General features: G+C 42.0%; 2 protein-coding genes across 2 annotated transcripts; both read right to left on the reverse strand.

The window, feature by feature from the left end:
* Window positions 1–6,670: 6,670 nt before the first annotated feature.
* Window positions 6,671–17,284, reverse strand: LOC132389418 (scavenger receptor cysteine-rich type 1 protein M130-like). The gene is made up of 9 exons (XM_059961946.1): window positions 17,060–17,284; window positions 14,936–15,259; window positions 14,781–14,855; window positions 13,061–13,372; window positions 12,896–12,931; window positions 11,094–11,210; window positions 10,163–10,270; window positions 8,213–8,302; window positions 6,671–6,934 (listed from the first exon to the last, which is right to left on the reverse strand). Exons 2-9 carry the CDS (start codon window positions 15,117–15,119, stop codon window positions 6,921–6,923), a joined length of 936 nt encoding a protein of 311 aa, XP_059817929.1. The 5' UTR covers window positions 15,120–15,259; window positions 17,060–17,284; the 3' UTR covers window positions 6,671–6,920.
* An 8,979-nt stretch (window positions 17,285–26,263) lies between these two features.
* Window positions 26,264–50,989, reverse strand: LOC132389417 (scavenger receptor cysteine-rich type 1 protein M130-like). Its single transcript, XM_059961944.1, has 7 exons — window positions 50,815–50,989; window positions 49,367–49,399; window positions 47,332–47,646; window positions 45,428–45,742; window positions 29,361–29,672; window positions 27,200–27,514; window positions 26,264–26,586 (listed from the first exon to the last, which is right to left on the reverse strand). The coding sequence occupies exons 1-7, from the start codon at window positions 50,873–50,875 to the stop codon at window positions 26,264–26,266; spliced, it is 1,674 nt and encodes a 557-aa protein (XP_059817927.1). The 5' UTR covers window positions 50,876–50,989.
* Between the last annotated feature and the right edge of the window lie 17,441 nt (window positions 50,990–68,430).

Consider the following 68,430-nt stretch of genomic DNA (forward strand, 5'->3'; position numbering starts at 1 on the left):
TCAGCGAGTTCACACTGGGGACAGGCCATTCACCTGCTCAAAATGTGGGAAAGAATTCACTTTGTCAACTCAGTCATTGAGACACCAGTCAGTTCACACTGGAGAGGGGGCATTCACCTGCTCAGACTGTGGGAAGGAATTCACTCAATCATCTGATCTCCAGATACACCAGCGAGTACACACTGGGGAGAGGCCATTCACTTGCTCAGTCTGTGGGAAGGGATTCACTCAGTCATCTCATCTGAGGGTACATCAGCGAGTTCACACTGGAGAGAGGCCATTCACCTGCTCAGTCTGGGGGAAGGGATTCACTTGCTCATCTGAACTGAAGGTACATCAGCGAGTTCACACTGGGGAGAAGCCGTTCAGCTGCTCAGAATGTGGGAAGGGATTCACTCAGTCATCCCAACTAAAGGTACATCAGCGACATCACACCGCGGCGCAGCCATTCACCTGCTCAGACTGTGGGAAGGGATTCACTTGCTCATACACCCTACTGAGACACCAGTCAGTTCATACTGGGGAGAGGCAGTTCACCTGCTCAGACTGTGGGAAGCGATTCACTCAGTCATCTGACCTAACGTTTCACTAGCGAGTTCACACTGCGGAGCGGCCATTCACCTGCTCAGACTGCGGGAAGGGATACACTTGCTCATCTGAACTGAAGGTACATCAGCGAGTTCACACTGGGGAGAGGCCGTACAACTGCTCAGACTGTGGGAAGGGATTCACTCAGTCATCCCAACTGAAGGTACATCAGCGAGTTCACACTCGGGAGAAGCCGTTTACCTGCTTAGACTGTGGGAAGAGATTCACTTATTCATCCACCCTACTGAGACACCAGTCAGTTCACACTGGGTAGAGGCTATTCACCTGCTCAGTTTGTGTGAAGGGATATACTCAATCATCTAAACTAAAGGTACATCAGGAAGGTCACATTAGCGAGGGGTCGTTCACCTGCTCAGACTGTTATGTAACTCTCGCTTCAGCTAGCAGCTTAATAATGGGGGGTGATTGCCCCCACCCACTCCGAGCCTGGCCAAACTTAAGAAATCTCATTTGGGTGGATTCTGCGTGATGTGTCCCCTGCTACAAATCAGTACCCCGAAACAACAAACAGTTCACAATATGTGATCAAATGGTTGGGCTTTTAAATCTTATTTTGACTATAGGGTTAGTAAAGAAAATGAAAATAAAAGAAAAAGGGCCCACTCTCTCCATTCACATCTTCTTATCTCTCCCTGGCAAAAGACCACAAAAATCTCTCTTCCAGACTCACAAAAAAGAACAACATTTCTGTCATTGGATAGCCTCACACTCCAAAACACTGTTATCTCCAGTCGTAACCTAAACATTGCTGCTACTGAGAAACCATTACCTCAGCAGTGAAACATTACCGAGTGCCCAATACATTAGCAGTGAAACCTTACAGTATGTTACACTTGTGACACACTACCATGTTCACACTGGGAAGAAAGTTTCAATAAGCTTCGTGCTGGGTATTTGTCCATCACTGCTGTTGAATGCAATTTTGCGAGTGACTGTCGGTGCTGAACTCTGCAAGTATTGCTGTTGCTCACCACATCCAGTTCTACCCCCTGGTCACTGGGCATGGGTCGAGTTTCTTCTGCTGTATATTCCAATTTAATGTGACTGGAGTTTAATATTCTGGACCTGAAAAAAATCAGTTTATTTTAAACTCTGTCTCAGGTATTTGATTAATTTATAACACACCTAGTGTATAGTAGAGAGTTAACTCAGGCAACAGAAGAAGTGTGAGGCAGGGTTTTAAATACGTGAAGTACACTGCCAGTTTGGTAGAGTAGGCAAATGTGGTACAAGCATCTGAGAGGATCTTAGATAGACGTGAATTTCAGAGAACGGACTGATAAGGACATTATGTAGATATTTAATTACAAGGTGAATTAGTTTGGACGAATATTCGTGGGCTAAAGAGAGTGTATCTGTGCTGTGCTGTGATTCTGTTACCTGACAGTCCGTTTAAATCCTCCCCTGTTGTTCCATTTCGCTCTCCCTGTTGTGATAGGTTCCAAACCGTCACCACTCTGTGGGTGAAGAAGTTTCCCTCGATTTTTCTGTCTTTCTTTTTACTGTATTTTTATTCAGAAGAAGAAAAATCAAGGCATACAGAGTGCAACACATAGATACATCTCAACAGAAACTGTGTACATTCATATATTGTAATAAAACTAATCAAAATACTATAGCACATCACATAAAGGTATACCACTCCGTAATCATAAATTTAAAGATAAATCATACATCATAAAAGAAATTTTTATGTACAAAAAAATCAACCCCCTGCCAACTACCGAAGGAAAAAAACTGATGGATAATAATGAATAATTAGATAAAAAACATACTTGCTTAAGAAGAAAATATACATAAAATTCTGTGCACTGTTAAGCTTTATAAATTGAAAAAAAATAATTTAGGAAAGGTCCCCAGATATCATAAAAAGATTGTTTCGAATTTAAGGCTGAGCAGTGGATCGTCTCTAAATTTAAATAAAACATAATAGCATTCAGCCATTGAAGATGTGTAGGAGGGGTAGACTCCTTCCATTGAAGCACGATTGCTCTCCTTGCTAAAACAGAGTTAAAAACTAAAACCTGTAGATTAAAGTAATTCATTTGCAATAATACCAAGCAAGGCAGTATGGGGATTTGGGTCAAATTGGGCCCTAAGAGGTTGTGAGAAGGTATGAAATGCTTCCTGCTTAGAAAAATAGAGTGCTACGGATAAGCGGCGAATCTAGTATAAAAAGAGAGCTTTGTGTACAATCCGGAGACCCAGTCAGTGTTGGAGCAGAGCTCTTTGAATTAAATAAAAGTATGGAAGGGGCGAGCGGGACGGCATTGTCTTGTGTCGGCTCCCGGTGAGACTAGGGGCTTCATGCTTTGTCTCATGTGGCGTGGACGAAACGAAACAGAATCCAAAGAAACACTTTAGAGAACTTGGTCGAGGTTGCCCATTGTACAAAGCAGGCAGGATGGTGGAGGAATGCTCCTCCTGCAGGATGAGGAAAATCGTGGAACCTCAGGATCCCCCCGATGACTACATACGCGAGAAGTGCAACTAACTCCAGCTCATGAAGTACCACATTAATAAGCTGGAGCTTGTGTTGGGTGAGCTTAGGGGAGACAGAGCATTTAATAGATGGAACTATTGGGCAGGTGGTTAGAACCAGAGCAGAATTCGGGTAATCGATGTATGAACACCGAGAAAGGTAAAGGAAGTAAGTGCAGGGTCTTTCTGTAGACCTTCGGATACTGCTGAGGGCGATGACATATCCGGACACTGTGGTCGGCTCTGATCCTCAGAACTGTCAGGTGAATTCAAGCGGAGCAATAGACATCGGGGATTAGATAATTAGGGGTCTGATAGAGATTCTGCGGCAGCAAAAGGGAAGCCGGAGTAATGTGTTGCCTCCAGGATGTCTCCGGAAGTTTGCAGAATATTCTGGAAAATGAGCGTGAGCAGCCAGAGGTCGCGGGACATGTTGGTACCAATGACAGAGGCAGGAGAGAGGTAGAGGCCCGGACAGTATGTTTAGACAGTTAGGAGGGAGGCTGAAGAACAGGACCTCTCCGGATTACACCCGGTGCCAGGAGCTAGAGAAGGTCACAACAGGAATATAGGCAGATGAATACGTGACTGAGGAGGTGGTGCAGGGTTTCATATTCTCAGATCATTGGAATCATTTCTGGGAAGAGAGTGGCATTTACAAGTGTGACGCGAGGCATGTGAACTGGAAGGGAATCAATATCCTGGAAGGGAAGTTTGCTAACGCTGAAGTGAAGAGGCAGAGGATGGGCGGTTGCCGCACAAGGAATGTCAGACAATGACGCACTGAGCCCGATGGTTGGAAATATGACTATGTTAATGCAGGTCGAAACATAAACAGGGAAGGGCGTATGAATTGGGATCAATACGTTAGACTATGATATTTTTGCCATTACCTAATGTTGGATCTCTCGGGGCAGGAATGACTGCTGATTGTTCCGGGAGTCAGATGTTTCAAAAGGAACAGGGAGGGAGGAGAAGAGGTGAGACAGTGGTACTACTAATCAAGGCTATTATCACGGCTACGGAAAAGGTGGAAGTCATGAAGGCACTGTCCTCGGAGTCATTGTGAATGGAAGTCAGAAACTGGAATGGGATAATAACTCTACTAGTTGTTTTGTAGTTAACACCCTAACCCTGCAATCGTAACAGAAGCATTGAGGAACGGATGGGGAGGCAGATTCTGATACGCTGCAATAATAATAGGGTTGTTGTGATGGGTGATCTTAACTTCCATAATATTGACAGTCATCTCCCCAGAGCAAACAGTTTTGATATAATGGAGTTTGCTAGGAGTATTCCGAAAGGTTTCCTGACAAGATATGTAGGGAAACCAATTACAGGAGGGGCTGTATCTGATCTGGTATTGGAAAATTAACGTCGTCTCGGTGGAAGAGCATTTTGGAGGTATTGATCGCAAATCTATCTCCTTTACCATGGTGCATGAGCGAAATAGAAGCAGACAATTTGCGAAAAGTTGTAGAAAATCTAGTTAAGAAGAGAAGAAATGCATGTGAAAGTTTCAAGAAGCTAGGTACTGTTTGAACTCTAGAAAATTATAAGGGTGCCAGGAAGCAGCACAAAAATGAAATTAGGAAAGCTAGAAGGAGCCACGAGAAGGCCTTGGCGAGCAGGATTAAGGAAATCCCCAAGGCATTCTACAAGCATGTGAGGAGCAAGTCGATGAGCCCTGTGAGTGTAGGACCAAGCAGGTGTGAAAGTGGAAACATGCGCATGGAACTGGAGGAACTAGCAAAGGCCCTTTAAAAATACTTTGCTTCAGTAGTTACCAGTGAAAACGACCTTGGCAATTGTGGGGAGGACTTACAGCGGACTGAAACGCTTGAGTGTATAAACATTAGGAAAGAGGATGCACTAGAGATTTTGAAGCTATTAAGTTAGATAATTCGCCGGGACCGGATGAGTTATACAACAGGCTACTGTGGGAAGCGAGGGAAGGGATTACTGAGACACTGGCGATGATTTATCGTCAGCAGGAACGGGATAGGAGCCATAGGATTGAATGCTTGTAAACGTTGTTCTTGTGTACAAGAAAGAGAGAAGAGATCATAAATTATAGACCAATGAGTCTTGCTTCAGTGGTGGGCAAGTTATTAAAGAGGATACAGAAAGGCAGGATTTATGAGCATTTGGAGAGACATAATCTGCTTTAGCATAGTCAGCATGGCCTTTTCAAGGGCAGGTGCCTAATGAAACTGTCTGAATTATTTTGATGATGTAACAAAGCACATTGATAAAGGTAGAGCAGTGGATACTCTAAGGATTATAACGATTTCAGTAACGCACTTGGTATGGTCACCCATGCAAGGCTCATTCAGAATGTAATGAGGCGTAGTGTCAAGGAGACATTGCTTTGTGGATCCAGAATTAGCTTGCCAAAAAAGGGAAGGGACGGCTGTCCATGGTTCATATTCTGCATGGAGGACGGTGACGAGTAGGGTTCCACAGTGTACTGTTCAGGAACCTCTCCTCTTTATAATTATTATAAATGACCTGGATGAGCAAGTCGAAGTGGGTAGCAAGTTTACTGGTGATATAAAAGTTGGTGTTGTACTGGATAGTCTGGGGGTTTGTCAGAAGTTACAGCGGGGCATTGATAGGATGCAGAATTGGGATGGGAAGTGGAAGGTGGAGTTCAGCTCAGATGTGTGAAGCAGTTCATAATGGTAGGTCAGATTTTAAGAAAACGTTTTTTTAATAATAAGAGGCTTGGCAGCGTTGCGGATCAATGAGAGCTTGGGCTCCTTCCCCACAGGACAGGCAAAGCTGCTGCGCATGTTGACAGTGTTGTAAAGAAGACGCATAGAGTGATGGTCTTCATCAACCGTGGGACTGAGTGAATCCAAGAGCCTTGCTGTAATGTTACAGCAAGGGAAGACCATGGTTAGACCCCGCTTGGAGTACTACGTTCAGTTCTTATTACCTCACTGCAGGAAAGATGTGGGAGAGTGTAGAGGAAGTTAACAAGGAAGTTGCGGGAGTGGAGTGAATTCCTTATGGGAACAGGTTGAGTTAACTTGGACTTCTCTCCTTGAAGCGAGGGACGAGGAGAGGTGACCTGAGGAGGTTTAAAAGAAGGTGAGAGGAATTGATCGTGTGGATAGCCAGAGGCTTTTTCTCTCCCTGAGCTGAAATGGCTACCATGAGTTGGCATAGTTTTCAGGTGCTTAGAAGATGGTAGACAGGAAATTGCAGAGGTATATTTTTCACAGAGAGAGTGGCGGGTGAGTAGAAAGCACTGCCAGCAAAGGTGGGAGATGCTGATTAAGTAGGTTCCTTTAAGAAAGATAAGTAGATGAAGCTCGGGAAATAGAGAGCCATGCGGTAGGGAAATTCTCGACAGTTTCCAGATAAGAATATTGATTTCGTGAAAATATTATAGTGCCTAGCTTTTCAGTGTGCAGTGTAGTCGCACTGACAGTGACATTCACTTTAAAATGGATTACAAGCATCGCTAAAGTATGCTACCTCAATAGAAATGTGCAACTTAATTCAAAACCATCATATAGAATTCTTCCCTCATTTATTATGTTAGTTCCATAGCCTGTCACTAACATTTCATTACGGCAACTTTTATTGTGCCTATATTGAACAATTCTACAACAGCGTACTTCACAGACAATAACATATAGAAAGTGCAAGCAAAAGGGGGCACAGTTTGTTTTTCGGTCTTCATCGGACTGATGTGAAGGATGGGAATTAACCGTTGACCATTCGAGCTGCAAGTGGCTTGGAAATCCTGAACTGCTGTCGCTCATTTCATCGTTACTGTCAGTCGAAGAGAAACCACGGAAAGCCAGATGCAAGCGAATCTAGGACTTGGGCTCTGTTCGAGAGAAAATGACTGGCGTCAAACTGAGCACAAAACACAGTATCACCAAACAAACAAAACAGACAAACTGCTGGTGGAACACAGCAGGCCAGGCAGCATCTATAGGGAGAAGCACTGTCGACGTTTCGGGCCAAGACCCTTCGTCAGGACTAACTAAAAGGAATGATAGTAAGTGATTCGAATGTAGGAGGGGAAGGAGGAAATGAGAAATGATAGAAGAAGTCCCGAGCGGGTGGGGTGAAGCTGAGAGCCGGAAAGGTAATTTGCAAAAGGTATACAGAGCTGGAAAAGGGAAAGGATCATGGGACGGGAGGTACACCAGAGGGAGATGGAGAACAGGAAGAGTGATGGGCAGAATGAGAGAAAAAAAGCGGGTGGGGAAATCTAAATATATCAGGAATGGGGTACGAAGGGGAGGAGGGGCATTAACTGAAGTTAGAGAAGTCAATGTTCATGCCATCAGTTTGAAAGCTACCCAGCGGTATATAAGGAGTTGTTTCTCTTACCTGAGTGTGCGTCAGTAGAGGACAGTAGAGGAGGCCATGGATAGATATATCAGATATCAGATAGTCAAATCTCAATTTGTTGTTTCTATCCATGGCCTCCTCTACTGTCGATTCCCATTCTGATATGTCGATCCATGGCCTCGTCTACTGTCAAAATGAAGCCACACTCAGCTTGGAAGAACAACACCTTATATACCGGCCTGGTATACTCCAACCTAATGGCGTGAACATTGCCTTCTCTAGCTTCCGTTAATGCCCCTGCTCCTCTTCTTACCCCATCCCTGACATATTTAGTTTTTCCCCGCCTAGCTGAATATCAGGACAACCACTGTCCGTCATGTTCAAACAGTTTAAGGAATAAATTATGGCACTCACAACATTATTGCTATCGTCAGGAACCAGATCAGGGAGCGATTATATATAAGACATTATTTCTGACGATTGCCGCTGTGCAGCAGATTACTTGTGAAGATGATCTATTTTGTTATACTCCAAACATGCTCGTTTACTTCGTATTTAAAGGACTATAATTCAAACTGATTTAAAAGGGGTAAATCAGTCCGTTATTAAATTGAATGCTGACCACAGGCTTTAACAACACGCTTCTTGTAACGCAAGACCCTCACAAAACCACGAGATTGTTCAATCACATAAATACGCACATGTTACGACAATTTTCCTTTCCGGTTTATGATCACAGACAGATTGAACTAAAGTACAGCAAAATGGAAATAAGTGTACCGATCGTGAATATTGGAAAACAAACCTCCAGGGTCTTGTGGAGCATGACATGTACTATATATATAGTCGTTGGTGTAATATTCGACTTCATTGATGGAATGAGTGGATCCAGTAACTAAAATTCAAAGAAATAGATATTCAAGATATTTATTTTGTATTTTTCTTGTTTTTGTAATGAACACATCATTCAATCATTACTTCAATGACAGGATAATCTTTACCATGCATTGCATAATCCTTGAATACTATTCAATTGAAGATAAAAGGAAGATGTGTGTTCCACCTTGAATTGATAATAAAATAATCTAAATGTGTACATGGAATCGATTTTATTGCTAAATCGTGTGCGTATTGCTTTTGGAAACGCTGTCATTGACGAATGAAGATAACTACGGCAATCCTGCAGGAGGTGAAGGATAACAATATATAGAAAGAAAGATAGATAGACTGATAAAGTAATACGATGAAAGGGTACTTATCAAGGCTTTTCTTTAAGTGGGGACAGTTTCTGTTCGGTAACAGTTCAGTCGATATATTAAGTAGAAGTAAAATAAGCTAATGTGACTGAAGTCGTCATGCTTTTAGCAGAACATGTTCCGAGGGAGAATGAGTTCACGTTTCTAGTTAATGTCTTCGAACTGGAATGTGAGTAGCTATGTCCCTGGAAAGTTTGGAAGAGTGAGCCATAGTTCGTGGTGGGGAAATTATTCGAGTGGATAGTCTGTGAAATAATTTACCAGCTTAAATCACGCTGAGAATATCACGCTCACTTCTGCTCAGCTCATTTTTGAACGGCATGAATACTCCGTGCAGAAGAGATTTAACAGAATGATGCCCGAAGTAGGGGGCGCAATTTTTAATTATAGATCGCTCGATGTAGACTGCTCCTCCTCAGAGCCTTTTCCAAGATCTGAAATGGCTAATATGAGGGAGTTACCTTCGAGCTGATTCGAAGAAATAATGCAGTGTTGTCAGTGGTAATTTTGTTAGGGGTGAAAGCGTGGAACGCCCTTTCGAGGCTGGTATTGGAGATAGATATATTAGGGCCATTTAGTAAACTTTTTACGTGGCCACATGTGGTCAATTGCTTTCTGTGAAAACAACTAAGGAATGTGTAGGATGGGAGAGCAAAATTGTTCTCGTGTAAGTTAACAGGTCGGCACAACATCGTGAGCGTAATGAACCGCACTGTGCCATGTTGCTCCGTGTTCAGTGTTCTCTGTTCTACATTCTATTGTTCAACAGCGAAAAGTTTCGAACGAAGGCTCTTCGAAATTGCTGAAAAAAATCCTAGTTGTTTCAGGAAAGAGGAAAGGAAATGCCTCTAATACTCTGGGGACTATATCAGCAGATGCAGGCAGTGAATGCTTCAGATTTGTATTATTCATTGAGGTTCCGTACAATGATCATGATTGATATCATACCACTCCAGACTCCAGACTGAGATAGTTGAAACCGTGTTCTCAGCATCCCTCACAATTCATATCTATTGTGCTAGGGAACAATAGATATGCATTTTCGTCGTCTATTTACCACATGTATTTATGCCCTCGAAGGTTCTGACTTAATTTCCTACTTTCTAATAGGGTTCCTTACCTCTCATCGGATCTTGCCTATCACCAACCAACCTGCTCTCCTTTCCCATGCTCCAGCCACTTATTTTGGCTTCTGTAACTCCTTTACAGAGCCAATAAAATGATTTGGTTCTAAACGTTGACGGTTCATTCTCTACCATAGGTGCACCTGGATCTGCTGAGTTCCAGTAGAATACAGTGTGCTTTGCTCAAGATTTTCAGCATCCGCAGAATCTCTTTTGTTTATTGTATGATACCCCGTTATTATTTTTGTTACAATTTCATTTCTGAAGTACCTGCAGAGCCGTGAGTTTTTGTTGTTTCTTGATTTTGATAACAATATGGGATGAATTGAGACGGTATCAATTTGTACATCGCGGATTCTGTGTCATAATACAGACCTGAATCTTGCATCTCAGAAAAATTCTTGAGTGGTGGAATATTCTCAATTTCCTCATAAATTGCTTGGTAAAAGTCAACAGGTAATCCTTGGCCACTCATTAGTGTACCTAATGAAGAGGGAGTTGAGATGAACATCGGCATCAACGAACTTGTACACGAATATTATGATTAAACTAAAATAAATTAAAATGATCTTAGTCAAGATGAAGAGTCAGGGAACGTGATCGTTGAATCGGACAGATGTGTGCATCATGTCCCTGACCAATTAACCGAATAAATTTGACATCAGAAAGACAAAGGGAAAGGTACAGAAGAACGAGTATATTTCCGATCATTGTTTCATAATGAATACACATCACATTTGAATCGATGACGAGTTTAATATTATTATTAGATAGATGTAGATGCCATCAGTATGGCAGCGGATGAAGACAGGTTGGAAATTCACACGTCACTCCAGCACCTAACAGAGAAAGTTTGGCTGTGTCAAAGAAATTTAAAAGCATCGTGAATATTCAATGATAAAATGATAAGAAGAAAAAGAATGGGGTAAATGCATTCTCTTACTTCGATTGGGAGAACCGAATCAGAATATTCGAGGATACACAGCAGATTCTTAAAACTTATACTTCCAGATGTTCAGCGCATGGAAGTATTACAGTGAAATAAACAGTGAAGCAGCCGCTTACCAAATCAGATTTAACCTTCAATTTCCATTACTGCATACTGAAAATTTATCATAAATCCATGAACAGTAAGGGACAGTGAAAGCCACTATTATAAATGTCTCACAAAAGTCAAATTAATTTTGAACTAAAGCGGTAAAAAACATATTTAATTTAGTCTTTTCTGCACAAAAAAAAAATTTGTGAATACACCAACAAACTGAAAGCGTCACAATAAAAGATCGATGTAAAAATTGGCCCTCACCACTGATTGCTGATCGTCTCCACGTTATCGTGAACAGTATTAAAAACTCAATGATGAATATAATTCCAAGAGTTATGCAGACAGTAACCATGATAGATGGGGTCCAGTTTCCTAAAGCTTTAAACGAAACGCAAAAACATATATTTCAATAAACAGAAAACAAACACTATAGATCCAATGCCACGAAATTTTGAGCGATGTTTAAGAAATTTAATCATATATTCAGTTATCACGATTTTTGAAAGTTATGTCCCCATACATTTAATGAGAGAAAGAGCGGAGCGGAGACACAAGGACTATTTCACAATAAAGCCTGATATGTCGGAAGTATTTCCCAGAGCAATAAACGTTCTCTCCAGCCACCTGGTATCAAATCAGGATAAACACCCCAAGCAACGTTGTGTAAAAATTCCATTTTCCTGCGCATTGCTGGATTGGAACAGCAAGAAGGGAAGTGAGTTTAATTTTATGAAAACAGTTCCAGGAAGAAATTATTTCAACATACTTATCCATGTGTTTTTTTCTCTTATCCGCCTCTAATCAGCAAACAGAGATTTAGCTAATAATTATAAAGATAGTGTTACTCTTGGACCTCCATACCTCTCCTTTCTTCCACCACCTTCCACATTCCCCTCAGCTGTGGCGAGGAGGTAAGGCCACAAGGGTTAGGAGGGAACTGTGGAAGGGGAGTGAGGTAGGACATTGAGGGAGTGCTGAGGAGAGAATGCTGTGGGAGTGGAGTGAGCTAACTCGATTAAGTCAACCCATACGACATGCAATGGATCCAGAAAATGTTGGGAAGCTGCTGATTATTACTGCTGGCGGTCTTTATGTAACTAGGAGTAGTGCAATTGATTTCATTCCAAATATGCATTTATAGGCCAGGTCCACATAGCGATGTTGGTCTTTATGAAGTCAGAGCAATACAGAGGAAATGGGACCTCATAGCCTTGATACTTATTCCTCAACGCGTGCATTAAGGGTTCAAAAATAAGCCTGAGCACTTGCACTCTTACATAACGTCACCAAATCTCGAATATTATTTCGGGTCCAAAATATTCAATTATACTGCCTTTGAGCACACATTTCATGCTGTGCTGTCGCGGGATGACTAAATACTATTCAGGCCATGCATTCTTAGCGCTAATGTCATCAGGAAGGATATACCGGAGCCTTGGGTTCACACAACTGGGCTCAGGAATAGTCATTATCTATCAACAGCCATGATCCTGCTAGGGTGCGTAACTTCAATTATTCTAGTGGTGAACAGATTCCACAACCTATATTTTCTTTCAAGGGTTACACAACTCTTGTTCTCAGTATTAATTTTTACTGATCCATTTGCTGACATTGTTTCTGGTTTTCCATTTGCGTACTTCGTTGCCCTTTGGTGTTTGTTATTTTTCCGCACTTGTTTTTGAGAATTTCTTTAGATTATCTTTTATGTTTCTTTGTATGTACACTGAATGCCGTAAGAAAATGAATCTCAAGGCAGTGAATGACGATATATGGATATCTGATAACAAATTTCCTTTTAACTTTAATTTTTACTATCTGCAAACATCAAAACTTTCTCAAGACGATCGAATGTGCTACAAGTTGAGTCACAAAAAATGTTTGAACGGGAGTGGAGTTCATGTTATTAAGAATTCTGCATATTCCTGCTTAAAATAATGGGCGAGACAATACAGTCCCATACAGTTTCCAAATCATCCATTGTGAACTTAGCAGTGAGGCAATACGAATAATCAATTCCTGATATCTGCAGCATAAATGCGATATTTAAGCGTCAAAATCCATACCTGAATTGTCGCGTTCAATAGGAGACACTCTGGAACCTGTGTACAGATTGAAAAGAAGTTTCAACAAACGCATCTCTGTTGGCGTTTATATTTGATATTTCTAACTACGAAAATCACAAATCAGTTGGAGAGAAATTGAAATGTCAGACAAAGCCCAAAGCATACCAGAACAAAGAACGATGACATCTTCTTTGTGATCACAGTCGTGTTGACCAAATGGTGAGGAACGACAGCTGGACAGAAACGATTCACTTCCGGTGCATTTTACTTCATCAAGCCAGACAGCAGCGGCTACCTGGGTCATTTTAACATCTTCGGGAGGCCAGAGAGCAAGGCCACATCCTAGTTGTCTGCAGACTACATTGGCATCGGCCAGATCCCAAGAGTCGTCACACACCGTGCCCCAACTTTTATTAACTTGTACCTCAAGCCTTCCGGAGCAGCTGTGACTGCCGCCAACAAGTTGCAATGGAACATCTAGGTATGAAAGAATAAAATGAAAATTTATTTAATAATTAGCCTGGGAATCTGATGTTTGTCAGAGGAAAAATAGAACTAATTATAGAACGCAAGGACAGGCACCTCGGCCCACCAGTTCTTAATCCAAAACTCTGAAAGTTATGCCTCATATAATCGATATCGCTCAAATATTTACCCTTGCCTATTCCAGCGGAAAGTCTATCAAAGATGATAATTGTAAACATTTCTATATCACTCCTCCAAGCCCGTTCCAAGCACAATCATGGTTAATTTACGAATAAAGGTTTTCCTCTAACACTTCATTTAAGCAATCGTCTGTCACCTTAAATGCCTCCGTTAATATTTGGTATTTTTATTACAATGATTCAGACTCTCCAATTGACCTGTCTCACCTAATGTTATGCATCTGTTAGGACTAATTTTAGGTCCGCAGAATGAGTCTGAAGTGTTTCCGTCCTTTCTTATCCAGGCAGACTCTGAGTACGTCTCTTTTATAGTCCCCACACGGTTCTTGAAATGCGACTAATGGCAATATAAATAATGTGAAACCATTGCCTTACATAACCAGAAACACTTTATGCAGTCAATTCATCGTTGAATGACCACGCAACATATCTTATTCCTACCATCAGTGTCCGATTAATGAAGGCAAGTCACAGACCTTCCTCTTCAACTCATACCTCATCACGAAATACTCAAACACATGACGAAGACACTATCAGCCACCGTTTTTCTGTCTTTAGTTCATACCAGCGAAGAAAATAGTCGAATACAGCTCATGCATATCTTTCAATCCAACCATAAATTGCGGGCTTTGAACATACGTCGTCCTATGTTCTGTCTAGTTAACCACTTGTGTTATTTTGGTAATGTAACACAGGATGGCTTGAAGTTTCCTTTTCTCATATTTCCAACCCAATAGGTATCTTTATCTATTGATCGCAGCCTTTATTCAGCTCTCTATATTGCCCAGTAGCCCGACAGCATTTATGTATGCCTCTGTTTACATATATTTGCTTCATTTATTTTGATCAAACCAGCAATGTCTCTCGCCTTTGAATATCCCCATTACTTCCATCGTTCACTTCCCTCCTTCCCAGGTAATACCGATTCCCAAGTCCGTCCAGCTGGTCATAAGACAATTCCTGCATATCATTTATAATCTTGCCAGATAACAAATTCTCCCAATTATTTCCAGTTAACTCCAGTTATCTTCCGTCTGGGCATGGAATTTTTCCCAAGACACTCCCATTTGGCAGTGCTCAACAGGGTCACGGGAAACCAGGATTTTAGTCAATGGGGGTACAATTTCTTTGAGAGGAAAAAGGAACGAAATTATTTTTTTCTAATAGCGACGTTTATACAAGGTTTTCTGATTTCAACAAAGGCGTTTCGAATTCGTTACCTTCTGAAGGGAAAGAGGAGAATGTGTTTTCTTGCAAGCAGGCTTTTTCAGTGAATCCTTCCGTCATGTTGGATTCTGTTGGCAAAATAAATATTTTGACGATTTTATACAAAAATATGTAAAACGTAAATAGATATAAGACTCTCTTTATTTACCCTCACATACAACTCCTCCGTCATGCGAATGGTCACACTGGTGTTTTCCCCACGGTTGTGACTCACACTGCCAAAGGGTCGATTCGTGTGCTGTACATTCAATCTCATCCAACCATATAGGTCCAAGTCCTTTTCCAAATTGATATGAGCCAGGATAAATATATTTTATTGGTCCACATTTCATTTGTTTGCAAATCACTTCTCCAGATTTGGCATCAAGATCCGTGGAGCACACCGTTCCCCACGTCCCGTTGTACCACACTTCAATTCTTCCTCTGCATCGACTTCCTCCGTCCTGGTCCTGTAGGCGCAGCTTTTTGTGCTCTGATAAGGATGCATTTGAAACAAGGGTATTCGCAAAATTAGAATACAATGGTATTCGAGTTTGTAGTTCTTCTGCAAAAGAAATTATCCGTGTGTGTGTGTGTGTGTGTGTGTGTGTGTGTGTGTGTGTGTGTGTGTATACGTGCTGTGTAGAGCTAGGACAATCAAATAAAATGTGCATATTCAGTAGGAAGTGATGGATTAGCAAAATTAAGCGAAGCCAGGAAGCACGGAGTGATATATTGTGCTGAATTACTTAAAAGAGAGAAGGGGTTAGTGACGGAAAATTGAGGAATAGCGGACTGATACTGGAATCTCATCGGATTCACCAACAATTGAGAAAGGTAAATATTTCAAATCCTTTAGGGAAGAAGTTGAAGAGCGAGGAGAAACTGTCCATCCTCTGTCCTTAACGAAAAGTGTGAATTGAGTCGTTGGAAATAAGTGGACCGAGACAAACCGTCACTTGCTCTTCGGGGCAAAAGCGGGACGTGGTTAAATGTGTTGACTGTACCTCAGTACCTTATTCTTAAGACCGCACCAACTAAACCCAGACTAATAGCAGACTGTGATGAAATAAAGGCGAAATTACAATATTATTTTCATTTATTCTATCCTCCGATTCAATAACAGAATTTGAAACAGATTTTAGGATTGATTAAAAAAAAACATTTTATATGTATTCCAGGCATTATCTTTGGAGATTCTAATGTGATCACCTACACTATTTTGAAAAGAAAATAGTGTTTTGAGTTCAGAAAAGCTGACCTCACATGAGCTTCTGGCTTTTTGGCACTTTACTTCATTATGCCACAACTACACAGATCCTGTTATCTTCCGTTTATTCTTCTCTGCTACATTAAAACTCAATAGAAAATTTGTCTTCTCTGGACACATTACAACCTTCCAGTCTCAGTATCAAATTTCTCACGTTGGCTCCTCTAGTTGATTTTGTTTCGTGAGGTACTTTTACTTCAGATTTTCTTTACCAATTGCTTTAATAAGTGAGAAGCAGAGGTAAAGAAACATGGGGGGAAAGAAGCAGTGGAAATTGAAAAAAAAAACAACAACGGCATGTTTTTGAATTCAATTAGTTGTTTTTTTTTATTTTATTACGTGGAATTTGCATCTTCCAGTTTGATAAATTGTATTATTCCGTCTCTCCTGGTTTGGATTGCTATGTTACTTCTCGTCACCAGCTGGCTCTGCTTACTTGTATGTTCACAGCCACTTACTACTGCATGTCTAAGTAATTGAATTTCCTCAGGAGATCGGAAATTTAAGAATCGCTTGCATATTTTAGTCAGGCGCACTTTTCTATGGGTCGAAGGAATTTGAATCAACATCTGGATTCAACATTTGAATCTATCCTTTGTAAGAACGACTCACGGTGCTTTTTTTTTACACAGCTCCTTGAGTAGTGTAAAGAGTTGGTGAATAATCTGTCGACCATCAAACTGCATCTATGCATAGACTGGTGATTCTTTACTTGCCTAGTTTGTGTAAAGAAAACGGGTAAACACTGGAGCGAGGGCAGAAGAGTTATTAGGCAGAATCAATACTGAACTCAGGGTGATTAACGTTCTGACATTAGCCATGGGAAATATGACCATTCCAGATACGTAGGGAATAAGTTGATTGTTTCTGCGTAGGTGTGCTCTCACGCATTGTCAACATTTTGACAGTTCATCCTGGCCCAATGGCGTCCTTTCCTGCTTTATTTATTTATTACATCTCCGTAGTCGCTGCGTGCTGCAAAAACAATAAAAATAAATTTTAACAAATTGAAATTTTCTTTACCAGAGCATGTTAATGTCAGAGCTTCTTTTTGACTGCAGTCATGTTCGCGCCATGGTGCTGATGGACATTCCCAGAGAAATGTTTCGTTACCCGAGCATCTCACTTCATCTAACAAAACTGGGAGAGAGCGTCTTCCGCAGTAATCGTGAGTTTTATCCTCCAAAGAATGTCCACAACCCAGTTGTCTGCAGACCACGTTAGCGTCAACCAGATCCCAGGAGTCATCACAAACCACGCCCCAAGATCCACGGTAATAAACCTCTAGCTGACCAGCACATGAATCTTCACTTCCGGAGAGACGTAACTGCAAGTGGCCTATCGAACAGAAACATGGAAAATATATCAGTATATTAGAAATTATAAACATCACCAGGTTGTCGTTTCGAAAGATGATTCTGGAATTATTATTACTCTTAAAAAGTATTGTGCCGTGATGTAACAATTATTCTGGAATTTAAAAACGTTTAAAATCTAAACATAAAATGTAAGTATGGAAGAATAGAACATATCGAGAAGCGAGAATTGCTTCTCGCATTAAGGACGGAACTCAGCGGCTGGTATTTGGACGTTTTATCACATCTGCTGCCTTTCCATTTCCCTGCCTTTTGCACAAACGAGGAAACTATAAGCCAGTAAGCCTGATCTCAGTGTTTGGAAATATATTGAAGTCTATTATCAATGAGAATGCAGAAGATAAACAAATGTCTGACAAATCTGGAGTAATTATTGTGAAGAAATAATAAGCAGGATAGTCAGAGGAGAATGGGTTGATTTTGTGGTACTTGGATCTTCAAACGGCCAACGTCAACTTGCCACACATGTGACTGCTTAATGAGTTGAAGCCCATTGTATTAAAGGAAATATTCTAGGATGGATAGAGCTGTCGCTAATTGGCAGTAGGCAAAGATCGGGAATGAAGGGACTCTTTTCTCGGTGGCCGCCGGCGACACGTGGTGATTTTAGTGATTTTGGACCAATTCATTTTACGTTCTGTGTCAATGATTCGGATGATTCTGTTGGTGACTTCGTTGAGAGGTTTTCAGACAATACGAAGGTAGCTGGAGGGTCAGTTAGATTTGAGGAGGTGATAGGCCGCAGAATTACAATTTTTTCTTAAGAGAGTGGACAAAAATTACAGATACAGTACGGTTTCGGGTACTGTATGGTCATGCCAAAAAAAGGAAAGGTTTTACTGTTTCCGAACCGGAGAGAAATTACAAAAAAAAACGAAGCGCCAAGTGCCTTAGGAGCCCTTGTGCAGGATTCTCCAAACGATAGTGAGCTTGTGGATATTACGACAAGTGCAATGGATGTAATTTTGAGATTATTTGAAGCTCTGGTTAGACCTCACTAGTAATATTCTGTGCCGTTTTGGGCCACTTATCTCAGAATGGATCTGTGGAAAATGGAGTGGGCCAAAGGAGGTTCACCAGAATGTCTTTTCATAAGAAGAGCGTTTGATGGCTCTGGGTTGTGTTCACCAGAATTCAGAAGAATGAGGGTTGACCTCATTGAAACCTATCGGATGATGAAAGGCTTTGACAGAGTGGATATGCAGAGCATGTTTCCAATGTTGTTCCTGTCTGAGACCAAAGGACACTGCCTGAGAATATAGGGCAATATAGTTGTGTCATTGTTGATTTTGTTTTCGATCCTAACTGCGGTCCCTGATGAGGAAGTCGATAATCCAGTTGCAGAGGGAGGAACAGAGACCCAGGTTATTGATCTTGTTTATTAGTTTTGGGTTTTTATTACAAAATAAATCTATTATCAAGGTTCGTATATGTCACCAAAAACGATGTCGAAATTCGCATATTCAGTAAATTGATTTCCACTTCCTTTTGTAGTATTTCCCTTCAGTAGAATTGATGCTTCCATACCTAGCTGTGATATAGCTTGTTAATATACTTTCTACTACAAACCTTCCGAAGTTTTTTTTTTAAATACCATGCCGAGTCTTCGAAATCTTCCAACAAACTCGGGGCTCTGTGTGCTATCGTTGCAATTGCAGTTATGTGTTGCGTCACGGACAGGTCCTCCGAAATAATAACAGGGGTTAATTGAAATTTCTGACCATCTCCGCATCTGATGTTCCGTTGAGGCCTGACGCATGGTCTGCTGGTTTCCTCCTCCTGAACCGAATACCTCCAATTTATCATGCTGACTTTGAGGAGGAGATTGGTGCTGTGGCACCACAACTCCTGCTTTTTAATATCCATTCAAAATGCTGTTGTGTCATCAACTTTGATCCGGTGTACGTCAGTATGGTCGTCAGCAAATTTGAGAATGGCGGAGGTGTAGTTTAAAGCGAATGAAACACGAAGCTATGCTCACAAACTTTTGGATCACCAGTGCTGATGGAGATTTTAGACTAGACGTTGTTGTCATTCGGAACATATTGTCTGGGTCTGCAGTGGAGGATACAATTGTACAAGTAGTTATTGGGATACCGACTTCATTTTTTTGATCAATTGTAAGGAGATGGTGGCATTTTATGCTGAGCTGCGGTGAAGAAACAACCCTGTAATGTGTGTATCTTTACTGTCCAGATGTTCCTGGACAGAATGAAGAGCCAATAAGATGGCATCTTTAGTGAACCTATTGCTCTAATAGGCAAATATGGGATGACATGGTACTTTCTGTCAAACCGTACCTTGCTATTTACCTCCGGAATTGGGCCTCAGTCCCCTCGTTTAACTTCCCATCATTCCCAGATTCCACTAACTACACACTCCTGTTTTCCATCAGAAAATGCAGGATAAAGACAACAAAGAGCTGCCAGTTTCTTGGTCGACTCCGGTGTGAGTAACCTCGTTTCATTGTTCTAAGGACTGTCAGTCCTATGTCTAACATCGGTCCTGGATTCTCTCCAAACCCAGGTCTCCGGGTAAGGACTATCTTGGATAACGATACCGACTCTCCTCGATACGTCAATAACGCCTCCCAAATCTGCCACCGCGCCCGTGTTCTGCAATTGGTTTCGCCCACCGACAGGCTTGTGTAACACGGACATGTCTCCTCTGAGGCAGAGGTTGATATGTTCCATCAACAAATTCTCAAAACACTTCCTCATTGTTGCTGCCATTTTAACTGACCGATAGTTCTTCAGGCAGATCACCAGACTCTCATAAGAAATCGGTATGTGAAGTTTACTTGTGGCTCTATCAGACTGCCGAAGCAAGATGCTGACGATCTCCCTGAGCACGCCAGGCAGTTGATCAGCTCAGATCTGAACTACATGGCCGGATATCCCTTCTCGGCCGGATGCTTTTGGTGACTTTGCCCTCATGAACGCTAATTGCATGTCAGCCTCACAGACTTAAATCACAGAATTATCGGTGGCTTCGGGAATTCTTGATGTCTCGTCACGTTTTGACACTCAAAGCGGGCATAAAAGGATTGAGCCCATCTGGAAGCTTTTTGCCCACTACATCGCTTGACTTTACCTTGTGCAAACCCTGCCAGAATTGTCAAGCTTCCTTCGTGGGTTTCAGCAAGGCATTTAGAAAGGTACAATAAGCAAGGCTTAATGAGAAAATAAGGAGACAGGAGATCCAAGGGGACATTGCTTTGTAGAATCAGAACTGGCTTGCCCACAGAAGCCAAAGACTGGTTGTGGACGAGTCCTATTCTGCGTGTAAGTCGGTGACCAGTGGTGTGGCTCAGGGACCTGTTCTTGCACCAATACCCTTCTTGATTTTTATAAATGCTCTGGAGGAGGAAGTGGAGAGATGGGTTAGTAATTTGCTGATGAATCAAAGGTTGTCCGTGTTGTGGATAGTGTGGAGGGCTGTCAGAGGGCACAGCGGGACACCGATAGGATGCAAAACTGGGCTGAGTGTTTGCGGATAGGGTTCAACCTAGATAAATGTGAGATGGTTCATTTTGGTACGTAGATCAGATATCACAGCTGAATATAGTTTTAATGGGAAGACTCTTGACTCTTGACAGGGTGGAGGATCACAGGGATCTTGGGGTCCGGGACCATTCGACAATAAAGATGCTGGACAGTTTGACTCTGTGGTTAAGTAAGTTTGCGGAGCATTGGCGTTCATAAATCGCGGGACTGAATTTCGGAACCGACAGGTAATGTTCCAGTTACATTGGAAGCTGTTCATACCCCACTTGGAGTATTTTCCTCAGTTATGGTCGCCTTACCACAGGAAGGATGTGAAAGCTTTGGAATGTGTTGAGAAAAGATTTACAAAGATGTTGCCTGGACCAGGGAGCATCCCTTATGCGAATAGGTTGAGTGATCTCGTCCTTTTACCCTTGGTGCGCCAGAGGATGAGTGGTGACATGATTGAGGTGTATAAGATTATGAGATATTTTCTTTTTATCCAGGGTTTTATGGTGCTTGGAGGTAGGTACAGAGATGACATGTTTTTTTTTAATGTAGGGAGTGGCGAGTGTGTGGAATGGGCTGCCGGCGACGATGGTGAAAGAGGATACATTAGCATCTTACAACAGACTCCTTGACAGGTGCATGGAGCTCAGAAAAATAGACAGCTACCCAGTTTACCCTAGGTAATTTCTAGGATAAGGACAGGTTCGGCATTTCAGAAGAGATAACAGATGCATTGGTCGTGACCTTACAAGAATCACTTGATTCTGGCATGATGGTAAATATCACTCTAAGAAAGGAGGAAGGGAAAGGAGAGAGAGAATTATAGTCCAGTTCATCGATCCACAGTGGTTTGGAAACTGTTGGATTCTATTATAAATGATGATCCTCCGAGGTACTTGGAAAACAATGATAACGTAAGTCAATGTCAGCATGTTTTCTGCTGAGGGAAATCTTGTCTGATATATATGTTAGAGTTAGTTCTTCGAGGAAGCAATAAGTAAAGTGGAAAAAGGTGAGGCAGTGGATATTTACTTGGTCTTTCGATGTCATTTAATAAGGTGCCACAAATAAGGTTACTTAACAGGATTAAATCCCATGGCGTTTAGGAAAGGAACGGAGACGGATAACGGAATGGATGATAGGTACGAAGCATCGAGTGAGAATGAAAGCTGCCCTTTCTGATTAGTTGCCAGTGACGCACGCTGTTCCTCAAGGGTCAGTATTGGGACCGCTGCTTTTCACATTGCGTTTAGTGATTCAGTTAATGGATTTGATGGTCAAAGCTTGCTGATATTAAGAAAGAAGTGTGTCGTGGTAGGTAGTGCTGAGAGTCCAAATGTATGATAACGCATTTCGAAAAAAATGAGCAATATGCTGACTATTATCTAATTGGGGAGAAGTTTCAATCATCAGAGGTGCAGAGGGACTTAAGAGTACACGTGAAAGATTACCAGAGGTTAATTTAGAGGTTCAGTCTGTGGGAGCAAAAGACGAATGTAATGTTGACATTTCTCTGAAGTGGAATAGAATATAAAAGCAAGGAGATAATATTGTACCTTTATAAGACACTAGACAGACCGCACTTGAAGGATTCTCAGCAATTTTAGCCCTATCTCTCTGAAAGCGTGTGCGCTTATTGCAGAGAGTGCAGAGAAGATTGACGATGATGATTTCGGGAAGGAAGGTGTTAACATAAGAGGTGTGTCCGGCAGGTGGATCTATACTAACAGGTGTCACATGAGTGTTGACGGGACAAGATAGGGTGGGTGTGGAGAGGATGTTTCCTATGGTGTGGGTATCCAGAGGTAGATGACGCAGCCTCAGTTTTGAGGGGCGCCCGTTTAAAAGAAGGGTACAGAGGAATATGTTCAGCCATCTAGTAGTAAATATTTGTAATGATATGCCACAGTCGGCGGCGGAGGCCGAGTCGGTATGGAGAGTTGGGGCGGAAGCTCATCGTTACTTGGTCAGACAGAGTATCAAAAGATATGGCCAGAAGGCAGGTGTTTGCTGTAGACTGGAATCCGAGATCAACCTTGATAGATGCGTAGTAGATTCCATAGAACCACAGAACACTACAGAACAGTACAGACTCTTCTGTGCTCCATGTTGTGCCGGCAATATAATACTTAAAAAAATACTAAACCCACCCTACCCCATAACCCTCCATTTCTTCTTTCATCCATGTGCCTGTCGAAGAGGCTCTTAAATACCCCTAATGTTTTAGCCTCCACCACCATCCCTAGCAACTCATTCCATGCACTCCAACCCCCTGTGTAAAAAATCTAACCCTGATGTCTCCACTAAACTTCCTCCCTTAATTTTGTACATTTGCCCTGGATGTACAGTGTCCTGAAAGGCCTAATTCTGTTGCTATGTCTTATTTTTTATGCGATAGCATCAAATTTACCCACAACCTGCTGCAACTTTCTGGACGAAGCTATCAAAACACAAAGTGCAGCAAAATATCATTGATGGAACAAATATTACATTCAAAAGTCATCGTAGTGACGGCGAAAAGTACTAAGTCAGTCAAACAGGAAAAAATCGGTCGATCACTCTACATGAAAACCAGCTAGAAGGTCTGACTCACTTTCGCTAGATTCATCTCATGAAGACGTAAAGCGACACCATTTTAACTGGACGGCAGCCTGAGACCGGATTCAAGCAAGAAGAAAAAACACAGTGAGATTTTTTCGAAGCGTGGTTTTCTACAGACGGATCCATCAACAGACACATCGCCATGGATCTGATATATGAAAGCTTAGGAAAAAATGATAACCCATGACGTCAACAATCAACGTATCGCTAGTGACCTCGAGACCAATATTTTTAGCGGACCCCCCCCCCCCCCCGTAAGATAGCCAATTAGAATCTTCTGTTGTTAAATGCTCATAGTTTTGAACTAGATAATCAGATTACGATGTGTAGTCAATATCCATTCGGACCCCGAAGGAATATATATAAGCCGGTATTCTGAAGATACAACACTCCCAAGTTCGCACTGATTATGGCTTCCCTGTTGGAGCCGAAATGTCTGCAAACCATATAGAACCATAAAACATTACAGCACAGAATCAGGCCTTTTGGCCCTTCTTGGCTGTGCCGAACCATTTTTCTGCCTAGTCGCACTGAGCAGAAAAGTTTGCCAAGCTCTGTGATCAACTGAACATCCAAGCATCCTATATCTCACTGTTACAGTGATCTGTTGTGCTGAAATCTCTGTCGCTGCAGTTTAAATGTTGATGGTAATTAGTTCGTGTTTTCTTTAAATAATCGTATTTAAAGTCGGCAATTTGAAGATGCTCGTGGAATGGAAGGTATACTGAATAATGCACTGATTCGAGCGCTAGACTATAATCAGCCGCTGGCATTATCCAGTCAGGATTGTGGCAGAATGGAACTCCCTTGGTAAATGGAATGCACGGCATTTGACTGTTAGTTGTTTAAGTACCGGGAACAGGATTTTGACAATAATGCAACCTGGGACCGCCACCAAGAGGTATTCTGAAACATACACTTCCACCGTTTTCTTTTTTCGAATCAGCAGTTCAGATCAACAGTAAATTGAAATGCATCACATTTATGCCCACGAGCATGTGTCACTTTATACAAAAGAATATAACTGAATGCACCAGTATATAGACAACCAATAACATCCCATACATTGAAAAATCAAGACTAGAGTTTCAGAGAAAATCTACGGATTATAACAAACGATTAATGCTGTTTCAGAATTAATATCACAAAATTGATCTCTGTCAGACACTCCTGGTAACTAGACATACTGATGCACAAAAATAAAAATTCCATGAAAAAAGGTATTAGTGCACGAACAAAAATATCGCCAAATTATTTCATTAAAAGATGTAGCGAAAAAATATTTGAAGTAAAAGACAATTATTTCCGTCGTATTTGAACGTTTATTTGAGTCCGTATCCCTAATGGTTCCGATCAGAAATAATGCCAGGCTTCAGTACCATCGCTTCATTTTTTCACTTACTTGCAAATTTCTTGTTTCAAATTCCCCCTCCAGAATCCCTTCCTTGAGCAACCAATTTCCTTTTTTTCACAGCATACAACAAAGAACATAGATGTGCCCAGCATGTAACCCACTCTTTACACTGCATACAAATTCCCCAACACATAGCACTCAATTTTTCTAAGCTCAAAGTATCCATTTAAGTGTCTCTTAAGAGACCCAATTGTATCCGCATCCAACACTGACAGTGCATTCCATGCACCCACCTCTCTTTGTAAAAATCTTATCCCGTACATCCCCTCTGTATCCACTTCCAATAACCTTAAAACAATGCCCCGTTGTACTACCATTTCACTCCTAAGAAATGACCCAAAATATAATTTTTATTATCTTTGTATGCACCTCTATCAGGTCACCTATCTCCCTCCGTCGTTCCAGGAAGAAACAGACGAGTTCACTCAACCCACTCTCATAACGCGCACTCTCCAATCTAGGCAAAATCCTCGTCAATCTCCTTTGCACACCATCTACAGCATCCGCATTTACTCTGTAGTAAGCTGACCAGAATATAACAGAGTACTCCAAGTGGGGTCTGACCAAGCTGTAACATTACCTGAAGGTTCCCGATTGTGCCATTGCTTTAACCTAAAGCATCATATATTGAGATCTGAATGCAAGTCTGATTTTGGAAAGGACTAACAATGAAACTAGCAATAACATAGAGGGAATAAGTGAGGGGTGTGGGTGGGGTTGGGGCAAGAGAGAGAGAGAGAGAGAGAGGGAGAGAGAGAGAGAGAGAGAGAGAGAGAGAGAGAGAGAGAGAGAGAGAGAGAGAGAGAGAGAGAGAGAGAGAGAGAGAGAGAGAGAGAGAGAGAGAGAGAGAGAGAGAGAGAGAGCAGGTAGAACCATTGGTACTTTATTGTAATCAATTGGAAAATGGTCTATCTGCCAGGACGATTCCGTTCAGTGCATATCCTAAATTATGGATAAATTGTTGAAAACATTGCAGCAATTTCGTAGTTCAAGCGAAGCAGAATTAATGCTGAACTTCTCTGCGAAGTTTGTACATTTAGTCCAGATAATTACGTTTTTATTCATTCGTGCTCAGTTTTCTATGCGCCTTCCCAACTTGTACTAGCTACTAAGTTAATTGAGTGCAATAAATTCGCTCGTATGTTTTAGGAGCGGGGATGTTGGAGGAGCTGTGGTGGGTATATAAATTGGAAATCCTGCAAGAGTGGATATGATTATCCACATCGATTTGATTAAACAAATGGAGATATAAATATCTTTGCAGGTCTCAGTGTGTCTAAATTTATCTATATATAATTAATAGCCAGACAATATTACAAATTAAAATTTCGAGTTTTCCAAGCTATTCACCTGAACACAGGACGCCGACGCCGATGATGTCGGAGGAAGTCCGATTCAATATGGATCTCCTGCAATTTTGGAGATGTGATTCGCTTCCTTCACACTGAAGGTCGGTCACCCACACGGGCCCACCTTTCCCTCTGTGCCCCGAGGCGATGTAGGAGGATGTGGCCACACCGCAACGCAGTTGATTACAGACAACGTTGGCTTCATCGATATTCCAGAAGTTATCCTGGATTCTGCTCCATCTGCCGTTATCATAAACCTCCACCTGGCCGTCGCAGCGGCTTCCCCCTTCGGTCAGCCGCAGAGACCAAATGTCATCTACAATATGGATGGGATTGTGTAGAACAGTTAATAATCAGCCAATGTATCCCAGATATTTTCAGCTATTAGCGGCAAAGATTAGCTTATACACTGATTTCCTACAAGACAATCACCCCAGAAGCCATTTAACCTCTCTTCCCAATCCGATGGATAAAAAAGACAGGCACAGAGCTGTCTCAGGTGTTAGTCTTACTCGCCTAACATAAAGGAAGCCATTTACTTTTTTATTATCAGTCATCGTTTTTTGTCAACGGTTTATAATGAGTTAACTCACCTGCAAATATTACATCTTTATTTTTACAGATTTTAAACTGGTACTAAAAATTACTATCTTGAAACAGTAATTGACATAATTCTCTGCACTTTCAAATATTTTCTCCTCACATTTTGGTTTTATTCACTGTGTACTCAAGGTCTGGATATCCACAGTAAGACAGTCCAAATTGCAAACGGTGATTATTACCACAAAAATATTAGTTTCGTGACATGGTTTTGCAGGAAATTTTTGGATACACCTGAATGAAAATTTATTTATTTATTTCTGTCTCTGTGAGGGATATCTCTACGACCAAAGAAGGGTTTCATTCAGACAAATGCTTCAACCACTCACCGGTGCAGATCAAGCTGGCGTCATCTCCATGCGAACAGCTGATCTGACTCCACGCTGAGACTTGACAATCAGCTAATCGGGACTCATTGCCTAAACAAATGTAGTTATCCTTCCACATTGGCCCGTTTCCTGTGCCAAAGTATGCATCTCTGGGAGTTGCATTTACTGCACCACACTGTAGCTGTTCACAGACCACGGCAGCATCTTCCAAACTGAAATACTCATCGCAAAGTGTTCCCCACTGGTCCCCGTGCTGAACTTCCACCCGGCCGGAACATCTGTTGCCCCCATCAACGAGCCGCGCGACATCATTCCCTGTTTTATTAATAAAGGAAGTCAGTTAATTAATCGCGACATAAACTAATAATAAAAAAAACTTGCACAGGATAGTACCGCCATCCAGTGCGCCTGCTCGGCAGAGCCTTGCGAAAATAACAGAGTATAGCACAATGCAGACATGTTTTTTTAAAAAATCTTATTGACCCGCAAACATTTTTCAAAGGCATTTTTAAGTGTTGTGAATAATCTGCTTATACCATGACAGGAATCTCGCGTTTTTGAAGGTTTGTTTTTTAACAGAATGGATACCATTGTTTCAAACATTGGGCCATGCAGGTGAAGAAGGGTTTCCTTGCCTGATTTCTATACTATACTGCTGATTCTGTTGATCGTTCAGTTTGATGCCCATCACTCTAAATGTTATATTCTGTCGAAGTTGAAAATACCATTATTCAGCACCATATTCGACCCATGCAGTTCTTGCCCACTCAATGGCCGATATGAATATGTATTATATTTATTGATTTTCGTATTTATATGTAATATTTGAGGATGCATCAAGCATTCAAATATTAAGCACTCTCACGGGACATTTTCGAATTCCTTTTTCGTTATTGACGATTAAATTGACGTTTGTCTTTGCTTGTGATGTATATTTTCTTTGCACTTTTCCATTATCTGTATCCATGTTTGCTAATTTCACTGACGACTCATTTATTAGGTTCATAAGCAACTTTCAAGCTGTTAATCACATTAGGTCCCAACAAATGTCCGCTGATGATTATAAACTATGTGAATTATCAAACTATCTGTCGTTCAACTAACAGCTATATAGCTGATATTTTATTTATCTTTCTGCTGTTTTTTTATCATTTTACAGTCATTATTTCTAAATTTCTAGCAGTAAAATCCAAACGCTATTGCAACAAGTTACCTCGCTATAATCATTTATTTTCAATACTAGTGCAGATGCATGATTCAAAGTTGTGCGGCAAAAACAATGGTTTCTATTTATCTACAGTACCACACAAATTTATCTGTGTGGTTCCGTTCAGAAGAAAGGAGAATTGTTTCGGGCAATATTCAATAATCCATCAACGTATCACTACTGAAATAAATCATATTTAATTCACTTGTGTTTTAGAGATAGCCCTTATAGAGCTACAAAACCTGCTTTGCATTTTAATGTTTAATCAGTTTTATGCCTGTATTCAGACATGTGACAAAATCCAGTATCATTAAATTTATTCGAATTATTAATTTTCACGTTAAGGTGTACGGTATAATTTGGAAGGCGTGCTGAGTAAATTTGCGAGATGTATTTCACACAATTTCTGAAGGAATATACCAGTTCGCATTTTTTATATATTTTCCACTGCAATAATGTATTGCTTAATTTATAATAACGCTGCGTGACCAACTATTTTCCTACGAACATAGAAATGCGAATGTCTCTGCATGTTTTGTGAACTTAACGCAACTTAACATGCACGTTTTTGTGAGCGTGTGTCATCGTGCATAACGCTGGCCATTAAGTTCCCCGATGAAACAAATTTCACGTCTTTAAGGACACTCAGTGTCTTGATGCAGAAGTAAATGTGCAAAACTACAAACTTCCAGGCTATGTGATTTTAACAGCGTAATTGTTACGCTTTTGTTGGTGATTTTTGTTACAGCTTATTGAAGTCTTCAAATATCCAAATTTTTTTCGTCGAAACCAAATTGAAGTCAATCATTATTTTATTCTTTCGGCACTTTCATCCTCTTAATCTGTCAGTCAATGTCAGATGAAAATCATATCGAACAGTGCTCCGCTGATGCAATTTGCAAATCGCTAATGGGAGAATTGTCGATAACAGATTTCTGGATCCTTGGTACTCACCAGAACAGATCACACCAACATCATTCTCATGGGTGCAACGATGAGGTCCTGAGGAAAATGGACAGTCCCATAGACTCGACTCATTACCCTGACATTCAAAGGCATGAGTCGAAACAAGTCCTGTTCCTTCTCCAAAATAAGCTCCTCCCCGCACAGCAACAACGACTCCGCATTGAAGTTGACTGCACACCACGCTGGCATCATTCATATCCCAGTGTAGATCACACACAGTTTTCCAGGTTTCTCCAAATTGTACTTCCAATCTTCCCGTGCATTCATCATTTCCGGACACCAATCTTGGAGCTCGGTGGTCTGAGGAAAAAGAACATTTAAACAATATGCAGGGAATTCCTATTGTGTTCATTGTATATAAAGTCCCAAGTGGTTCTAAAGCAGATGGCATGTTTTTCCCACGTCCAAATTTCATAATGGGATATCGGAACTGTATCATAATTACCTTCTCTCTTTGTCGTTAATTAAGGCTAGATTATAGATTCTTAACACGTTTATTTCTTTTTTATATCTTTTACTATAAGAAATTATATTATATTTCTTATGGTATGATACCAAAGGCATGAAAATATCATTATAATTAAGGAAAAAAGTAAGAACATTATTATTATTATCATTATCATTATCATCATCATCATCATCATAATTATTATTTCCAGATACGGTGACGTCTGTATCGGAATTCCAAAGGCATCATTCATTTTTCTCAAAGAGAATACGCGGAAATGGAATGGTAAAAAATATATACTGTAACTTACCCCATCGTCGCCCTATGGTGGAATTAAGTATTCACTGAATTACGTGTATACAAAAAAATGAAGTAAGCGTTATATATAGGAGATAAATATTTCAAACATGAAATAAATCTGATGAAACTAAGTTTCTATTTTCGACGAAGGGATCATGGTTAAATGATAAGTCCACATTCATTATTTCTCATTCAGAATTTTATAATGGCGAGGAATGCAAACATGGGAATTAAGTTCAGTCAAGATCACTGCATATTGTTCTGGACTTGATGGGAAGAAGAATCGCCTGTTTAACCGACTGCACTGACATTCAAATAAATAATGGTTGGCGAATTTTATCAATATGGTTATATTTAATCCACCTTCATCAACCTTTCCCTCACAGGTAGATAGGGTAGTTAAGAAAGCTTATGGGGTGATAGCTCTCATAAGTCGAGGGATAGAGTTTAAGAGATACGAGGTCATGTTGCAGCTTTACAAAACTCTGGTTCGTCCACACTTTCAGGGCTGCGTCCCGCTCTGGTCGCCTATAGTGATATAGTGATAGGAAGGATGTGGAAGCATTGGAAAGGGTATAGAGGAGATTTACCAGGATGCTGTCTGGTTTAGATCAAAGATTAAGGAAGCTAGGGCTTTACTCTTTGGAGAGAAGGAGGATGAGATGAGACATGATAGAAATGCACAAGGTATTAAGAGGAATAGACAAAGTAGCAGTCAGCTCCTCTTCCCCAGGGCACCACTGCTCAGTACAAGAGGACATGGCTTTAAGGTAAAGGGAGGGAAGTTCAAGGGGGTTATTAGAGGAAGGTTTTTCATACAGAGAGTGTTTGGAGCGTGGAATGCACTGCCTAAGTCAGTGGTGGAGCACGATACACTGGTGAAATTTAAGAGACTACTGGACAAGTATATGGAGGCATTTAAGTTGGGGGGTTATATTGGAGGCAGGGTTTGAGGATCGGAGGGACGAAGGGCCTGTAATGTGCTGTACTAGTCTATGTTTCTATTTTTTCTACAAAAGCGCCATTCCAAAAGATTCTTGAACTTCTTGCATCTGTATATTTTTACTAGTCCCTCTGTCATCTTATATGTTGGGTTCATACCTACGGCGGCGCCTACATTGGAAAACAATGCAGTGCTGCTGTACCCTACCGTTGAAATTAGGTAGCGCTGAGGCTTCACATCCAACATATGACTTTCGTAACTTCTTCCATCTCAAAAGGGACGCTACGCAAAATTAATTTTTATGCCTCCCGTCCTAAGTATGCACACGACGCTTTCCACAGACATCGCTCCCTCCGCAGTTCCTGTCTCCAATTATGCCTCTCCTCCAATCACTCACCGGGCATTTATCCCTGCAAGCAGTCAAAGTTCTGCACTTGTTCTGCACTTCCTCCCCTCCATAACAGGCAGCACCGAGTCCTTCCAGATAAGGTAAAATTACCCGTACGAAATGCTAAGATCGTCTAATGTAACTATTGTTTCTGTGCTGCCCCCACTACAACAGTGAGACCTCATCAATCTGCAGCTCATTTTTCTCTGTCACAAGCGGAACTTCCCCATAGGCCAACAATTTAATTTCCACTCCTCTTGCAACATGACGGTCCGTAGCTCCACTTGTTCCACGATGTGGACACACTCGGGTTGACGTAACAAAACCTCGTTTACCGTTCTTGTAGATTTTATGCCGATGGCATAAATATGGTTTCATCCTTGGAGTTAAAAATGTCGCTTCTCCTCCCCTCGTCTTCAATTCCCGACTCTAGCCTCTTATGGCGATTCACCTACACAGCACTCCCCTTGCTATCCCTCCTCTTTCCATTTCTCTGAACTGACAAATTGTGGCAGATTGCTTCTACGCGTCTCTATAGTTTTCCCACACACTTGCTTTCACCTATCCACATCTAGTTATATTTCCTCACCACCTCCCATCTTTTCATTCAGGCGACTGCCCCTTTCCAAACTGTCCTAAGAAGTGTTCTCCGAATCGTTTACTCATTTGCATGGTTGCTGAGACCCTGTGCTGTGTTCCAGCAGCGTTTTTGTTGGCTACTGCAGATTTCCGGTGTCTTAATAGTTACATTTAATGCCACAGAAAGGTCGACAATATACATCTTGAAATTATATTTTTTTCGCAAACATCGACGAAAACAGAGGAGTGTCCTAAAGTCTGAATAACAGTTAAAACGTTGGAACCCCGAAACACATCCAGCTCCCCCTCCCCCGCACAAGCAGCTGCATCGCAGCGAGAACCCCACCCACCAACGAAAAACATCAGCAACCTCTATCGACCACTCAAGCGGGCAGCAAACTATCAATAAAGACCCAGACATGCAGTTTCCCAAAACGACGTGCAGCCGATAATGTGTCATATCACAGGCTCGCTCTCTCCCTAATTAGGGAACAAGAGGTGTCCCCGTTTCACAGTGAGGGGGTGACATAACAAACAACTCGCTGACTTAAGATTTTAGAACTTTGTTGCGTCGCTTTTCCCGAGCACTGCGGCCAGTGAGTCGGCAGCAGAAAGGCGCTGCTTTCCGGCCAGACAATCCACGGTAGTTAACCCGCTGCCGTACTTGTTGTCTATGCAACGAGTATTTTCTTTATATATGTGCGATAAGGTAACATCTCAGTCTGCTTTAGTGAAAAATAGCGTTATCTATTGTTAAAAGATCTCAGGCTGTCCGTGCAATATCATTCTGATGTTTTTCTGCATCCTGTCAAGATTAATAGTAGCATTCACATATCACGTCAATTACAATTGAAATAGATTTTTAGAAGTACATTGGCATGAAGATAGCGTACTCAACAGAATCACGCTCGAATCCTCGGCCAATGATGCAAATATACTTTACCAATTTCTAATTGGCATGTCATTGCCGGTAAGCAAAGTACTCACCCGGGTTCTCTATGTTCAGCAAAAGACCTCAAGACCTATATAATAATCCGATATGTTCGGATGTCTTCTTATTTCGTAAAATATAACACTATGCATCTGAATTAAATTCTTAAAGGCATTCATTTCCGCACATTACCATTTGATCTAATTCCAGCTGTAACTGCAGGCAATATTCTTAACAAACCAAAGTATCAGTATTTGGATGTCATCAACAGAGCTATTAATCATGAAATTTGGATTGTAAAGCAGTTCATTCAGCGATACGACAGACGCATGGAAAATGATTTTCCTCGGTCGCAAAACTGAAAGACAAAAGCAATACCTCAGTATGACTCTCTGTGTCCTATCAACAAAAAAGTTTAGTGTTGTAATAGCTACCCCAGCAGCGATACTACATGAGTTAACTTTATGGAATAAACTTCCATAAATTTAATAGACGAAGCATTCGTCGATTCTCTTGTTTAACTTTTCGAAAACCTCAGTTTCATGACAGATGACACCTCGAGGAAATACGAATACTACAAATTCATCCAAACTCTCACATAAAATCCACTTCCAATATTCCACATGTAACACGCTGTACGGCTTCACTACTAATGCTAATGCAATGTGGACTCCGAGCGGGCATCCGTAGGATCGGATGTTGGAAGGAGGACTACTGACTGAGCTCCAACGATTGTGCACAGAGTGTTTAATAAGATTGCAACCCTTTTTCTTCTATATATTGCCCTTGTACTAACCACAGAGTCAAAATAAGAGTTATAAACGTATCATTTAATCGCATATTGTGTACTCTTTGTCAATCGGAGTACTGATTAGTAACAGGGGACACATCACGTAGCATGCACCCAAACGAAATTTCCTAAGTTTGAATGGACTGTGTGGGAGGGGTGTTATCACCCCCGAAATCAAGCCGCTCGGCGAAGCGACTGTTAAACACCTTTCATAGAGTTTACTGTTTTCAATACTCGGTTGTCATTGCAGTCACCATAAATAAACTCCATGGATCTTCATCTGCATCTCCTCTAGCTAACGAAAATGCATTTATCTAGGCCAGGGTTTAAAGTTTCTGCATTTGTTTACCACGACCTTTAGGGATAGCATTCCGAAATTGACAAAAAAAAAAGTTTGCAAGATATAACCAGATCAGAAGAGGTAGATTTTGTTGTTGTTGTTGTTGTTTTTGTAGTTGTTTTTTTTTAATTTTGCAGCGAATAGAGGTTATCTGGAAGAAGCATTCACATGTTGACATTTTCTCTTTGGCAGTACATTCAAGATGTCATTCAGAGTCTTCCAGGCCAACTATGTCACCATAAGATTAAATATCTGTCGCTGTGTATTCTATAGCATTGTTAAGTCCGACCAGCTTGCCCTCTTATAATATATATGCATTAATCAAAGCACGTTTCATCTTGGTTCACACGTTGGCGGGGCATGTACTGTAACACTGTACAGTGTCAGTGATCAAGATCCCATTCCCTCCCGGTCTGTAAGGTGTTACCCCGTCCTGCCAAAGATCGCTCAGGCTTCATCTGTTTTTCCGGCTTACTCGCATTCAAAATATGTTCAAGTTATTCAGGGTTGGTGACTGGTGAACATGCTGCTTTGCATCAGGGCCGATGTTCATCTTCGACTTATAAGTCGCGTTTCACTGAATGTTTCTATGATTGAATGTACAGATGAACACCAGAGAAACTCTGTATTCTATTTTTGTTTTACCTAATTTCTTGAATATAACTTTTCCCCAGGTTATCCAATCTGTCTCCTTCACTGAAGTGCTCATTTCCTAGCAATATTTCTGTATCACAAGTGTGGATTAACCACAGCTGTATGAAGTTCTGATTAGCGACAATATTCTCTTTGTATCCATATCCTGTTGTATTATATATGAGATATCTATCAATTTTGCTTCCTCTGTACAGTTGATAATCTTACGACAAACATTGATTTCCTAGTTATTGATACACATCGGACACAACAGAAGTTCAATCACAACCCTTTGGATGCAACATTGCTCGCAGATTAACAATAAGACAAACATTGTTCTATCATTGGATTCTGTCTCCTGCAGCACAGTGCAATATCAAAATGATTCAGCTTGCCTTGCAACCCTTGTGCCTCACTTTTACGAAAGCCTGTTATGCAAATCCCTGTGCAAAATATCTTTAATGTGAACTGCTGTGTCATGAACAATATTCCCTATTAATTGAACAATTAATTAGGTATATTGGAAACACGGGGTTACCCCATCACAACGTTATACAGAATACGCAGAATCAGACCCTGCCTTTCCAACAACCTTTTTTCCCTAGTGAATACCAATATCGTCCTGCGAAGTATCTGGCAGTTGACGACGTTAAGAGAAGGCAGAAATGGTTCCAGACGATGGAAGCCCAGAAAGCCAATGCAATTACCAGTTTTAGAAAAAGTTACTTAAAAATTAAGGGCTGTTAAAATTAACTGAATAGAGGTTAGTAAAATCGAAGAATCATATTGAAAAAATTATCTCTAGGTGGCATATAAAATATATATTAGGTATGCTGTCCGGATGTTTTGAGAACAGATTCCCTTGTCAAAGGCGGAGAAATCACTGAGTATGTAAACCATAGTAGGGCTCAGTTGCACAATTTGCTACCGTGTAAACCGTGTTTGCTTCATGGGATTTGATGGAGAGATAATTGCTTGACGGCTGTCATGAAGAATTGATTTAAATAACTGTCAAACCATTAAGTATTTCTCACCGTCTGCTACAGCGAGACAACTGCAAGGATCTTGTAAGCTGAAAAAGTTTTAAATTTTGTCAGTCCCATCATGAGAACTGGTCTCTGTAATATCCAAGACATCGTCAAGGAGCGGTTCCTCAAAGAGGCGGTGTCAATCATTAAAGTGAGTCCTTCCACCAACGACATGACAATTCCCATTGGTAACATCAAGAAGCGGGTACAGCAGACTGAAGGCTCTCACTCAGCGATTCAAGAGCAGCTTCTTTCCATCTGAATGGTCAATGAGCCCATGATCACGACTTCACTATTCTTTTTTCTGTTTTTGCACTCTTTATTGAAATTAACTATTTCATACACACACACACACACACACACACACACACGCACACACACACACACGCACACGCACACACACACACACACACACACACACACACACACACACACCATGTTATATATATATATACTCACACATACATACACACATGACATGACATTTATGGAACAACTGGATCAGATATGATGACGTGGCGGAGTTAGCTGAATGTGCCGGATGGCATATTATATACCTAGTGCAATTCACATTTCTTCTATATTTCTATGTATTGCATTCTACTGCTGCTACAATGTTAACATATTTCAAGACAAATGCCGGGAATATGAATTCCGAATCTGATTCTGGAAACCCGATAGTCGAAGCTGTAGCTCTCTAGAAACGGCAGCATGTACTACGGAGCAATTTTCTTTTCTACTGTTCATAGAAACCCCTTACAGCCGTATCTCCAGTTTTATGAGGTCGAGAACTCCCTGTGAATCCCTTCTTCTCTGTTTCCTGCTCAGGCTATCTACAGCATTGTCCCGAAGTGGAACGAGGTTGTTCATATTTTTTCTCTATTCAGGACAGGTGATTAATTCAGTTCATCCAGTGGTTTAATTTGGTTCAATTTTCCTGCAGTCCCGATAGCTTTTGATCATAACAAGTGTGACAATATCTGGGATTAATCTTCTACGAAAAAGTAATTTCGGAATTGCATTAACCCTGATTTTTTTCACATTGTTTTCATACACTGTAGTTTCAATTACTGGTTCTGCGAGACGATGGCAGTTACACAACGGCAAAACTTGCTTGCATTTGAAACTTAAAATGCAACGCTGCAGATCTGAACGAATAGAAAAGAACACAGAAGCACACAGACGGCATCATCAACGCAAAGGGGAGTACACGCACGTTCTGAGGTCGAAGGTATTTTGTTGTAACTAAAAAGGCAAACGGTTCTTTGTTATGATACCAAGCAATAGCGATTATCTGAAATCATGTTCATATTTTCTCACTGAATGAATGTGGAATCTAATCCGGAGGGACGTGAGTGTGATCTTAAGACCATAAGATATAGGAGCAGAAGTAGGCCATTCGGTCCATCAGTCATGGCTGATCCAATGTTTCCAGTCATCCCCACTCCGCTGCCGTCCCCCCAAACCCTCTGATGTCCTGACTAATCAGGAACCTACCTACCTCTGCCTTTAATGCGCTCAATGACGTGGTGTCCACAGCCGCTCGGAGCAACAAATTCCACAGATTTACCATCCTCTGACGAAAGTAGTGTATCCGTATCTCCGTTTGACATCGCCCTTCAATCTTTTCAGGACTTTTAACACTCCGAGTGTGTCTACAAGAACCTCCCTCATTCTCTGGAACTCCAGGGAGCACAGCCCAAGAGCTGCCCCTCAATTCCTGGAATCATTCTCGCGAATCTTCTCTAAACACTCTCCAATGCTAGTATATCGTTTCTAAAATAATGAGGCCGAAACTGCAAGCAATATACTGTGTGGTCTGCAACCAACTTATAGATCCTCAACATCACATCCCAGCTCTTATATTCTGTACCTCTGGAAACGAATGGCAAAATTGCATTTGCTGTCTTCAGCACCAACTAAGCCTGAAAGTTACCCTTATGGTATCCAGCACAAGGCTTTCCAAGTCCCTTTGCATTTATGCATTTTGAATTCTCTCCCCATCTAAATAATAGTCTGCCCGTTTATTTCTTTCCCATACACTATCCAACATTGTATTTCATTTGTCACGTATTTGCCCTAAGTCCCTAAGCACTACACTCTCTTCCAGCTATCTTTGTATCATCGGCAAATTTAGCCACAAGTCCAGTAATTCCATAGCTCAAATCATTGACATACATCGTAAAATGCAACGGTCCCAACACCGACCGTTGTGGAACTCCACTGCTAATCGGCAACCAGAAAATCTGTTTTCCGTCGAACAGCCAATGCTCCACCCATGCTAGTAACTCCCCTGTAATTCTATGGCTCTTATCTTGCTAAGCACTCTCATGTGCGGCACCTTATCAAAGACCTTCTGAAAATCCAAGTACAACATTTCTACTACATTTCCTTTGTCGACCCTGTTTTTAAGTTCCTCAAATAATTGCAATATTTTAATCATGCAGGATTCTGCATGCAGAAACATGCAGAATGTTTTATATAATTTTATATTAGTCGCCACCGTCCTTCCATCCTTCATCCTTTCGTTCCGAATTACCTTTTATTGTTTCCTTCTGTAATCTTGATCTTCGCTATTGCTTTGACTTCTTTGTACGCCGTCTCTTTTGGTTTTACTTCGGCTCCCAATTCACTTGGCAGCCAGCATAGTGTCCTTCTTCCATTCGTTTTTTTTTCTTTTTTACCATATATCTGTCTTGTCCTTCTCTCATTTTTCGCAGAAACTCCAAACGTTGCTGTTCTGCCGTCCTTCCTGCTGGTGTCCATTTCCAGTCACCTTGTTCTGTTCCTTTCACAAGTCATTGTAATTTTATTTACTCCACTCAAATGCCAACACATTGGGATTTAGGTTCTCCTTATCAAATTGCAAAGTGAACTCCATCATATTCCGATATCCTTTCCCTAAGGGTTCCTGAACCATAAGCTCTCTTATCGCCGCCAGATTATTGTGCAACACCCGATTCAGCACAGCCGATCCCACAGTGCGCTCATCAACAAGCTGTTCTGAAAAGCTATCCTTTAGGCATTCAACAAATTCCCCCTATTGAGGTTCAGTACTGACCTGGTTTTCCCAATCCATTTTCATTTTAAAGCCCCCAACCAATATCACGGCACTACTCTTCTGACACTGCCTTCAGAAATCTCCTGCTGCAAATTGTAATCCACATTCTGGATGTTGGTTGGAAGTCTTTGTAAAACTGCCAGTCGGTTCTGTCATACGGGAGGCGTTGGGAACGGACCCAGATTTAAGACACAGACACTGAGGTACTAGGGAGAGAAGTCGGTGTATCAGGAAAGCAAGGGAAGTGGAGTAGAAACGATGCTGGACAAGACACAGGCTCTGAGGTACTAGGGAGAGAAGTCGGTGTATCAGGAAAGCAAGGGGAGTGGAGTAGAAACGACGCTGGACAAGACACAGGCTCTGGACGAGACTAGGATGCAGGGCCCGGGCTAAAACTAGAGGAGAAAAGTGGGACCTGGGCGAGGATCCAGGAACTGGGAAGCTGGACAAGGACTCCGAGCCAGAGACGCGGGACTCCAGGGCTGGACGACTACATGAAGCTCAGACTAGTTCTTGGTCTAAGCATTCTAGGTCTAGGTCTAGAGCAATTTGCTCTCGGTCTAGATCAATGCCGAAGCGGGGAGCGGCGTAGCTGGACACAGACACCGGCTGGACGAGGCCAGGACTCAGGGCCTGGGCCACGACATGGACTTGGTCACGGACTGGAACTTCCTCGGAGCCTTAGACACGGACGGGAAACTCCTCAGAGCCTTGAACCCGGGATGGGAATCTCCACGGAGCCTTGGTCACGGAGCACAGGAAAACTGTGCCTTGAACTGGAGCACAGGAACACTGAGCCTTGAACTGGAGCACAGGAACACAGAATACAGAGCCAATACCCCTCATTAGAAACAGGGCGTTTGGCCTGGGCTTTACACAGAGTCAGGACCCCTTCTTGGAGAGAGGACGTAGGGACGGGACTCATACACGGACATTAAACACAGGGACACAAAGAGACAATTCAAAGCTCAACGATAGATAGTTCCTTCTGTTGGCGTGGCAAGGCTCCGGTCTCACTCCGACGGCTGAACTGGGCAGCGATACAGGCGAGGACGTAGGCGAGTTTGCCGGCAGGTCTTCATGCAAGGGGAGCCGGCAGGGCAACAGGCGAGGGTAGCCGGCAGTGCTTCAGGCGAGGGTAGCAGGCAGGGCTACAGGCGAGGGTTGCAGGCAGGTCTTCAGGCAAGGGGAGCCGGCAGAGCTACAGGCGAGGGTTGCAGGCAGGGCTACAGACGAGGGTTGCAGGCAGGGGTGCAGGCGAGGGTTGCAAGCAGGGCTACAGGCGAGGGTTGCAGGCAGGGCTACAGACGAGGGTTGCAGGCAGGGCTACAGACGAGGGTTGCAGGCAGGGCTACAGGCGAGGGTTGCAGGCAGGGCTACAGGCGAGGGTTGCAGTGAAGGCTTCGGAGGGAAGGAAGGGAACTTTACAGCCTCAAGTTAACGGCAAAGACGGCCTGACTTACCCCACGGAGGCAAGGACAGGAACATAAGAACATAAGAGATAGGAGCAGGAGTAGGCCAATCGGCCCCTCAAGCCTGCTCCGCCATTCAGCAAGATCGTGGCTGATACAATCTTTCTTTCTTTCTTTATTTTTCAATCTTTTTATTACATTTCATATATAAAAAAAACATAACATAATATTAAATAGGTTATAAGTGCACTAGACTTGAAGTTAAATTAGTAATAAGGTAACAATATCTTATTAAAATATGATCCAATCTTAACTCTAGTTTTCACCGAATCCAACAAGTGCAACAGTGCCAACCAACAGGGCACCATGCCGCCCATTTTATTTTAGTATTCATCCCGCTCAAACTATGTGATCACCCGGGGGAAAAAAAAATTGTCAAATGAGGAGAAAAAAATCTGGAAAATTCCTCTCCGTCCCTTCCAGATTATCGAAAACTGGTCCAAGAGATCACATGGCTGATCTAAACCTAGCCTCATGTCCACTTACATGCTGGCTCACCGTATCCCCTAATGTCATTTTTATCCAGGAAAATGTTTATCTCCGTTTTGAATTTATTGAGTGTAGTCGCTTCCACTGCACTTTGGGGCAGTAAATTCCACAGCCCCACTGCCCTCTGAGTGAAGAAATTTCTCCTCATCTCAGTCCTGGAACGGCAGCCACTTATTTTAAGATTATGCCATCAGGTCCTACTTTCACCCATCATTGGGAACATTATCCCCGCATCCATCCGATCAAGCCCCTTCACAATCTTATATGTTTCAATAAGATCGCCTCTCATTCTTCGGAACTCCAATGTGTAGAGTCCCAATCTACTCAACCTCTCATCATCCATCAACCCACCAAACCCCGGAATTAACCTAGTGAACCTTCTTTGCATTTCCTCGAGAGCTAGTATGTCCTTTCTTGAAAATGGACACCAGAACTGCACGCAGTACTCCAGGTGTGGTCTCACCAATACCCGGTACAACTGCAGTAAGACCTCCCTGTTCAAATACTCCATCCCCCTAGCAATAAAAGCCAGCATTCCATTGGCCTTCTTGACCACTTGCATACTAATTTTTTGTGTTTCCTGCACCAGGACCCCTAGATCCCTTTGCACAGAAGCACTTTTCAGTTTCTCTCCATTTAGATAATATCTTGCTCTATTATTTTTCCTGCTAAAGCGCATGACCTCACACTTGTCAGTATTAAATTTCATCTGCCAAATGTCTGCCCAATCACTCAACCTATCTATGTCCCCCTGCAGGGTTTCAATGTCCTCCGAACTCATTACACTCCCTCCCATCATTGTGTCATCAGCAAACTTCGATACTTTGCACTTAGTCCCTTTCTCCAAATCAATAATATAGATTGTAAAGAGTTGGGGTCCCAACACCGACCCCTGCGGAACACCACTAGTCACCAACTGCCAGTCTGAGAATAAACCATTTATCGCAACTCTCTGTTTTCTGTTAGAAAGCCAATCCTCCACCCATGCCAGAATATTATCCCCAATCCCATGATTTTTTTTTCTTTAAGTAATAATCTTTGGTGTGGCACCTTGTCAAATGCCTTTTGGAAGTCCAAATACACAACATCCACTGGTTCCCCTTTATCTACCCTATATGTTATGTCCTCAAAGAACTCCAACAAATTTGTCAAACATGACTTCCCTTTTGTAAAGCCATGCTGACTTTGTCCTATGTTTATGTTTATCCAAATGCCCTGTTACTGTTTCCTTAATCATCGATTCCAACATTTTGCCAACCACAGATGTTAGGCTAACTGGCCTATAATTCCCAGCCTACTGTCTATTGCCCTTTTTAAATAAAGGAGTTACATTAGCATTTTTCCAATCTGCCGAGACCATTGACGAATCCAGCGGGTTTTGAAAAATTATCACTAATGTATCTACAATCCCGACCGCCACTTCCCTTAAGACCCTAGGATGCAAGCCATCTGGTCCAGGGAATTTATCCGTCTTCAGTCCCATTAATTTATCAAGTACCATTTCCTTGGTGATTTGAATCGTCATTAGCTTCTCTCCCACTAGAGCCCCCTGTTTATCGAGTGTTGGGATATTTTGAGTGTCCTCTACTGTAAAAACTGATACGAAGTATTTGATCAGCGTTTCCGCCATCTTCATGTGCCCTTCCATTAATTTCCCGGTCTCATCTTCTAGGGGACCAACATTTACTTTAGCCACCCTTTTTCTTTCTTTGTAACTATAAAAACTCTTACTATCTGCTTTTATGTTTTTCGCCAATTTACTTTCATAATCTATCTTCCCCTTCTTAATCAATCTTTTTTGTTATTTGCTGCTGATCTTTAAAAGCCTCTTGATCTTCAATCTTCCCACTAGATTTAGCTACCTTATATAACTTTCTTTTTAGTCGTATACTTTGCTTTATTTCTTTGCTTCGCCACGGATAACTATTTTTTTTCTTTTAGACCCTTTTTTTCAGTGGAATATATTTTTCTTGATAATTGCAAAATATCTCCTTAAATATACACCACTGATCAAGTACCGGTCTTGCCTTTAATCTATTTTACCAATCCATCTTAATCAATTCCGCTCTCATAGCATCTTGGTCTCCTTTATTTAAGCTCAGTACGTTTGTTTGAGATCCAAGCCTCTCATCCTCTAATTGAATATGGAATTCGACCATGTTATGACTGCTTGCCCCCTTGTTGGCTCAGTAACGTATTGTTCAAGGAACCATCCCGAATACACTCAATAAACCCTTCTTCAAGGCTGATTAGTGAAGTCAATATGAAAGTTAAAATCCCCCATAATTATAGCTGTACCCTTATTACAAGCCCCAACTATTTCCTGATTTATGCTTCGACCAACTGAGTTACAGATGCTTGGAGGCCTATAGACTACTCCCACCACTGTTTTTTTTTCCTTTTACTATTTCTTATTTCTACCCAAATTGTTTCGTTATCCTGATCCTTTGAGCCAATATCATTTCGCTTTATTGCAGGAATTTCTTGCTTTATTAACATAGCCACCCCACCTCCTTTTCCTTCTTGCCTGTCTTTCCTAATTGTCGAATACCCTTGTATGTTTAATTCCCACTCCTTGTCACCCTGCAGCCATGTTTCCGTAATTGCCACAATATCATATCCGTACGTACTTATTTTTACCGTGAACTCATCAATTTTATTCCTAATACTACGTGCATTCAGATAAAGGACTTTCAAATATGTTTGACACTTATTTCCTACCTTTTCCTTTTGTACAACTTTACGCTTATCTCCGTACATTCTTTCGCCTCGAGACATACTCTGTCTTTTTATTCCTCCACTTTTACCTTCATCCATTACCTTCTCCATTGTCTTTTTAATCATTTGCTCCCGAGAATCCTCCCCCCCCCACACTAGTTAGTTTAAAGACCTCTCTGCAGCCCTGGTTATATGATTCGCCAGGACACTAACCCCAGCCCGGTTCAGGTGAAGCCCGTCCCTCCGGAACAGTTCTCTCCTGTCCCAGCACTGGTGCCAGTGTCCCAAGAAGCAAAACCCGCTTCTCCCACACCAGTCCTTGAGACACACGTTTAACTCCCTAATTTTATTTAACCTAGCCAAATTTGGTCGTGGTTCAGGTAATAATCCAGAGGTTATTACCCTTGAGGTTCTGTTTTTTTGTTTTTTTTTTTAATTTGACCCCTAGCTGCTCATATTTCTGTAGCAGAACCTTCTTGCTTGTCCTATCTATGTCATAAGTACCGACGTGTACTAAAACAACTGGATCATCCCCATCCCACTGCAAGTTTCTCTCCAGCCCAGAAGAGATGTCCTTAACCCTGGCACCAGGCAGGCAACATAGCCTTCGGGACTCTCGCTCTCGGTTGCAGAGAACCCTATCTACCCCCCTGACGATACTGTCTCCTATTACTACAACATTTCTAATGACTCCCCCCTCTGGAATGGCCCCCAACTCCACGGTGCTATGGGCAGGTTGCTCATCCTCCCCGCAGTCCCCGCTCCTGCCCTCACAGGGAGTTAAAGCCTCCAATCTGTTGGACAAGAGCAATGCCTGCATCTCCTCCAGCCATACCTCCTGGATTCCCCTACTTTCCTCACTCATAGCCACACCATCCTGGGCTTGACTGCAATCTGCATTAGTTAATCTATTTGGTGTGGCTATCTCCTGGTACACAGAGTCCAGGTAACTCTCCCCCTCCCTGAAGTGTCGCAGTGTCTGAAGCTCGGACTGCAGCTCATCAATATGAAGCTGGAGTTTCTCGAGCAACAAGCACTTGCTGCAAATGTATTCGCCATGTCCCTCAATTGGGTCTACCGGTTCCCACATCTCGCAGCAGTAACACATCACCTGCTCCATGCTTTATAGTTAATTTAAGGAAGGGTCACATCGCACCATAGGGTAACGTCAAGAATGTCCTGACTTTCCCCACAGAGGCAAGAAAGGGATACCGACAAGCCGAACCAGCGACCACACTCAAACCCAGGATCACTTACATTCCAGCCACAATATGAGAATCAGGTGCCTGTTTAAGCACCGCTGAAACAACAAACGGACCATTACAGGTTCCTTTTACCCTTCTCATTTCTTAACTCAATCCAGAGAGACGATGCACCTTTCGATCCTATACCATCCCTTTCTAATGTTCTAATGTTATTTCATATACACAGGACAACACCACCTGCTCTGTCCACTATCCAATCTTCCCGCCACACCATAGATCCTTGAGAGATGTGAGGGCAGTTTCCTAATCCCTTACTTCCTGCAGGACTCATCACATTTTTTTCATATTTCGCAATTAGCTGAAATTTACTGACAGCTTCGAAATAAGACGGAACGTAGGGGGACCAGCCAAAGCTGTGGTGAAGAGAAATTGCCGAAATGTCGAGTTTGGTCTATGTTAGTCCTGACGATAACATTCTGTATTTTCTTACCCACAGATGTCGCTTGATCCGTTCAATCGCTCTGGTGGCTGTGCCGACTGTCACGTATTTACGTTTTTATGTGTGTGTTTGAAATCAGAATGCTATCTCAACATGACAGGAATAATCTCTAAGCAGATAAATTTAGTACCCGATCTCTCGCAGCAAGCGACAAGCTTGTGTTATTTAGATTCTCGGACACACCGGATCAATAATTACATGGTGTACCCAGAGAAAAGGGGCTCAATTTACCTGCGCAAATCACTCCGGCATAGTCGGGTCGAGGATGGTTGTAGAATTTCCATTCTTCTGATTTACACTCCCGCAGAGCAGGCTCGGTCCCGTCGCAGTTAACCTTATAAGTTATAACGGAGTCAAAAACCTTTCCAAAATGATATTCGTGTGGGGCTTTCAGCGCGGCTCCGCAGCTCAACTCTCTGCACACCACAGTAGCATCCAGCAGATCCCAGCCCGAAGCATAGACAGGTCTCCAGTATCCCTCATGGTTCACTTCCAGTCTCCCGGTGCATGGACTGCCACCTTTTTCCAGTCTCACCTTCCTACTTTCTGGAATAACAAAAGATTAAACGTTAACACAATAGTTTTTGAATAGGCTAGAAATATTGAGCAACAGACACAAAATGCTGACGGATCTTTGCACATCAGTCAGCATCCATCGAGAGGAATAAAGCACAGAAAATACGACCATTGATTGTTCACGCTGAGGAATGGCGTCAGCACGAAGCATCGAATGTTTGTTGATTTCCATATATGTTTTCTTTAGATACTGGGTAACTGAGATCACTGCTGGGGGAAATATGACTGTACCAAAGTGCTGGGTTGCCCCTGAACCCGAAGGGTGCCGATATCCTCGCGGTGAGATCATTGGCTGACTGCTAGGAGGCAGCGAGTGGGAAAAGCCGGTTCAGTTGGCTGCCATTGTCCAGTGGTGTTTCACAGGGTTGGGTTTCTGGAATTGCTCCTGTTTACGCTGCAGGTCAATGATTTAGATGGTGAAATAGATGGTTTGTTGTCAGGTTTGCAGATGATATCAAGATTGGTGGAAGGACAGGTAATGTGGAGGAAACGTGCAGGCGCAGAAGGACGTCGACACATTTGGAGAATGGAAGAAAGTGGGAAATGAAATACAATGATGGAAAATGTATGTTCATGATTCTGGTAACAGAAATAAAGTTGCGAACTATTATGTAAACGGGGAGAAATTCAAAACAAAATCTGAGCTGTCAAGGGACCTGGAGGTCCTGGTGCAAAGCACCCGGAAAGGTTAACTTGCAGGCTGAGTCGGTGGTGATTAAGGCAAATGTATTATTTTGCTCTAGCATCTTCATTTCCAGACGACTAGAAAATAAAAGAGCAGGGATGTGATGCTGAGGCTTTATACACGCTGGTGAGGCTTAACCTTGAGCACGGTTAACAGTTGTCTGCTCGCATTCTGTGAAAAAGATACGCTGGTTTTGAAAAAGATTCAGAAGAAGCTGCGACGATGAGTCCACGAATGAAAGGAATCTCACAGAAGAAGGTTTAATCCCACGGATCTGTACGCGTTGTGATTTGGAACGATGGGGAGGGGATCTCAGTGAAAATTTCGGATATTGAAAGCCTAGTCGGAAAACATGTGAAAAGGACGTTTCTCAAGTCGGAGGATTCTTGGACAGGAGGGAACAGCCTCACGAAAGGGGGACGTCCATATAGAACAGAGATGTTGAGAGGCAGGTAAATCTGTGAATTTATTACGAAAGACAGCGCTGAAAGCCAGTTCGTTGGGGATATTTAACACAGAACTTGATCAGCTCTTGATGGACACGGCAAGAGAATTTACAGAGAGAAGTTGGGGGGTGGGGTGTAGCTGAGGAAGGGAAATGATCAGCGGTGACTGAATGTGCAGCAGACTCATTGGATCAAATAGTCTAATTCTGCACCTGTGTCTCATGGTATTACAGAGAATTTCTCTCCAACCACAGATGCTGTTCGACCTGGTTATATGATCGTGTAGTTGTGCAGACTGACAAGTATGTTTACGCTGTTTAACATCAGTACAGGATACGCCGAGTACGTTTTGTTCGAGTATTGACAGTAGTGATTTGCCGGAGGACAGTAAAATCGCGGGACCGTTGATATAAAAAGATGACTTTTACCTTTACAAACAACAGCAACATCACGACTGTGTGAATAGCCAGTGTCACCCCATCGATCTGATTTACACTCCTGAAGAGCGGCCTCGCTCCCACTGCACTGAAAGTTCGGCGTGAAAACAGGTCCGGATCCTTCCCCATAGCTACTACCAGCATAGGCTTTCAGTACAGCGCCGCAGCTCAGCTGCCGACACACCACATTCGTGGCCGGCATATCCCAGGAGTTACCATCCACCGTCCCCCAGTTTCCTTTGTACTGAATCTCCAATCTCCCATCACATCGAGTGCCGCCATTCACCAACCTCAGCTTCACGCTTTCTGGAAAATATCAGAAAATAACCACCGACGGTAAACAAAGGTTGAAGCTGGGGGCAATTGGCGCTTAGCGCATCGCGTTCGCTACTAAACGACGCCTTTAATTTCCAAATTCTGCATGCAAAACGTGGGATCAAGCGGGAGGTCAGGTTAGGGAAACCCCTTTTGAGCTCCTGAACGTGACAGAAAGAAAAGAAACTAGTTGACGACTGAGAGCTGGAGGCAGTCTGTCGTCACAGGAGCAGATTCGGGTCGCTCCCCAAAAGACAAGGTCAAATGCATCCTTCGGAGAGCGGCAGATCTGCTATTCTGTCATTGTCCTACTGAACACAGTCCACATTTATTGTGTGATAGAAACCAAAATTTGTTGGAAAGAGTAGAACTGAGACTTGGCGTGTCGTCAGCATCAGCAGTAAGAGGATGATTTTAACAATGAAAGCTTATTTAAGCCTGGGGAAAAATAAGGTCAGGGAAAGTACTTTCTCTGTTATCTGCACTGCCTGGAGATGACTGATTATCGTTCCAAGTAAAATAAAATCCTATTTCCTGACAGGAAAGACACTGGCAGGCGCTGAGGAATGACTGACAGGCAGCAGGTAGCGTCTTGGAATAAAGGGTGACTTTTATTTTGGCTGCCAGTGGTGATCCTCGTGGACCAGTATTGGAGCCGCTACTTTTTACATTGTTTGGCAATGAATTAGATAATAGAACTTATGACTTTGCGGCAAAGTCTCACGATGATACGAGGATAGTATGAGGAGCAGTTAGTGCCGAGAAAGCAATGTGATTGCAGAAGAACGTAGACAAATTGGAAAATCGGGCAAAGAAGTGGCTGATGAGACATTATGTTAGGAATTGTATGAGAATGCATTTTGGTAAAATGAACAATGGTGCAAATTATTATCTAACTGGTGTGATAACTTAAAACTCAGTGTTTTTTGCAAGACTCGTGCAAGGTTCCCAGAAGCTTAATTTACAGATTCAGTCTGTGGTACAGAATGAAAATAGGCCTTTATTTCAAGGGCATTAGAATATAAAAACAATGAGGTAATACTGAGCTTGTACAAGACACTAGTGAGGTCGCACTAGTTCTGAGGTCGCACTAGTTTTGGGCCGCATATCTCAGAAAATATGTGTTTCCATTAGGGAGATTTCATATGAGGTTCACGAAGGTGAATCCTCGCGAAAAATGGGGTAAACCTGTGAGGAGTGTTTGGTTGGTTTCAATCTGTATTAACTTAAATTGAGAGGAATGCGGAGGAGCAGAATCTCTTTGACTCCAACTATATGTTTAACGGACTAAGGTGAACGAGGAGAGGATGGTTACTGTAGCGATGTATCTAGTACTATAGCGTAAAGCCTCAAAATTGAGGTGTGATGTTTTGAAAGAGAGGTAAGAGGGGATCGTTTTAGCCAGACGGTAGTAAATCTCTGTCCATGCTCTGCCACATGCTTCGGCAGAGGACGTTCTTGGTTATATTTAAAGCGGAAGTTGATAGTTTTCTGATTAGTCAGGGCATCAATGGTTATGGCGAGAAGGCAGGTGTATGGGTTCGAGTGTGATCCAGAATCAGATATGATGGAACGGCAGAGCAGACTCGATGGGTGGAATGAACTAATTCTGCTCTTATGTCTAATGGTGTAGTCACCTATCAACTGGAGTTTCAATAGAAATTAGTTGAATCACCCAGCCCTCCGCGCAGTGAAAAGTTAGCAAAGTTACCTGACGGTTCTGGCTGACAATCCCCGACGCGGCCTGAAATGAGAAATGCAGAATTAAATTTGTTTGTGAAGTAGTGGGATTAGGTTGTGTGGTCGCAGGATGTTAGGCGGGATATTCAACAGAAGAAAAATAAAGTCAAAAACACAAGACAGATTAAGATGCATCTGCGGACGAGTTTATTTGTACTTCATTTTTTTTTCATAGATGTTGCGCATTCTGCCTGAATGCTATGTGGATTTCCCAATTATTTGTTGCCCCTGTTTCCTTGGGTGTTTCCATTTGATACGGCAGTCAAGTATTAAACATTTTATACAAAGTACTTGAAACGAGGTAAGAAAAAAACAGTCACATTTTACACGAGAATCTAAATCAGGGAATAAGAATATAAATTTCAACTTGTCCCTAACTCTGAACCGTCGCACCCATGCACTAATCACAGGAATATGAACTGCAAAACAAAATGTTTAGTTGCATTTTTCCTGATACGCGATAAAAGGGAAAGCTAAATATAAAATGTGATACATAATGTAATATAAGATCATAGATAACGAATCATATTCCATCACTGTATGGTGGATTAAAACTACAAATCTTCGAATGATTGAAGAATAAACCAAAATTATTCGTAAATGTTCACTGTATTGCAGAATGATTTCAAGGATGTAAAACATTTCGAAAATTTAAGTCTATATACATTTTTCAAATTCTTTTACTTGAATATGACAGGTGGTGGCAGAAAGGGCTTAACTAAGAAGTAACAGTAACACGGTTGTGCACAAGCCTTCATCCAGGAACAACGGCAGCTTTGGGTTCTACGCACATTCACTGAGTTAATCATTCCAGACGCCGATGAGTAGATTCCTAACATCAACTTATCTCCAGTTCTAATCAACTCCTATTTATAATCGGTTTGGAATATCATTTCCAAACAGCCGCTGGTTTGCAGAGGGAAATTTCGGAGACGATACATCTCCCTTAGTGTAGGTGCTACACTACACTGTTTCAGAGTGACCGTTTCAAAAAAAAACCTCATTAGGAGGTAAGTCCATGTAATTAATGAAAACAGTTCTCTAACGTAGGCGATTCCAACGAGAACTTGCTCAAACAATGGAATTTAAAAAAAAAACATTTTCATTGAAGCTGAAAGTAAATAAATCTCACTGTTCTATTTTCATCGTCACGAATTCGGACAAATCTGCCTGATTCCAGATCCATTCAGCCATTATACTCTAATCATACAAACAAATTAAGCTTTCCTTTACACGGGAAATTCGTTGGGGAAATATATGTTTCAATGTATCAACATTGCGTAATCATACAGTTATTTCTGTGTTTTCCTTTCCATTCCACTCAATATTCATTAAGATTGCTATAAACGTGCGCATGTGAACGGTTTATTAATAATAAACTTCATTGCCCAATAACATCCATATTCTTAATATACTCACTATTCCAGATATGCATCATCGTCAGTGCCACAGCAGTGTGCAGCATTACTGCGGTGGCCATTTGGAAAGGTATCTCCAGAATGTTAAATGAGCCGGTACTGCAGACAGCGAAGAATCTCTCCAAAACCTTTTCACGCTCCACTTGATCTGAACTTTTTCATCCCCGAGTACTCGGTATTTCTCTCTGAACTGTCAAATTTCACACAGTGAGTTGTGAACTGCAATTTGCTGAAACGCACCAATGAGATAAATCTTGCCCTTTAATGGACATGATGGGGCCATCTTCTTTCATTGGCTGTGAGAAACCAATAAGCTGTGAAAAACTGAAAAGGCCATGAATCACCGACCCGATGTGTGGATCGAAACATATCCTATCCTGTAACTTTGTTGGAGAACTGGTGAGCTTTCTCTGAGACCAGATTGCCCAACTCACATTTTCCCAACACCATGTTGTTGGGCACATTGACAATTTGCTCAACGATCCGGTCCCGACTCACACTATCGTTATTTGCATGACAATACGACCTTGTTGAATGCTCCTTTAATTTATGTTCCCTGCTGATCAACTTCCGGTGCGGAGATCGGGGTGGGGGTTGCAATAGAAAAATACTGCATTCTGTGGTCAATTTGTCCATCAGTGTCTCAAGATTTCAGGCGGAATATTTTATGTTATCTCCATGCAAAATCACCAAAGAAGTGATAAAACAGTGTTATATACCATTCTCTGATGACACATCGAATTATCTGAAGCGTATCTCTCCAAAACGGAGATTGTTCCGCAGAAATTCATAAATCTCTGGGAATAGTAGAACGCATTCCAGAACTTATTATGTTTTTTTCGCGTCTTAAAATGATTTTAAGTCCCATAAAATTGAGTTCTCATTTTCCTTGTTTTTTTTTTGCAAGATGCTTTATTTCCCGGTAGTTTATTCCATGGAGATGCTCTCGCTCAATCAGTTACTCACCCGATTCAAGTTTCTCATATGCCCCAGTTCGCTGACGTAGTCCTTCTCCATAGTTCTTGTTTTTTTTTTTTTTTTTTTTGTGAGCGGAAAGCTGATGCATAGAAGAATTTGGAAACAGGCTGATGACAGGCATTTTTTTTTCAGGGAGAAAAATCAGAAAACGAGGAGACAAAGAGGCACCAATGTGATTGCAAATGACGGCTAATTGAGCAATTGCAACAGGTATAATTAAATTATATAATTATAATGTAAATAAGGACTTACTTGTAATAAAAAAAAGGAAGGTCCGTGGTATAGTGGCAGCTATTTTGATGAATTTGTGATAGATATGCGGCTGGAAGGTTAAACTGCGGGACCAAATACCAGGAATCACTAATGACATCAAGGTGCAACTGATTTCATTTCAATTACATCATAATGCCTCTGAACAGCTGCGGCTGGGCATAGTTGATCAGGCATCATCTGCAGCGATAACAGAAAACCAGATATCTGTTATCAGATACAAGGCTTCATTGTGAAGGAAAAGGTCTGAGAAACTAAGACTTCAGGAAAGTCCGGGAAAATTGGAAGTATTTTGGGCAGAATGGAAGATGAATGTCCAACTCGATTAGACGCTGCCTCGAGCTGTGTTTTCCCAATGCCAAAGTTCCTTTGATATTGATTTGATCTTATTTATTTTTGGATTGTATGCAATGCATCGATATACAGAACAGCGCTAATACAATGAAGCCTATTGATATACCGATAGCCACGATGATACTATATCATAACATAACCCTGAGAAATAAGGACACACAACATATGACAATGGCCTCATCTTCGACTCATTTGGAAAACTAAACTTCCGCACATATTATCTATCTGTAACAGGTCACCACTGATTCCAATGAATATTGTTTTGCTACTCCAAACCCAGATCACCAAATGCTTTTTGCCCCATTTCAAAATATTATTGGTGTTATATGCTTAATCATACTCTTGGTATTTCTCGCACCAGTCATTTTTGACTGCTTTGAGACAGCAACAAGCTATAAAAAAATAAATTAATGCAGCAGCTGTTTATGTTTTCTATCATATCTTTAATGTTTTACTGTTTACAATAGCAATTTGGAAAATTCTACTACATTTGTCCATTCAGGTTGAGCTAGTTATTTATTGTCAGATCCTGCACTCGAGTTATTTTCTACTCTGGCTGGTAGCAGAGATTGCATTGATTCCAAATTAGCCAATGGAATCAATTTCTCCTCTCCTTTCCCTAACACTGTTGACACGAAGAACATCTGTGTTTTCTTTTAGTTTTCGTGGCATCTTTCCACAACTTTAAGGCAATGTAGTCACTCCTACTTTGAAATAACATTTCAAAATGTGTCTTGCACGTCCAGAAAGAATATTTGCTCGGTACTAATTGAATATTGTGCCTAATATTCATTCCTACTCTGTATATATGAACTGTCCTGTCACATTCTGCAGCAATGTCTCTGAAAAGTGCATTTCTGTTGAGCTCACAGGAAACACCTGTTGTTGCATATCTCTCTAATACATCTTCTCCTCTGAAACACTGATCTGCGGTTTCTACATTTATTCTGCAATTACATTCTGTCAAATGTTTATGGGCCTAATTTTTGTTCCAGTCTTTTTATCCAAGTCGTAACTGTGTGAAAGTTTAATTTGAGCTTCTGAATGGTTATAGAGGATCTGCCCGAGCAGCAACATGACAATTACGGACAATTCAATTCTGAAATGATTAGAATCTTGGAATGAAAGTCATTGGCAGCCATATTGTTTCAAGAGTTAAATTATACGGCTATGTGTCCAAAGGCCTGGAAAATTGTTCTATTGGTGCAACTAGGCAATGTTAATCCACAAAATCACATAATTATTGAATGAAAACTCATGTGAATATTGATACAAATATACTGTTGATGAAAAAAAACACAATACAGAAAAAGATCTTGGCGATTGTAGGAATGACTTAATGCGGACTGAAATGCCTGAGCATATGGATATTAGGGATATAAAGCAAAAGGATATGCTGGAACTTTTGGAAAACATCTATTTGTTGTGGACTCAGACTTGGCCACTTTAGGACGTTAATTCTCGTATTTTAAGCTAGTTATGTACAGCTTTGGCTTTATGCTTAATGATGGGGTGATAAATTGGATTAGTAAGTATGCAGATTATACTAAGATAGGTGGCGTTGTGTATTATGAAGTAGGTTTTCAAAGCTTGAGGAGAGTTTAAGGCCAGTTAGAAGAGTGGGTTGAAAGATGGCAGATGGAGTTTAATGCTGATAAGTGTGAAGTGCTATATTTTGGTAGGAATAATCCAAATAGGACATACATGGTAAATGGTAGGGCATTGAGGAATACAATAGAACAGAGTGATCTATGAATAATGGTGCATAGTTCCCTGAAGGTGGAATCTCATGTGGATAGGATGATGAAGAAAGTTTTTGGTATGCTGGCCTTTATAGATCAGAGCATTGAGTAAAGGAGTTGGGATGTAGTGTTAAAATTTTACAAAGCTTTAGTGAGGCCAAATTTGTAGTATTGTTTACAGTTCTGGTCACCGAATTATAGGAAGTATGTCAACAAAATAAAGAGAGTACAGTGTCGATTTACTTCAATGTTACCTGCGTTTCAGCACCTAAGTTACAGAGAAAGTTTGAACAAGTTAGTTCTTTATTCTTTAGAGCGTAGAAGTTTGAAGGGGAACTTGATAGAGGTATTTAAAATAATGTAAGGGATAGATAGAGTTGACGTGGATAGGCTTTTCCATCGAGAGTATGGGAGATTCGAACAAGAGGACATGAGTTGAGAGTTAGGGGTCAAAAGTTTAGGGATAACACGAAGGGGAACACTCAGAGATTGGTAGCTGTGTGGAACGAGCTTCCAATAGACGTGGTAGAGGCAGTTTCGATATTGTGATTTTCAAAATTGTATAGGCATATGGACAGGAAAGGAAGGGAGGGGTATGGGCTGAGTGCAGGTCGGTGGTTCTAGGAGAGGGTAAGCGTTCGGCACGGACTAGAAGGGCTGAAATGGCCTGTTTCCGTGCTGTAATTGTTATATGTTATATTTCATTGCCCAGCTGGAAGACATATCTTCTCCCAAGTTAGATTTCTCTTGCAGACCTCGTCAGGTTTTCCTGCAGGATTCCCCTGTATTTGTTAGCAATCATTTTACCCTCTACACTCACTCGCGTTCCAGGGCCCAGTGCAGTGAAGCCTCCAAACGGCACGATGCAGCCAAATATAACGTTTAATCTGTGAGCAAAATAATCTCATTTTTGTTTTTATCAGGCCATAGAACTATCTTCCTGCTAATGCCAGAGTCTCCCACGTGCATTTTGGCACGCTCAAGCGGAGATTTCATGTTAGTTTTACTTGCTCAGAAGTGGTTTTCTCTTTGCCACCGATGCGGCTGCTTAAAACCTCGGGCCACAGCTGTTGTATGCACAGTCGCTACCATCTCAGCCACTGAAGCTTGCAACTCCTCCAGTGTTGTCAAACATCTCTTGGTGATCCCCTCACTAGCTCCCTACTTGCACACTCACTCAGATATTGAGGGCGGTCTGCTGTAGCCAGATTTACAACTCTGTCATCTTCTTTCCATTTCTTGATGACTTACTCAACTGTACTCAAAGGGATATTGGGTGATTTGGAAATTACCCTGTATCCATCTCCTGACTGTTGCTTTTCAATAACATTTTCGCCGAGCTGCATGAAATGCTTTTTTTTTGTCTTCATGGTGTAACTGTTTTGATGTATCAAGATACTGACTCACCAGCAGCTGGACCTTGCAAATATGTTTGTGTTTTTACTTCATTCAAGCGAGAAACAACCTTGACTGCACACGGTGATTTCCATGTAACTAATTATGTGACTTATGAAACCGATTGACGGCACCAGTGCTGATTTAGTGTGTTACATTAAAGTGGGGGAGGTGAATACTTCTGTAACCAGTTATCTTGTATTTTACATTTGTAATGAACTTAGATTACCTTGTAGAGATCTGTTTTTACTTTAACGCGAAAGTGACTTTACATATTCTTTTGATCAGTATATAAAAATAAAACATTCTGTTCAGATTTTATACCTTCCCAGTATCGTAAGAGTCAATTTTGACCCTGGCTCAAGAATCCCTCTATAACAGGAGTCTCTACCAAATTGTGAGCCACTCATCTATTTACGATGTCAAAGTAGCCTATCTGACATAAATAAAAGTGTGACTAATCCTTAATTAATGTATCAGAGATGGGGGACAGTTATTTTTTTAGGTTTTACACCTCTCATCATTAGAGAAAACACCAATACTGTCACACAATATAATGCCCTATTTTATTTAGGACATGAAATCATAACAACCATAAAGGATTAAATATATTTTATTGAAACTGAAAATGGCAAGAACATTCTTGAACTTTGGGGTTTATTTTATAATCTGTGTTATATAACCATTTGTAACCATTAAGATCAGCAAACACTGTCAACACTGCTGTATCATAAAAAAAACTACTAACTACTATCGAATTATAAGCATGAATTCAACAGTAAATAACATTTTTACCAACGTATTAAACATTCAAAGCAGTCGTGGGAAATCATGCGTGTGTGGCCCTTGCATATGAGCCTACCATGTTTGCTGCAAGTAGTCGATGGTTTGCAGTCCGTTTTTGCAGGGCAGAATCTGCATCTCCCTCTCTTCTGTCCCCCTGTTTGGCCTCTTATGGGACTTGCAGAGCAGGGCCAGGGTCAGATTGCTGCACTGCCCTTACTACTGCTGCTGAGAATGCTGTGCGGGGAAGGTGTTCTCGCCTTTGCATAGAAGGATTCGCAAGGGCCTTTCCAAGCTCCTCCAAAAAGACCCTACTCCAGTTCCTCTTGCTTTCCCTCCAGATAGGTCTCGGGTCACACCAGATGACAAAGACATTGTATGCGGAAATGTCAATGATGCTATGAAATATGGTGAGAGGCCAGCGGGTTGTTCTCCTCTTGCAGCTGTATGTGCAAGTGACTTTGTCAAGGTTTTCAACACCCCATTTGTTGGCATTGTCGTCCAGAAAGATGCCTGGTTTTCTGTCCCACTGATCGTTTACCTCTGCACCGTAATGGAAAGTGCCCATGAGGATCACATTCTTGTTCTTTGCCATATACGACACAACTGTGGTGTCATGGGTGAACGCTGACTTAAAAAACAAGACGTCTTTCCCCCCCGCCCCCCCCCCCCCCGTATCAGTCAGAGCAGGTGCCAGCTCCAGCCTTTCCGCCTCACAGTGCCCACCATTGTGACTTTCTTCTTCAGGAGCGCCTGACCAAGGTAATGAGACGTGAAGAAGTTGTCACAGGTTACGTTGTGTCCTTTCAGCCCTTTTGTCATGTCCAACATGACGCGCATTCCTTGCTTTCTCTCCGGGCCTCCCACAGCTGCCTTCCCAGTATACACTTGCATATTCCAATGTAGCTGGAATGCACATCACAGGCTGCCCATACCTTTATCCCATATTTCCCTGGCTTGCTAGGCATGTTCTGGCGGAAACAACGGCGATCTGCAAAAGCACAGAAAGGGAAAAATATCATTAGCTAAGTTTACCAAGAGCATCTGTTCATTGAAGCAGTGATTGACCAGACTAACAATAACAGGGCCGGCATTTATTACCTCTGAAGGGAACCAGTCTTTCATCCACTGTGACCTCAGGACAGGGTTGTACATTAGAGGGAAATGTTCCCCACTTGTCCCAGACATACCTGATTGCTGTCAGTTTGTCAGGAGTTCCGCGTAGACCACCAGTAGCCGTTGCAATCGGTACGGGCAAAATTTGACCCGGAACAGCTCGAGAGTTGCAAAAATTGTAGCGCCAGTACAAAAGTTTAATTTTCTTTTGATCTCTTTTTTCCATTTTTGCGCATATTGGGTCACTTTAGGAAAAAGTCAAAAAAATTCGGCTGGAAAAAAACGGCGTTGTTGGAGTTTTCACTGCGGTCAAAGGTTAAAAAGTGTCAAAGTTGACCCGAACAGTATGTTCGACCCGAACAGACACATGCCTGTGCCTGGTGCGATGAGTATATGAGCTTCCAATCTCTTTTGTTGCTGATATTTTTTTTTTCTCTGCGAGAGCAAGGAGAAAGCCCAGGAGGATAATAGTGGGATTCGAGTCTCCGAATAAGGAGAAGGAGGTGAGAGTCCTCCGATAACGGGGTTCGAGTCCTCTGCCCAAAAACTAAGAGTCGCGTTCGAGTCCCAGTTTGAGGCCACATCTTGAGTATCTACACTCTGCCTTAGACCGGTTGTTAAGAGGGGAAATTCCCCACACGAAGGTCAGGAACCTGAAGTGGGTGAGAGAGAAGAGTGACCAATTGGTGTTTGAGAGCATTTTAAGGGAGGTTCATGTCCCCCTGGAATTTGGAGTTTAGAGTCCTCAAGGAGCTATAAAGGAGGTTAGAGTCCTTCGGTGGTAGAGACGAATATATAAAATCATACGAAACGATGGACAGTCTTTAGATAAATCGCGAAACAACACACCATCATTTTAATTAAGTAAAGATGATCCAGGAAACAATTAAACGACTATTATAGATAATTGGTATGCTTAAGTAAGAAATTGGGTAACGATATTTGATCTTTGGGAGGAACTTGGGTTACAGAGTCATGTGAACGACAAAGAACTGTGGAAAGAAATGGAAATTCCTGATTAATGAATGGAAAGCTAAAGCTGACACCAAATGAAATACCACTTTACCGGCCAGATAGAGTAACAAAGTAAATAGGCAAAGGCTGATATGGACAGGGAGGTTTAGATCGGTAGTGCTGCGCGAGAGATCTGGGGCAAGTACAGGATCCCGAACCCATGTCCGGCATACCGACCCTGTTTGAGGATAGTGACCGCGATTAGGTTTGGAAACGCACAGTATCTCTACTTTATCAGGGGCCGAGTGCGCCCGGTTTTCTCGAACCCCAATCTTCCCAGTACTCAGATACAGTGGCCGTTCGGGTAAAACAGCAGTGGCTGGGAAGGGAAGGCTCTCTATACCCTGAGATCGGGAAAGGAAATACCGAGGATTATTCCGAGACGGAGAGGGAAGAATCAAATAAGTCCCCAGAGTTAGTGACTCCACAAAGACAATTGCCCACTTGAATGCTGCCCAATCCACGAGCAGCCCCCAGTGATTCCTGTGTATGCACCCTGGAAGCCTCAGGAAATGACAATGATCATGAACCAGGCCACAGATAGAAAAGAAAAACCAGCAGAGTTTGCTCAGTGTGTCCGCAGTACTATACAAAAGTATAATGCAACTCCATAAGATTTATTCTGTCTCTGCTGCATGATAAGGCAGAGTCAAGATGCCGAACCTATCGGGAGTGACAGGCGGGAAACCATAATGAAAATGAACAGACAGACCAGATTGCAGACTATCGGGAGCGATTTGAGGCGTGCGACGGAACTTTCGCCGGAGACCAAGCCTCTAATAGTGGGAATCCGTCATTCTCCCCCACCACCCCCCCCCCAGTTTAATGCCTTACTGCTCCAATGCTCACCAGTTAAGCTAGCCAACCAGTTTAGAACAAACAATATGGATTGGCCTGACAATGATCAAAATCGAATACGACGACCTTTGACATATTGTTGAGATCCGGTTTTCGAATCCCGATCAACCATGGAGGGAAATAAAATTAAAGTTGAAAATCTTCATCGGAAAGAGGGTCGCGAGTGGGTTAAATCTGGGGGATTAGAAACGGGAACCAAGGCAAGGAATGCACGTATTCTCGTCCTCAGCCCGTGGGGTGTAATCTACCAGAATGAGACTTGCTCTGTCCGTTGGAATTCGAGATTTTATGCACGGTCAGGGATATCATCCTGGGACTAGCGTACAACCGACAGCTTCCCCAGTTACCGAAACCTCCACCCCCACCCCCCCCCCCCCCGAGTGGATGGCACTTAAATTGGATTCCACTTCGTTTGAACCCCCTCTGCCAGAGGCAGACCCTCTGTGCTATGATCCTACAGAGTGTTCAACAGAGGAAAGACAGTTCCTCATTATGCAACGCTCGAGGGACAGAGGTTCCCAGTCACAGTGATGGGAGAGGATAAGGAAGAGAGGGCAGTGCATTACTGGCCGATGTTTCGGATTTTCTTTGGCGACCGACAGGACTGGTGGTTCCCCATATCACCGGTAGGCTCTGCCCTGGGTTCAAGCTAAAGAGTCTATGGTTCCTCGTCTACACCCTGGCGAAACAAGCCTCGGGCACCCAGGGAGACTGGCAAGACTTGGCTGCGGGCCAACTCCGATACTCGAAAGAGTCAAAGTTGAAGACGGAACATCAGGCAAGACACACTTTTAATATTGAACGCTCCCAAGACGTTGTACCATATCTCTGAGAAATTTCAGGCCATGAAGTCGACAGCACCAACACCTCCCCCGCGTCTGGATCACCATGAGAGAAGGAGAGACTCTCCCATCCCATCCGCAATACCCCTTCCAGCCCGAGGCAATGGTTCCTGAGGCTGTAAGCTCTTTCGTGGATCCAGCAGGGAAACGATGTTCTGGCTATGCGAAACGTGACGACAGTGAAGTAATTGAGCAAGTCTCCTTTGCAGCAGCTGTCTCCGCCCAGAAGGCTGAGCTACTTGCTCTGACTCGTGCCTGTATCCGAGCAACAGACTAAAGTGCAGTCTAACCGCGTACTCAGTTCTGACTTTGAAGAATCCACCACAGAACCAATTCTTGGTAGAAGACCTTAAACAAACAACGCAAAGTCATAAATAAAGATGACATTGAAGAGGGAGTTCACAAATATTTGGAACAAAGTAAACAGGGCCTGAATGAGAGCTTCAGTAGAGGAGCCCAAAACACAAGCCGGAGCTGGAACCCTCTGTGATTAACGTTCAGAATTTTAAAATGAAAAGCCTGTGGAATGGAAATCTCATCAGATTAAAGTGCGAACTTTTACATCGACTCCCGTATCCCACATTTTTAGTCCCTTCGGGAGCCCAACAAACTCTTATTAGACAAAACCTAAGGACAGGTATGGCGGACATGGGGGAAAACGTAACTAACAGAGGGGGAATATATGCTGTCCCTGAAGGAGAGCATAAACTACGATCCCAAATGTGTTATCACCTTCAATCTCAGACCAATTTATGGGTGACCCCTGCAGGACAGGTTTGTGATCCCTCTGTGTTCTTATCTACCTTGATAGATTGAGTAAATAATTGTACACACTTGGGCAGGGAGGGAATGGTTAATCTCTTGGTGGAGCCCTGATTTCCAGGAAGCAGCTGAAAAGCGAGCCACAGCATGTAAAAAAAACACGAATGCTGGAAAGGGAATGCCTTATGTATCCGGAACGGGTGGACCTTTTCCTTCTTTACAACTTGATTTTATAGAACTACCCAGAGTACATTGTTGTAAACATTACTTAGTAATAGTAGATGTATTTAGCAGAATGATAGACGCTATAACCACCACTGATCTACTGTTGTAAAAATATTACTAACAGAAGTGTTTCCCTGTTTGGGATTACCTGAATCAATAAGCTCAGATAATGGCCCTCGTTTTATTGGTAAGATAAATGAAAAAAAATCTGTAAAGAACTGGCAGTAAAACAGCAATTTCATTGTGCTCAGCATCCAAGAGCAGCTGGCATAGTCGAACAAGCAAATGGAACCTTAAAGAATAAGCTCACTAAAATTATACAAGAAAATGGACTAACCTGGCTTCAGGTATTACCTCTGTCATTGTTCCATATGAGAGTCCCGCTCTCGACTAAAACTGGATTATCCTCATTAGAAATCATCTATGGGAATACCGATGGACACCGGGGTTAACTCGTTCCCTCCCTGATAAAATAGAGATGCACACTATAGGAGAGGAATTTGAAAAAATGTGTAAGCTAACCAAAAAAAAATCCAAAGTTCACATTCGCAGTTTCGCCAGGTCCGCCAAGGGGACAAGGATCAAGCTAAAGGGGACTATCCCGCTATTAATCCTGGAGACTTAGTCTTGATAAAGAATTGGGATAGAAAGACATTGGACATTCTGTGGAAAGGACCCTATCAGGTGCTGCTGACCACACTCACGGCCGTGAAGATGGAGGGGCAACCAAGGTGGATTCATCGAACCGACTGTAAACCCGTCGTTAAGGTAGTAGGTGAAATGAAGGGGGAATAATATAATGATGTCTGTACTAATGTTACTTTTTGTACTATGTGTCCCAAGTCTCCAAACAAATACTTTCCTTTCTCGATGCCACACATATGCAGAACGAAGAAAGCAGTCGGCCTTTTGGGAATGTGCCAGGTTATCCCAGCATGCGGAACCAGGATTGCCATTGGAAGAAGTACCTTTGAGTAGTAGTGAGGTGTTATCTGTGAGAATTATGAATTCTTTTAGTAAATTCTGAGACCCATTATTGGATCGATGGTGGATATCAGGATGTAGAACAACCCAGAATTATGGGTGTCTCTGATTTGAGGGATGCCATTTACGAATACCTACAGAAGTGACCTGAGAGAACTTCTGTACAACCTGCCCATACTCTGAGTATGGTAAATGGGATCTGTTATTGTCTTACTGGAAGAATAGAGGAAAAGTTTTTGGGAAATAGCTCTTGTACAGAAATTTGGACTGATCTCCCTCCGTATGTTGTTAACAGAACTTATTGTGTATGTTGTAAGAAGGCACATCCGTGGCTCTCAGGGCCGTATGATGACAAGGGAACTATCACGGTGACAAACTGGATTGGATGTTGCTACTTAGCTTATGTAGTACCCTCTATATATTCATTAGCCAATATTTCTCATCATACTCAGCTAGAACAAAATAGGAGAGGAATTACAGAAAGAGAGAGATTTTGGATGATATCTTTTTCCTTTCTATGAGATAGACCGAAATTCGTGAGAATAGTGCAGTTGACAGCTGCACTAGAACAGTTGGCGAATAGTACCGCGAAGGTTTTAACAGATATCCAGACCCAGATTAAGGATCTAACTACTGAAATAGCAGCTCTGATGGCAGTTTTACAGAATAGGATGTCATTGGATTTATTGCTGCGGAGAAAGGGGTGACATTTACTGTCAGAGGAAAGGAATATTCCAGATGAGGCGTCTAATGTTCCAGATCTACCTCAGCATATCACTCAGGAAATCCAGAAAATTAAGGGAATTAGAGAAAAGATGCATGGGTTCACCGATAGTAAGGGAACCTGGCCCTGGCCTTTTAACATTTCTGGAGACTTCCGGGGAATGCTTCTGCATGCAGCTATGATAATAGTATTAATTATGACCATAGTAATTCTTATAAAATAAATAACCACGCTTTGGAATTTAGTCCCTTAGACATTCTACAAATTCTCTCTTTTGAGGTCCAGTCGTGGCTATTTTATCCAAATCTACCATCATGTTAACATTTGTAATGATTATCATGACATTGCCCTTCTGACACGCCTTTTCCACATCCCGGCTGCCATTAGGGTACTTTTACCCTTGACATTTCTTAAGTCAAGCCATAGAGTCTCTACAGCTTCCGATCCTATGTCATCCCTTTCTAATGATTTAATATCATTTCTTCTCCACAGGGTTGCACACCCCTCCCCTGTCTACTAAACTATCTTTCCGATACATCGTATATCCTTGGGCATTCAGCTCCCAATGACAGCCATCCTTTAGCCATGTTTCGGAGATGGCCACAAAGTCATACTTACCAATGTGTATCTGGATTTCAAGATCGTCCATTTTATTTCTCATGCTGCGGTATTCAAAATGCAACACTTTCTGTCCATTATTTACTGTTTTTACTGCACCACGACTCAATTACCCTGTAACTCACCCCACTGGCTCTGATTAAGCCTCATTTCCTGCCTCTCGTTTCTATCATCTCTGTTGCACGCTATCCCTGATTTATTTCTGTTTCCCACTTCCTCAGACCTATCACTCCGGATCCCAAACTGAATTCAAATTAGTTTAAACTCTCCCTAACAGCTCTATTAGAACTCCCCGCTAGGATTTTGGACCGCTTTGCGACCAGCTGTAATCCATCGTTTCTGAACTGGCCGCACCTCCCCGAAGATGTCCCAAGGATCCACTGTCCCCTACACCAGTCTATCAGTCATGCAATGATATGCTTGGCACGTGGCACAGGCAGCAATCCTGAGATTACTACCCCGGAGGTCCTGCTGTTCAGCTTCCTACTTAACTCCTGAATTCACTCCTCAGGACCTCCTCTCTTTTTTCTAACTATGTTATTGGTACGGACGTGTACCAAGACTTCTGGTTTCTTCTCCCTTCAGAATACTCTGCACCCGATCAGAGACTATACTATGAGAAATCAATACTATTCCTGGCACCTGGGATGCAACACTATCTCTATCAGGCTGACAGAACCTCCTGTCTGTTCCCCTCATTATGCGATCCGCTATGACTACCGTATTCCTTATCTTACTCCCTCCCTTCTGCTTTTCGGAACCGGGCTCAGTGCCAGAGACCTGCAGGAGTTGGAACTGCAGGACGAGCTGCAGGAGTTAGATGAGTGGGTGATTGTCATGGAAATATTGGGAAGATCTGAGACACTAGAGAGCACCCTTGTGGTCACCCCCTCAGCATCATCCAACACGAGATAACGATTACTGAGGGGGATTCCAAATCTTTCCATGGCAATCACCCACTTATATAACTCCTGCAGCTTCGGGGTAACTAACTCCTTGTATCTCTTATCTGTCTCCTGTTCACGTTCCATTACAAGCTGTCGGTCATCAAACCGCAGCTGCAGATACCTAACACGTTCTCTCAGAAGCTGCAACTCGGTGCACCTGGCGCAGGTGTGGCCATCTGGGAGACTAGAAGATTCCTGGGATTTCCACATCTTACACCCACAGCGAAGTACTGACCCTACAGATGTCGTGGTTACTTGAAACGACCAGGAGACGCAGACCATTCTTCGAGAAGTTTAAACCTTTATTTGCAAACAAAGGCTGAGGCAATCAATGAACTTGTCACCAAAAGCCCGCCGAGCTCCGGTGTACAGCATTCTTTATAGTAATTTCTTATCTCAGTTACATTTCGGTTTCATCAGCATACCCAATCAATTTTTAATTGCATACCATCTATATATTAACTAATCAATCGCTCTTGCCTAGCTCTCGGTGCGCCACCATTATTTTTCGCCCGTTCGCATTGGGGCCCTATTCCTGGCCAAGGTTATTCTATCCAGGCAACCTCCCTCACATTAGATTCCGGCTCGTACCATCCTGTCCGCCACCGTTATCTCTTACTAAACAAAGGCTAAGTATAATAGATGGAGTAGATTTCAGCTACTTAGTGCTGCTAGCTAAACAGGTGCTCTTTAACTGCCACAGTATGTAGCCAAGAGAATACAAGGTATCCAGTAAAACAATACATAGCAAATTGTGTCTAGTAAAATAATACATAGTAATATTCAGTACCTGGAAGTGATTACATAGTATAGTAAATAGCTAGTACATAGTGATTATATTTCAGGTATATTTCTCAATATAATCCCCCCTTTGAGACCCACAAGGTCTCTCACAGAAAGAGAACACTCAGAGGCCCTGCACCAAAGCCAAAATAAAGGCTCTTTATCCAAGTCGTCACTGTGCGAATGTTTGGTTTGAGTTTCTGAATAATTATTGAGGAGAACCTACTGAGCTGGCCTACTGTAGCTGAGCGGCATAACAATTCAATTCTGAAATAGATAAAATCTGGGACTGTAAGTCATTTGCAGCCATTTTGTTTCAAGAGTTAAATTATACGGCTAGTGTCCAAAGGCCTGGAATATTGTTCTATTGGTGCAAATGGGCAATGTTAATTGCCGTAGTCACATAATTATTGAATGAAATCCTAAATGTACTCATGAGAATTCTGAAACAAATATACTGTTGACGAAACCCACCTCACTGTAGAAAAGGATCTTGGACAGCCTCAAGTTGGATACGACACCGGGAGCGGACGAGACCAAGGGTTGGAGTGTTGCGAATTTATGTTCTCTTATTCAAGAAAAGGAGTACAGATAGTCCAGGAATTCATAGATTTTGATTGCTTAAGTATTCACCACATTAAAGTCCGTATTTAGTGGATGGACATTTGGCAGCAATTGCAGCCTCAATTCTCCGTGGATAGTTCTCTAACTGCTTTGCACATATGGACAGGGCAACTTTCCCCATTCTTCTTTTGGAGAACCACTGAGGCTCTGTGATACTGCATGGGGCGCATGAGCGAACAAGCCTTTGCAAGACCATTCAGAAATTTTCGATTGGATTGAGACTTGGCCACTGTAGGACATTAATTCTGTTATTTTAATCTATCCCTGCAGAGCTTTGGCTTTATGCTTGATGATGGTGTAGTAAATTGGAATAGCAAGAATGCAGATGAAAATAATATAGGTTGCGTTGTGGATAATGAAGTAGGTTTTCAAAGCTTGCAGAGAGATTTGGGTCGGTTAGAAGAGTGGGCTGTAAGTTGGCAGATGGAGTTTAATCCATCTACATTTTGTTAGGACTAATCAAAATAGGACATATATGGTAAATGGTAGGGCATTGAGGAATGCAGTAGAACAGAGTTATCTAGGAATAATGGTGCATAGTTCCCTAAAGATGGAATCTCCTGTGGATATGATGGTGAGAAAGCTTTTAGTATGCTGGCATTTATAAATCAGAGTATTGAGTATAGGAGTTCTGACGTAATGTTGAAATTTTACAGGCATTGGTGAAGCCAAATTTGGATTATTGTGTACAGTTCTGATCACTGAATTATAGGAAATATATCAACAAAATAGAGAGAGTACAGAGGAGATTTAGTAAAATGTTTCCTGGGTTTCAGCACCTAATTACAGAGAACGGTTGAACAAGTTAGGTCTTTATTCTTTGGAGCGTAGAAGGTTGAGGGGGGACTTGATAGAGGTATTTAAAATTATGAGGGGGATAGATAGAGTTGACGTGGATAAGACTTTTCCATTGAAAGTAGGGAAGATTCAAACAAGAGGACATGAGTTGAAAGTTAGGGGGCAAAAGTTTAGGAGTAAAACGAGAGGAATCTTCTTTACTCAGAGAGTGGTAGCTGTGTGGAACGAGCTTCCAGTAGAAGTGGTAGAGGGAGGTTCGATATTGTCATTTAAAAAACGGATAGGTATATGGACAGGGAGGGAATGGATGGTTATGGGCTGAGTGCAGGTCGGTGGTACAGTAAGCATTCGGAACGGACTAGAAGGGCTGAGATGGGCTGTTTCCGTGCTGTAATTGTTATATGTTATATGTCATTGTCTAGCTGGAAGACATATCTTCTCCAAAATTGCATTTCTCTTGCAGACCTCGTCAGGTTTTCCTGCAGGATCTCCCTGTATTTCTTAGAAAACATTTTATCCTCTACATTTACTAGCTTTCCAGGGCCCACTGCAGGGAAGCATCCCCACGGCACGATGCAGCCAAATATAACTTTTAGTCTGTGGGTAAAATAATCTCATTTTTGTTTTTATCAGACCATAGAACTTTCTTCCCGCTAATGTCAGAGTCTCCTAGGTGCCTTTTGCACACTGCAGCGGAGATTTACTGTTAGTGTTTTGCACAGAAGTGGTTTTCTCCTTGCCACTGACGCGACTGCTGAAACAGACGGGCAACAGCTGTTGTATGCACAGTCGCTTCCATCTCAGCCTCTGAAGCTTGCAACTCCTCCAGTGTTGTCAAACATCTCTTGGTGATCCCCTCACTAGCTGCCTACTTGCACTCTCACTCACATACTGAGGACAGTCTGCTCTAGCCAGATTGACAACTCTGTCATCTTATTTCCATCTCTTGATGGCTTACTTAACTGTACTCAAAGGGATATTCGGTGATTTGGAAATTACCCTGGATGAATCTCCTGACTGTTGCTTTTCAGTAATTTTTTGCGGAGTTGCATTATGTTTTTTTTTCATCTTCATGCTGTAATTTATTTTGTGTGTCAAGATACTGACTCGCCAGCAGCTGGACCTTCCAAATACGGTTGCATTTTTACTACATTCAAGCCTTGAGTACACACGGTGATTTCCATTTAACTAATTATGTGACTTATGAAATCGATTAAATGCACCAGCGATGATTTAGTGTGTTACGTTAAGGGGGGGGGGGGGGGTGGGTGTATATTTATGTGACCAGTTATCTTGCATGTTTACATTTGTAATGAACTTAGATCACCTTGTAGAGATCTGTTTTCAATGTGATTCGAAAGTGACTTTTCATATTCTTTTGATCAGTATAAAAAGTACAAATCAATCCTTACATTCTGTTCAGATATTATACCTTCCCAGTATGGTAAGGATCAATGTTGACCCTAGCCCAAGAATCTGCCTATAACAGGTGTCTATACCAGATTTTGAGCCACTCAGTTATTGACGATGTGAAAATATCATATCTGACAATAAGAAATGTTTGACTAATCCTTAATTAATGTAGCAGAGATGAGGGACTGATTTTTTTCAGGTTTTACACACCTCATCATTGGAGAAAAGACCAACACAGTCACATATTATAATGTCATATTTTACTTCATACATGAAAACATAACAGCCATAAAGAATTAAATATATTTTATTCAAACTGAAAATGGCAAGAGCATTCAGGAACTGTGGGGTTTATTTTACAGCCATTATTATATAACCGTTACGACC

This window comes from Hypanus sabinus, unplaced genomic scaffold, assembly GCF_030144855.1.
Source record: "Hypanus sabinus isolate sHypSab1 unplaced genomic scaffold, sHypSab1.hap1 scaffold_562, whole genome shotgun sequence".
Taxonomy (NCBI): domain Eukaryota; kingdom Metazoa; phylum Chordata; class Chondrichthyes; order Myliobatiformes; family Dasyatidae; genus Hypanus; species Hypanus sabinus.

Coding starts and splice junctions, on each gene's coding strand:
- LOC132389418 (XM_059961946.1), bottom strand. CDS start 15,119: ATGAAATGTGGACCAATAAAATATATTTATCCTGGCTCATATCAATTT. Junction 12,932..13,060: donor TGTCATCGTTCTTTGTTCTG/GTATGCTTTGGG, acceptor ATCTGTACACAG/GTTCCAGAGTGTCTCCTATT. Junction 8,303..10,162: donor TTCTGAGATGCAAGATTCAG/GTCTGTATTATG, acceptor TTTGAATTTTAG/TTACTGGATCCACTCATTCC.
- LOC132389417 (XM_059961944.1), bottom strand. CDS start 50,875: ATGGCCACCGCAGTAATGCTGCACACTGCTGTGGCACTGACGATGATG. Junction 45,743..47,331: donor TGTTGCTGTTGTTTGTAAAG/GTAAAAGTCATC, acceptor TTGTTATTCCAG/AAAGTAGGAAGGTGAGACTG. Junction 26,587..27,199: donor CGCCAGCTTGATCTGCACCG/GTGAGTGGTTGA, acceptor TCCATATTGTAG/ATGACATTTGGTCTCTGCGG.